The sequence below is a fragment of the Paroedura picta genome, chromosome 1 (genome assembly GCF_049243985.1).
Source record: "Paroedura picta isolate Pp20150507F chromosome 1, Ppicta_v3.0, whole genome shotgun sequence".
Lineage (NCBI taxonomy): Eukaryota > Metazoa > Chordata > Lepidosauria > Squamata > Gekkonidae > Paroedura > Paroedura picta.
In genome coordinates this window covers 583,484-654,152 of record NC_135369.1, presented here as the reverse complement: position 1 = coordinate 654,152, position 70,669 = coordinate 583,484, and the positions used below count along the sequence as shown (strand labels likewise).

General features: G+C 50.4%; 1 protein-coding gene across 4 annotated transcripts; it reads right to left on the bottom strand.

Annotated features, from left to right (window-relative positions):
* Nucleotides 1-16,600: 16,600 nt before the first annotated feature.
* Nucleotides 16,601-54,355, bottom strand: NTRK1 (neurotrophic receptor tyrosine kinase 1). Of its 4 annotated transcripts, none has more exons than XM_077318270.1 (17): nucleotides 53,960-54,355; nucleotides 48,826-48,900; nucleotides 44,570-44,641; nucleotides 43,742-43,810; nucleotides 41,835-41,989; nucleotides 41,578-41,726; nucleotides 41,236-41,362; nucleotides 40,185-40,517; nucleotides 39,640-39,657; nucleotides 39,301-39,359; nucleotides 38,731-38,833; nucleotides 30,826-30,966; nucleotides 29,899-30,029; nucleotides 29,359-29,531; nucleotides 27,098-27,338; nucleotides 24,735-24,893; nucleotides 16,601-22,648 (listed from the first exon to the last, which is right to left on the bottom strand). In XM_077318270.1, the coding sequence occupies exons 1-17, from the start codon at nucleotides 54,220-54,222 to the stop codon at nucleotides 22,463-22,465; spliced, it is 2,454 nt and encodes an 817-aa protein (XP_077174385.1). In that variant the 5' UTR covers nucleotides 54,223-54,355; the 3' UTR covers nucleotides 16,601-22,462. The 4 variants fall into 4 exon arrangements, with proteins under 4 accessions (XP_077174385.1, XP_077174303.1, XP_077174532.1 ...); XM_077318188.1 differs by having other exon boundaries at nucleotides 16,602-22,648; nucleotides 30,820-30,966; XM_077318417.1 differs by lacking the exon at nucleotides 53,960-54,355 and adding an exon at nucleotides 49,414-49,546 and having other exon boundaries at nucleotides 16,602-22,648; nucleotides 30,820-30,966.
* Nucleotides 54,356-70,669: the final 16,314 nt, after the last annotated feature.

The following is a 70,669-nucleotide window of genomic DNA, read 5'->3' as shown; positions in this document are numbered from 1 at the left end:
CCCCCTTTCTTCATTTACCTCTGATTCTGGCACCTGTGTGTGTGTGTGGGGGGGGATTCATCCAAGCCTGGGTCCGCATGCACCACAGCCAGGTGGGTGAGCTCAAGGGGTGAGCTCAAGGGGTCAGCCACCAACAGCAGTCTGACACCTTAGAAGACTTAATGTTGTGTGGGGTGTGTGTGTGTGGGGGGGTGATGCCTCCTTGCAAGGATGGAGGGGAGGGGAGTGGCCAGGGGCCTCCAGGGACCCAGAAAAGAGCAGAACCATTCTGGCGAAAGAGAAAAGATGTCTCAGGTCAAACATAGTCCCAATAACCTTTTGACAAAACAGCCAGGTTGAGAGCAGGCAATTATCCCTTCCCCCATTGGAATCTGGTGACAGGTACAAAGAATCAGGACAAGACAGTGTGAGTGCAGAGTTTAGATATGCAAAGTTGCTTAAAAGAATAGCTTTGTTTAGAAGAGAAGCTAAATGTATAGAAAGAGGAGAGAAAAGCCTAACAGTTCTGTTGTCTTCATTCAGTCTGTTCAGGATGCAAGCAGGGAGGAAGTGTTCTCAAAGGAGCAAGAAGTCTCCAATTGAGCCAATCAGGATGCTGGAGGAGAGTATCTGAAAAATCTTAGGAAGTTCCTAATCTAACTTGCTAAATATCCATCTCCTCTGATGCCCCCCCCCACCCCCGCAGGACACTCTTCATATGTTTTGGTACAGCAGTAATGCTGGGTGGGGATGGGTGGGGGTGGATGATCTCGAGGCATCCAAGCATCCAGCTTGGGATGGGGAGAAGTAAAGAGTCCTGGGATGCCGTTGCTCTTGAGAAGTTGGCTCAAACCATGATTGAGGGGCTTTTCACATTCTGTTTGGGGGACAAACTGTCTTTCCCTCTCAGCTCAGCTGATCCAACCATGCTGGCCTATGCTGCTGTGTCTTCCTCTGAGTTGGGCACCAAGAGCAAGTGGCATATAAGAACTTTTCTTCTTAGAATCATAAAGTTGGAAGGGATCTGCAGTGTGTCCTGCATGGTGGTTGGACTAGATGACCCATCTATCTATTCCAACCCCCTGCACAATGCAGGAACACACAACTAACTTCCCACCTACAGTGACTCCACAGTGATCCCCCCACCAAAAATCTCCAGAAGTCAGCCTGGCCTGGAAGGAATTCACCTACCATCCCAGAGTGACTGTTATGTCTGTGGGCATTTGGCCATTGATGCAAATGAGGGCTTCTGCCAGCCAAGGAACTAACCAATCAAAGGAACCTGTTAAGGTCCAACCAGATTGCTCTGTTTAGGGCCAATCTGATGCTCTGCTTAGGGTCAATCAGAAGCAGCAGCAGGCTGCCTGAAAGGTATCATAGAATCATAGAATCATAGAGTTGGGAGGGGCCACACAGGCCATCTAGTCCAACCCCCTGCTCAACGCAGGATCAGCCCTAAGCATCCTAAAGCGTCCAAGAAAAGTGTGTATCCAAACTTTGATTGAAGACTGCCAGTGAGGGGGAGCTCACCACCTCCTTAGGCAGCCTATTCCACTGCTGAACTACTCTGACTGTGAAAATTTTTTCCTGATATATCGTTGTACTTGAAGTTTAAACCCATTACTGCGTGTCCTCTCCTCTGCAGCCAACAGAAACAGCATCCTGCCCTCCTCCAAGTGACAACCTTTCAAATACTTAAAGAGGGCTATCATGTCCCCTCTCAACCTCCTTTTCTCCAGGCTGAACATTCCCAAGTCCATCAACCTATCTTCATAGAGCTTGGTCCCTTGGCTCCAGATCATCTTCGTCGCTCTCCTCTGTACCCTTTGAATTTTGTCTACGTCCTTCTTGAAGTGAGGCCTCCAGAACTGCACACAGTACTCCAGGTGTGGTCTGACCAGTGCCGTATACAATGGGACCATGACATCTTGTGATTTTGATGTGATGCCCCTGTTGATACAGCCCAAAATGGCATTCACCCTTTTTACCGCTGCATCACATGAGTTTGCCTGTTTTGTCTGTTTAGTATTTGGAGTTTGTTGCTGGGGCTGCTAAATAAAAAGAACTGTTCTGAAGAATTGGAATCTGTGTTCGCTGAACCCGCAGACTTAATACTGGTGATGAAGGTGGGATCGCTGTCCTAGGCAGCCTGCCCTGGGAAGTGACGGTCCAGCTGAAGCCACCGAAGGACCTACCCCAGCTGCACCCAGTGCCCGCTGACAAGGAACCAGCCAGTTGAGCGCAGTTCCAGCTTTTGCCTCTCAACAAGGGAGAACCTTGCAGTGCCTCGGCCAGAACCGCTGGAGCAACTCTGCTGAGTGCTGCCCAGAGAGATTGGGCTCAGCTCACTGGGTCACTTGGCTTGGACGTCACCCCAGAGAGACCGGGTCCAGCCACTTCTGTGCTTCTGTGAGGCCAACACGTGCGAAGAGGAGATAGGTTTGACCCTCCTCGCTCAAGAGATGCGAGGACTGGAAACAACAGCCAACTGCCTGCGCCAGATGTGGTAGCCCACGCCCGAGAAAGATGTGCCATTTCTGAGAGGTACAGTGCAAGCTCTGTAGCAAACGTGGCCCCATCGCCAGGGCCTGCTGGTCCAACACAGTGGCTTTGGAACACCCTACCTAAATGCAGAACTTTACATTTGTCTCGATTGAACATTTTATTCAGTTTAGCCCACTTCTCGAGCCTATCAAGAGCATCCTGTATTCTGATTCTGTCTTCGGTTGTGTTTGTTACCCCTCCCAGTTTAGTATCATCTGCAAATGTAATAAGTATCCCCTCTAAACCCAAATCCAAATAATTTATAAATATGTTGAACAACTCAAGCTCCTGGACAGATCTCTGGGGAACTCCAGAACAAGAATATCATGTGGAACCTTATCAAACGCTTTACTGAAATCCAGATAAACTATGTCCACGGCATTCCCCTGATCCAGCAAGGTAGTCACTTTCTCAAAAAAAGGGATAAGGTTGGTATGACATGATTTGTTCTTGTGAAACCTGTGCTGAGTCTTAGAAATCACAGCTCCAGATGCTCAAGGACTAACTGTTTGATGATTTGTTCCAAAATTTTGCCAGCTACAGATGTCAAACTGACAGGTTGATAGTTACCCGGATCCTTTTCCCCCCCTTTCTTGCAGATGGGAACAACATTTGCCTGCCTCCTATCATCTGGCACCTCACCTGTTCTCCAAGAAGTGTCAAAAATAATTGACCGATGTTCAGAGATTACATCTGCAGATTCTTTTAGTATTCTTGGATGCAATTCATCTGGCCCAGAAGACTTTGTTACATTTAAAGAAACTAGCTGTTTGTGGACTGCCCCAACAGTAGGTGATGTATGGATGTGTCTACACACAGGGGGTGGCAGGGGCATAGAATCATAGAATTATAGAATTGGAAGGGGCCATAGAGGCCATCTAGTCCAACTCCCTGCTCAACGCAGGATCAGCCCAAAGCATCCCAAAGCATCCAAGAAAAGTGTGTATCCAACCTTTGCTTGAAGACTGCCAGTGTTTTTATGTTGTTTTTATGAAGTATTTTTTGTTGGCTATCTTGAGTACTTTGGGAAGCAGAAACTCAAAGCCAACCTCTCCTGCTGCATGCTGTTCTCTTTTAAGCCATGGCCAGTTCAGGTGCAGACCAGCCCGGGGGGGATCTCTTTCTGTGGCAAAGCTCCTCCCCCTTCTCACTTCCTGGATCTCAGCAGTTCCAGTTTGCTTATGACTTCATTAATAAAAGCACCACATCAAACTAGGCCTTCATTCAAAGTAAGCAAAGCTATTTAATAGGGACGGGGGCTGCTAAGGCGCCTCTAGAGCAGAAATGTTTATTGCCTTCATGAATATTGCATGAATTGCAAACAAGGACGTCTTTGCAATTATAGAGCAGGAAAAGGAGGATTCTGGATCTCCCCCACCCATCCGGATAATGGAATATCCGTGCAAGGAGTGGAAATGCCCGTTTGCGCTGGGAGAATATGGAGGGGACTGACAAGGAGGCAGGTGAAGAATTCTACAGCCAAATAATCTCAACAAAGACCACAGACCTTTCCTTGGGGCTACCTTCAGGTTCCTGGAAAGGAATCCCACCCTCCACCCTTCACCCTGGTCAAATCTTAGCATACTTGGCCTAGGAAGAGTGGAGTCCTTCTGTGTGGCTGTGTGGCATTTGACCCAGAGCTACCCAATCTGGATTTTCAGATAGGTGGACAGGGAATTGGTTAGAGAACTGCACTCAAAAAGTTGTTGTAGAGAACCGCACTCAAAGAACTGAGCCGAGGACAGCAGCAAAGCCCTGCTCCCACTGTGCAGACGTATGTGTGCGTGTGTGTGTTGGGGTGGAGGTGGAGGACGCTGTAGAGGGGTCTCTCCTGGAACCACATTGACAAAAAAGTGTTCTTTCTTTGTGCTGCTTTCCTAGAGGAGCCTGCTAGAATGCCTGACCATTGAATCCTCCTTGGGGACCCTCCTCAGCCACTCCAGTTGGTCCCCTCCCCTCCCCCACATGTGCAAAGGACAGGGCGGGGAGGATGCCTGTGCTGGTTTCAGATTTCGAGCAGTGTTTCCTCAGGTTTGGGATCGATGACACCCCAAAGCCTGGTTTGGGTGGGAATAGAGGCCTTCTGGAGCCCCATCAGAGGGGCGTGGGGGGGGGGACTGTCAAGCTTGTGGACAGCCAGAGGGGGATACTGCATTACTCAAGGGGGAGGGGGAGGGGGAGGAGATAGAGAACAGCCCAAAGTGTTCCCCTTGCCTGCCTGAGTTAAAAGGTAAAGGTATCCCCTGTGCAAGCACCGGGTCATGTCTGACCCTTGGGGTGACGCCCTCCAGCGTTTTCATGGCAGACTCAATACGGGGTGGTTTGCCAGTGCCTTCCCCAGTCATGACCATTTACCCCCCAGCAGCAAGCTGGGTCCTCATTTTACCGACCTCAGAAGGATGGAAGGCTGAGTCAACCTTGAGCCGGCTGCTGGGATCGAACTCCCAGCCTCATGGGCAGACCTTCAGACAGCATATCTGCTGCCTTACCACTCTGCGCCACAAGAAGCTCTTCTGCCCGAGTTAAGTTCCCACATATTTGAATTACAAAGGTATTGCTGGTATGAAAATTCAAAATATGTCAAAAGTTATGATGATAATTTCATGGGACAATCAGAAAATCGGGAAATTAAAACCTCTTAATTGCGAGCCAGACCCCGGTTTTCTCCTCTTCCAGAGGGGAACCAGCCATACCTGCCAAGAAACAGGGAAGTTGCAAAAGATGGTGAAGAATGTTGGAAAACATTCCTGGAAGGAAGGAAAAGAGGGTTTTCAGCCACACCTGACTCCCAAAAGTTCCTCCCCTGCTACAGATTGTGTTAGTTGTGAAGGCATTCTTGGACCCTGCTCTTTTCTACTTAAACCACAAGCATCCATCGTCCTTCGAGACAGCCCCACAAGTAACTTGGAAGGCATACGGCACTTTGACTTATATCAAAGGATAAAAGGATCTAGGAGTCTTAGTAGACCATACATTGAACATGAGTCAACAGTGTGACTCGGTGGACAAAAAGGCAAATGGGATTTGGGGCTGTATCAAACGGAGCATCATGTCCAGATCTCAGGAGGTGCTGGTACCGCTTTACTCTGCTCTGGTTTGGCCTCACTTGGAGTCCTGTGTTCAGTTTTTGGCACCCCATTTGAAGAGGGATGTAGACAAACTGGACCGTGTCCAGAGGAGGGCAACAAAGATGATGAGGGGCCTCATCATATGTATGAAGAAAGGTTGGGGGCCTTGGTCCGTTGAGTCTGGAGAGGAGATGACTGAGAGGGGATCTGATAAACATCTTCAAGTATTTAAAAGGGTTCCATATAGAGGATGGAGCAGAGTTGTTCTCTCTTGCCCGGAGGGATGGACCAGAACCAATGGGATGCAATTAATTCAGACAACTGAGAGCTCAGACAACTGAGAGCACGTGGAGAGAGCTACTGGGGAGAGTTGCTGCTGACCAGGTGAGGCTATTGTTCTGCCTGGGTGAGGTGATTGCTGGGTAATTGTTGGGAGGATTAAAAAGGGCTACTCCTCACCAGAGGCGCGAGCCTTTGGCAAGAGACAAAGGGCTCTTGGCCTGTGGCTCTTAGCCTGGGGTTCTTGGCCGAGCAATTAGAATCAGTAGATTATATCAGTAGATTATATTTCCCTAGTACTTGCACTGCCTAGACATTACAATGGACCTCCAGGACACTCATCCCATCATCTGCAGTGAGTGTGACATGATTGCCTTCCTCCCAGAAGACAAGATGGACTACAGCTGCCCCAAGTGTAAGCTGGTAAAACTTTTGGAGGAAAAGATTAGGGGATTAGAAAACAAAATTATTACTCTGACCCAAAGCAAGAAAGGGGAGGAGTTCGTAGTCCAGAGCTCTGCAACATGGAATAAAGAGAATAAAGAGAATACAACCAGTCCTGAAGAGGACAAGGAGATTGACCACAATAGGGAGCCTCTGCAGGCAGTTCGGAAAAAGACTGAACGGCGAAGGGCGAGACAGTTCTCGGGGCCTTTGGAGCTCCAGAATAGATTTCAGGCCCTTGCAGAGGAGGTGCAAGGGTCAACAAGGGAAGAGGTCCCAAAACAAACTCTAAGACAAAGGGAAGAGGCCACGGGGACAGAAGGAAATGGAGTTGAGAAGAAAAAAAAAAGGAGAGTACTGGTAATTGGAGACTCCCTGCTAAGAGGAATGGATCGCCACGTGGCTGGGCCCGACCCCCTAACCCGAGAGGTGTGTTGCTTGCCAGGGGCGAAAATTAAAGATGTTTCAGAAAGGCTGCCCAAACTCCTCAAATCTACGGATCGCTACCCATTTGTGATGGTCCATGTGGGAACGAATGACATGTCCCTCAATACCATCGCTCCTATTAAAAAAGACTATCAAGATCTGGGGAGGAAGCTCAAGCAAATGGGGGCACAAGTGGTATTCTCTTCAATCTTGCCTGTCAAGGGAAGAGGAATGCGTCGGGAGAGGAAGATAATGGAGGTGAATCACTGGCTGCGTAGTTGGTGCCGGCAGGAGAGATTTGGTTTCTGGGACCATGGGATAGGCTTTCTTGAGGAAGGCCTACTAGCACCTGATGGACTGCACTTATCAAAACTGGGGAAGAATGTGTTTGGCAGGAACCTGGGGAGATTCATCAGGAGAGCTTTAAACTAAAGCCACTAGGGGAAGGAGACGATCAACATAGGGAGTGTATGGAAGGAAAACTATCGGAGGCAGCCCAACCGGCAAGGCCAGCTCATAGGGAACCAAAAGTAAAAGGATTCAGATGTCTTTATACTAACGCCCGAAGCATGGGCAATAAAAAGGAAGAGCTGGAACTTCTCATGCTGATGAAAAGGTATGATCTAGTAGGCATCGCAGAAACTTGGTGGAATGATTCTCATGACTGGAATGTAATGGTGGATGGATATGAACTGTTCAGAAAAAACAGAATAGATCGAAGAGGTGGAGGAGTGGCACTGTATGTGAGAAAAGGGCTTACCTGTCAGGAAATTCTAGTGAAGGAGAGCATATCTACAGTGGAAAGCATCTGGGTGAAAATAAGCGAGGGGAAAACAAACAGTGTGGTGGTTGGTGTCTGCTACCGACCGCCTGACCAACGAGAGGATGTGGATGCTGCACTTTGTGAGCAGCTTGAGAAAATATCCAAACGGCAGGACCTTGTCATCATGGGTGACTTCAATTTCCCAGATGTGTGCTGGGAAACAAACTCTGCGAAGCGTCCTCAGTCATGCAAGTTTCTGACCTGCCTGGCTGACAATTTCATTTATCAAATGGTAGATGAACCCACAAGAGGTTCAGCCATACTGGACTTAATACTGACCAACAGGCAAGAGTTGGTGGATGAGGTGAAGGAGGTGGGGACCCTAGGGGGAAGTGACCATGTCCTCATAGAATTCCTTTTGAGATGGGGAGCCAAGGAAGCTTGTAGCCAGACGCGGATGTTGGATTTTCGTAGGGCAAACTTTAATAAACTCAGAGACATGATGAGTGTCATACCATGGACGAGAATGCTGGAAGGGAAGGGAGCATGTGAAGGTTGGGCGCTACTCAAACAAGAGCTATTGCATGCTCAATCAATGACTATTCCAGAAAGACGAAAACACTGCAGGAGCTCTAAGAAGCCTATTTGGATGAACAGAGAACTTCAAGAGGAACTAAGAAAGAAAAGGAAAATGTTCAGGAAATGGAGGGAAGGACAGAGCTCTAAAGAAGAGTACCTACAGGTTACTAGGCACTGTAGATCAATCATCAGAAAGGCCAAAGCTGAGAGTGAGCTAAGATTGGCCAGGGAAGCCCATTGTAACAAGAAAAGATTTTTCAGTTACGTGAGGAGCAAACGTAAAGTAAAGGAGGCAATAGGCCCGCTGTTGGGTGCGGATGGACAAACTCTAACGAAAGATGCAGAGAAAGCAGAAAGGCTTAGTGCCTATTTTACATCTGTTTTTTCCCACAGGTCTAAGTGTTTAGGCACATCTAGAGATGGCTGTAGCCAAAGGATAGTGTCTGGGTGGCAGGTTAACATGGATAGAGAGGTGGTCGAGAGGCATTTAGCTGCACTGGATGAGTTCAAATCCCCTGGTCCAGATGAAATGCACCCGAGAGTACTCAAAGAACTTTCCAGAGAACTTGCACAGCCCTTGTCCATCATCTTCGGAACCTCTTTAAGGACTGGAGATGTCCCGGAGGACTGGAAAAGAGCAAACGTTATTCCGATCTTCAAAAAAGGGAGGAAGGATGACCCGGGAAACTACAGACCAGTGAGTCTGACCTCTGTTGTGGGGAAGACAATGGAGCAGATATTAAAGGGAGCGATCTGCAAACATCTGGAGGACAATTTGGTGATCCAAGGAAGTCAGCATGGATTTGTCTCCAACAGGTCCTGCCAGACCAACCTAGTTTCCTTTTTTGACCAAGTAACAGGTTTGCTGGATCGGGGAAATTTGGTTGATGTCATTTACTTGGATTTTAGTAAAGCTTTTGACAAGGTTCCCCATGATGTTCTGATGGATAAGTTGAAGGACTGCAATCTGGATTTTCAGATTGTTAGGTGGATAGGGAATTGGTTAGAGAACCGCACTCAAAGAGTTGTTGTCAATGGTGTTTCATCAGACTGGAGAGAGGTGAGTAGCGGGGTACCTCAGGGTTCGGTGCTCGGCCCGGTACTTTTTAACATATTTATTAATGATCTAGATGAGGGGGTGGAGGGACTACTCATCAAGTTTGCAGATGACACCAAATTGGGAGGACTGGCAAATACTCCGGAAGATAGAGACAGAGTTCAACGAGATCTGAACACAATGGAAAAATGGGCAAATGAGAACAAGATGCAATTTAATAAAGATAAGTGTAAAGTTCTGCATCTGGGTCAGAAAAATGAAAAGCATGCCTACTGGATGGGGGATACGCTTCTAGGTAGCACTGTGTGTGAACGAGACCTTGGGGTACTTGTGGATTGTAAACTAAACATGAGCAGGCAGTGTGATGCAGCGGTAAAAAAGGCAAATGCCATTTTGGGCTGTATCAACAGAGGCATCACATCAAAATCACAAGATGTCATAGTCCCATTGTATACGGCACTGGTCAGACCACACCTGGAGTACTGTGTGCAGTTCTGGAGGCCTCACTTCAAGAAGGACATCGATAAAATTGAAAGGGTACAGAGGAGAGCGACGAAGATGATCTGGGGCCAAGGGACCAAGCCCTATGAAGATAGGTTGAGGGACTTGGGAATGTTCAGCCTGGAGAAAAGGAGGTTGAGAGGGGACATGATAGCCCTCTTTAAGTATTTGAAAGGTTGTCACTTGGAGGAGGGCAGGATGCTGTTTCTGCTGGCTGCAGAGGAAAGGACACGCAGTAATGGGTTTAAACTTCAAGTACAACGATATAGGCTAGATATCAGGAAAAAGTTTTTCTCAGTCAGAGTCATTCAGCAGTGGAATAGGCTGCCTAAGGAGGTGGTGAGTGCCCCCTCACTGGAAGTCTTCAAGCAAAGGTTGGATACACACTTTTCTTGGATGCTTTAGGATGCTTAGGGCTAATCCTGCGTTGAGCAGGGGGTTGGACTAGATGGCCTGTATGGCCCCTTCCAACTCTATGATTCTATGATTCTATGATTCTATGATTCTATGATTCTATGATTCTAATTCAAAAGAAATTCTGTCTAAATATCAGGAAGAGGTTCCTGACTGTTAGAGCGGTTTCTCAGTGGAACAGGCTTCCTCGAGAGGTGGTGGGTTCTCCACCTTTGGAAACTTTTAAACAGATTCTGTGAAGGCTCAAGGGGGTGGCAGGTTATAGTGGATGAGTGGTAGGGATGTGAGTGTCCTGCATAGTGCAGGGGGTTGGACTAGATGACCTATGAGGTCCCTTCCAAATCTATTATTCTATGATTCTATGATCAGGGGAACCAGCTCCATTTCCACCTTGCCCAAGGAACTGCTGGCAGATCAGATCTCACCCCAGTCCAAAACCTGCAACCCTCATGGCAAGATGAACATGTGATGGTCTAACCTCTTCCCATCAGACTAGCAGAGGTGGGTTAGACTCAGAGAATCCTAGAGTGGGAAGGGTCCATGCAGTCCATCTAGTCCCACCCCCTGCTCAGTGCAGGATCAGCCTCAAGCATCCAGGAGAAGGATCTGTCCAGCCGCTGCTTGAAGATGACCAGTGAGGGGGAGCTCCCCACCTCCTTAGGCAGCCCCTTCCCCTGCTGAACTAGACTCACAGAATCCTAAAGTGGGAATGGGCCACACAGGCCATCTAGTCCCACACCCTGCTCGATGCAGTATCAGCCTCAAACATGCAGGATAAGCATCTGTCCAGCTGCTGCTTAAAGACCACCAGTGAAGGGGAGCTCCCCACCTCCTTGGGCAGCCCATTCCATTGGTGAACTACTCAGACTGTGGGAAAAAATCCCATATCATTCTCCATGTAGTATAAACCCAGTGCTCAGTCCTCTTCTTCTAAACTTGCAATACCTGATCCAAGAGTAGGGCCTCTTTCCCAGGATCTGGCCTCCAGTTTTCCCTTTGCAGCAAAGTCCCTGCTGATAAGTTTCCTTTACTCTGCTTCTCTGTGCCTCAGTTTCTCCTGTGGTGCAACTGCACAGGGGTGCATGCATGGGAGGAGGCGATGTTGCTGTCATACAGCTATTTACCACCACAGGTTCTTGATAGTCACAACTATGCTTGTGTTCTTCTGGTGTTCCCCCTTTTACGTGGAGGGACTGAGGCCACAAGGACACCCCCCAGCCCCAAACCACCCATCACATTTTGAGCTGACCAGTGATTTGAAGCCGTCTGAGTCCTGCCTTCCTTCCACAACTGCTAAGTGTAGACAAACAGGGAGACCTATTGTTTGCTTACAGCCAGGTTTGAGTCCAACAAGTTTTTCATTGTATCGTTTGTGAAGGTCTCTTCATCAGACACTGCCTCTGACTCTGGAATGCTCCTGGACTCGCACTCAGCAGTTCTCCTGCACACTAGCATGATTACCCTCCAAAACAAGGCTTACAGTCCACCTTCTCCGTCCACTAGCAGGGAAGCAGGCGATCCACCCTTCAAGCACAAAGACACTCTGTGCTGTCCTGCATCTTGTCCCCTGTGCTGTGGTAGGTTGCCAGCCGCCAAGACCAAATGACAACCCATTTATTACCCAGATGGAATCAATTCAGTTCCATTACAGCCCGGCCCTGCGCCTAGCATTAGTGCAGCCTTGCGATAGCTGCCAACCTCTCCTCGCCCCCACCTTTGCCCTGCAGATGTGATTACAGGGGATTTGATAAGCCTTTGATTAGATGAAGGTGTCCTTTCTGTGCCTCTCTAATCCTGTTGATCACTCATCCCTGTCATCTTTTAAAGGTGAAAAGGAAGGCCCTTCTCTGGTCCTGCTTCCAAATGTGATTGAAGGACTCCCTCAGAGCCAGCAATGAGCCCCCAAAGCATGGAGGTTGCAAGTCATCACGTTAAGTGGTTGGGAGGCTGAGGAGCTTCTGTTGAAAGCAAGGGCCCGGCAGGGGGACACAGCCTGTTCCACTCAAGGCAACAGCGCTGCAGGCCCAGTGCAGAGCGGCAGGCCCCAGGGAAGGCTTCTCTGCCCAGCCAGGGCGTGGCGAGAGCCCCAGGGGCTCTGGGGACAGTGGCTCAGAACAGCTGCACCTATATTTTTGTTTGTTTGTTTGATATATTAAAATGTATTAATCACCACTCCAATGCAAAAGAAATGCCTTCTGAACATCTGGAAGAAGTTCCTGACAGTCAGAGCGGTTTCTCAGTAGAACAGCCTTCCTCAGGAGGTGGTGGGTTCTTCTTCTTTGGAGATTTTTAAACAGAGGCTGGAGAGCCATCTGACGGAGAGGCTGATTCTGCAAAGGTTCATGGGGGTGGCAGGGGACAGTGGAAGAACAATAGGGCTGTAAGTGTTGTGCTTTGTGGGGGTGGGTTGGACTAGATGGGGTCCCTTCCAACTCTGCTATTTTATTATTCTACTAGCCGAAAAACCCATTCAGGAACGCAATGGGTGCTAGCGGGCAGTGGCAGGGAGAGTGGGCCGGGGGGGGGGGATGTACCTGAGGCGAGCGGTGCGTCGGTGGCAAGGAGGTCAGTGGCAGGCAGGCCACTAGGAATTGGGGTGAGTGGCAGTGGGCACACAGAGGGCTGGGGGCCAGCATCCTGGCGGCAGAGAGGGCAGCAGCCGGGCAATGGCAGGGGTGGCAATGCGTCCTGGCCACGCAGTGAGCGACTGGTGAGCATCGCGTTGCCGGCCAGGGCCATTGGAGGCGCCCAGCTCAGCAGTGGGCGGCCAGTGGGGGATACGCAGGCAGGAATGCCTCTATAGAGGCGGTGGTGGCTCTGTGGCGGGCGGGCGTTTTGCATATTAAAGTTTGGTAAAGTCTTAATATCCTTAAAGTTAACAGAGTGCCTTGATAAGGCAAGTAATGCAATGGCTGGCAGAGTGCATGTGGCATGAAAACAAGACACAAACACACGTTCACAAACGTGGTACTTAACTAACATAACTGCAGTTTAATAAGAGGCGGGAAGGCCTCTGTAGAGGTGGGTTCTTCTGGTGCAGGTGACTTTGTAGCAGGCGGGCAGAGGGCTACGGGCCACTGCTGGCGGCCACACTGTTTGGGAGCGGGTGCTTCGGTGGCAGGCGGGCAGTGCGCGGCAGGTTGGCCTGGAGCCAGGAAGGAGGCGAGGAGACCAAGCACAACCCTCGCCGCCCAAGAGCTGTGTGGTGGCGAGACTGGGCGATCCGTCCCATGCTGCTGGGTGAGGCAGGCACTCTAGGGGCCGCCTCCGGATTGGCCCACTGCCTATGGTTTTGGAGGGCCGGACAGCAGCCCCGAGACTCTGACAGTGCTGCCCAGATGGGCCTTTCGAAAATATATAGAGGAACTGTGGTAAGGATGATTCTAGGGCATCCGTCTTGGGGGGGGGGGGGGGGTTGAGTTTCATCCAGACACTGCTTTCAAACAACTGGCAAAAGTATCTGGGGGGAAGTCTGGCCGGACGGCGATCCATCAGGAGATAGAGCTGGGTGTCATCCGTATATAGGTGACAGCCCAGCCAGGCCACAGCGTGCATATAGAATCATAGAATGATAGAATCATAGAGTTGGAAGGGGCCATACAGGCTATCTAGTCCAACCCCCTGCTCAACGCAGGATCAGCCCTAAGCATCCTAAAGCATCCAAGAAAAGTGTGTATCCAACCTTTGCTTGAAGACTGCCAGTGAGGGGGAGCTCACCACCTCCTTAGGCAGCCTATTCCACTGCTGAACTACTCTGACTGTGAAAATTTTTTTCCTGATATCTAGCCTATATAGTTGTACTTGAAGTTTAAACCCATTACTGCGTGTCTTCTCCTCTGCAGCCAACAGAAACAGCATCCTGCCCTCCTCCAAGTGACAACCTTTCAAATACTTAAAGAGTGCTATCATGTCCCCTCTCAACCTCCTTTTCTCCAGGCTGAACATTCCCAAGTCCCTCAACCTATCTTCATAGGGCTTGGTCCCTTGGCCCCAGATCATCTTTGTCGCTCTCCTCTGTACCCTTTCAATTTTATCTACGTCCTTCTTGAAGTGAGGCCTCCAGAACTGCACACAGTACTCCAGGTGTGCTCTGACCAGTGCCGTATACAATGGGATTATGACATCTTGTGATTTTGATGTGATGCCCCTGTTGATACAGCCCAAAAAGGCATTTGCCTTTTTTACCGCTGCATCACACTGCCTGCTCATGTTTAGTTTACAATCCACAAGTACCCCAAGGTCTCGTTCACACACAGTGTTACCTAGAAGCGTATCCCCCATCCAGTAGGCATGCTTTTCATTTTTCTGACCCAGATGCAGAACTTTACACTTATCTTTATTAAATTGTTCTCTTGCCCATTTTTCCATTGTGTTCAGATCTCGTTGAACTCTGTCTCTATCTTCCGGAGTATTTGCCAGTTCTCCCAATTTGGTGTCATCTGCAAACTTGATAAGTAGTCCCTCCACCCCCTCATCTAGATCATTAATAAATATGTTAAAAAGTACCGGGCCGAGCACCGAGCCCTGAGGTACCCCGCTACTCACCTCCCTCCAGTCTGATGAAACACCATTGACAACAACTCTTTGAGTGCGGTTCTCTAACCAGTTCTCTATCCACTTATCTGAAAATCCAGATTGCAGTCCTTCAACTTATCCATCAGAACATCATGGGGAACCTTGTCAAAAGCTTTACTAAAATCCAAGTAAATGACATCAACTGAATTTCCACGATCCAGCAAACCTGTTACTTGGTCAAAAAAGGAAACCAGGTTAGTCTGGCAGGACCTGTTGGAGACGAGTCCATGCTGACTTCCTTGGATCACCAAATTGTCCTCCAGATGTTTGCAGATCGCTCCCTTTAATATCTGCTCCATTATCTTCCCCACAACAGAGGTCGGACTCGCTGGTCTGTAGTTTTCTGGGTCATCCTTCCTCCCTTTTTTGAAGATCAGAATAACGTTTGCTCTCTTCCAGACCTCCGGGACATCTCCAGTCCTTAAAGAGGTTCCGAAGATGATGGACAAGGGCTGTGCAAGTTCTCTGGAAAGTACTTTGAGCACTCTCGGGTACATTTCATCCGGCCCAGGGGATTTGAACTCATCCAGTGCAGCTAAATGCCTCTCAACAACCTCTCTATCCATGTTAACCTGCCACCCAGACACTATCCTTTGGCTACTGCCATCTCTAGATGTGCCTAAACCCTTTGACCTGTGGGAAAAAACAGATGAAAAATAGCCACTAAGCCTTTCTGCTTTCTCTGCATCTTCCGTTAGAGTTTGTCCATCCGCACCCAACAGCGGGCCTATTGCCTCCTTTACTTTACATTTGCTCCTCACATAACTGAAAAATCTTTTATTGTTACACTGGGCTTCCCTGGCCAATCTTACCTCACTCTCAGCTTTGACCTTTCTGATGATTGAAGATTAACTTCTGACACTGATGTTTTGGTCATGTCTAATGGCAACTCCTGGGTTTGTTCAACATATGTCCCATCTGCGTCCTAGGCCCAGCACTGGTCAGTCAGTGCCTGGGAAAGAAGGCCTGGCAGAGGCAAGACATCTCTGGGAGGCACCCCTACCAGGTGACCCAATTGGATCTGCATGCCGACAGAGGAGACGTTAAGGGCTCAGCGTCCAAAAGATATTTCTTGATAGAATTTACGAAAATAGGCCGAACACAAAGTTGTGAGGCAACCTCACTGCTGCGCAGCTCACCTCTTGCAAAAATTGGGCAGGAATATTATGGGAGAGGTGGGGCAATGGTATGGCACTCATAAGGCACCCCCCCTCCCCGTTTGCTCCTCACATAACTGAAAAATCTTTTCTTGTTACTCACTTTTCTTGGATGCTTTAGGATGCTTAGGGCTGATCCTGCATTGAGCAGGGGGTTGGACTAGATGGCCTGTATGGCCCCTTCCAACTCTATGATTCTATGATTCTATGTGTTTCATCAGACTGGAGGGAGGTGAGTAGCGGGGAACCTCAGGGCTTGGTGCTCGGTCCGGTGCTTTTTAACATATTTATTAATGATAGATGAAGGGGTGGAGGGACTACTCATCAAGTTTGCAGATGACACCAAATTGGGAGGGCTGGCAAATACTCCAGAAGATAGAGACAGAGTCCAACGAGATCTGAACACAATGAAAAAATGGGCTAATGAGAACAAGATGCAATTTAATAAAGATAAGAGTAAAGTTCTGCATCTGGGTCAGAAAAATGAAAAGCATGCCTACTGGATGGGGGATACGCTTCTAGGTAACACTGTGTGTGAACGAGACCTTGGGGTACTTGTGGATTGTAAACTAAACATGAGCAGGCAGTGTGATGCAGCGGTAAAAAAGGCAAATTACATTTTGGGTATCAACCGGAGCATCACATCAAAATCACAAGATGTCATAGTCCCATTGTATAGGGCAGTGGTCCCCAACCTGCGGGCAGCGGCCCGGCGCCGGGCCGCAAAGGCCATGGCGCCGGGCCGCGGCTCCCTCTCCCCGCCCCCCCGCAAGCATGCGGCCTGGGAAGCTACTTACTGCGGGAGGGCGGAGAGAGGGAATCAGGGCCGGGCGCAGGCGCGGCCAGATCCGCGGGCGCGGTCCGCGGGCGCGGCCGGGCGCGGCCAGATCCGCAGGCGCAGACCGCGGGCGTGGCCCGAAGCATGGGCGTGGCCCGTGTGGGCGCGGCCCGATGCCCTGCCGGTCCCCAGCCTAATAAAGGTTGGGGACCACTGGTATAGGGCACTGGTCAGACCATACCTGGATACACATTTTTCTTGGATGCTTTAGGATGCTTTAGGATGCTGATCCTGTGTTGAGCAGGGGCTTGGACTAGATGGCCTGTATGGCCCTTTCCAACTCTATGATTCTGTGTTCATAATATTTATTTCTCAATTTATTTCCCACCACTCTCAACATGCACCTCGTGGCGGGTTACAAAAGTGATCCCCAATTACAATAAACCCCCCAGTAAAATCCCATTAAAACAACTACAACAATACAGTGGTAAAAAATCAACCCTCCCCCCATCATGGCTGACTGCCAGCCGGGCGTCAAGGGGAACAGCATCTGCTGGTCACCAGTATGGTGGTACATCTTCCTCGGGGGGGGGGGGGATCTGATCTTCTGACTGCACTGACCTTAACCATATACCTGGTGCTCTGTCCTACAGGCCCTGGGGAACGAACGCCACAAGCTCACGCAGCGCCTGTAGCTCTCCCAGCAACTCATTCCACCAGGTGGGGGCCAGAGGATACTTGTTAACGGTTCCGCAACCTCTTGGAAAATAGACTATGTGCCTATGGGGGATAAAAGCGAAGGGCCTGGGAACACAGTTTGTGTTTTCATCCATTCTTCCTGCTAATGGCAATGGCTTAAGAAGGGAAAGAAAAATAATGCAAATAATTGTCGGCTACATCATTGGCATCATCGGGAAAGGTTTGGATTTTTGGACCATGGCTTACACTGTTGTAGAATCACAGAGTTGGAAGGGACTTCCAGGGTCATGTAATTAAACCCCCTGCAGAATGCATGAAATTCACAGCGATCAGTTCACCCACAGTAACCCCAATTCCATGCACAGATGATGCCCTCCCCTAAAAACACAGAATCTCTGGCCAGGAAATTCACCCCTCCTTCATACAAATCATTTATGATGAGGGTAGGAAAAATGTGTTTGCAAAGAGCCTTGCAGACCTGGTGAGGAGGGCTTTAAACTAAATCCAATAGGGAACAAGAAATTCAAAACGTAGTTTGATGACAGTAACTGTAGATGGGAACATTGCAGAGTAACAGGGAATGGCACATGAGCAGGGAATCATTAATTTACAGGCATATTCAAAAACTAAAACCTTGGAACACACAAATGAAGGATTATATCTCTACACTAATGCACAGAGTGTGCAAAACAAGCAGGAAGAACTAGAACTCCTGATAGAGGAAGGCAACTATGACCTAATAGGCATTATAGAAACTTGGTGAAATCAATTCAAAGACAGAATGAAGACGGCATGGGGACAGGAGAAAATGGCATTTGAAGGAAAAGGAAAATGTTGGTCATTGGTGACTGTCTGATTTTTGATGGTCCATGTGGGAATGAACGACACATCCATCAACACAATTTTGTGTATTAAGGCTGAGTACAAAGATCTTAGGAGCACAAGTGTTTCTTTCTTCAATCCTGCCTGTCAGGGGAAGAGGAATAAGTCAGGAGCTGAAAGTAATTGTGGTAAACCACTGGCTGCCTTGGTGGCCCAGACAGGTGGTAGTTGGAATCTGGGATCCTGGGATAGGTTTTCTAGAAGATGGCCTGCTAGCATACGATGGGCTTCACTTATCCAAATTGAGGAAGAATGTGTTTGGCTCTCATGCCCCTTTCTGGCATGCCCTGGGAAATGCTGATCACTACTTTGGGGTTGGGAGGTGAATTTCTTCCAAGCAAGACTGGTCAGGGACTCTTGTTTTTTTGTAGGGGATTATCTGGGTCTATTCAAAATCTTAAAAGACGATGCCGTAAAAGTGCTACACTAAATATGCCAGCAAATTTGGAAAACTCAACAATGGCCACAGGATTGGAAAAGGTCAGTTTACATTCCAATCCCAAAGAAGGGCAATGCCAAAGAATGTTCAAACTACTGCACCATTTCACTAATTTCTCATGCTAGCAAAGTTATGCTCAAAATCCTACAAGTTAGGCTCCAGCAATATGTGGACCGCGAATTTCCAGAAGTACAGGCAGGATTTCGAAGAGGCAGAGGAACTAGAGATCAAATTCCCGACATACGCTGGAGAAAGCTAGGGAGTTACAGAAAAACATCTACTCCTGCTTCATTGACTATGCTAATTTGATTGTGTGGAGCACAACAAATTGTGGCAAGTTCTTAAAGAGATGGCAATGCCATAGCATCTTATCTGTCTCTTGAGAAACCTATATGGAGGTCAAGAAGCAACAGTGAGAGCCATTCCACATGAGTTCAAAGTGGCAGGAGTGTGGCAAATTGTATTCGCTACTAATTTGCAGTTATGCACGACGTCACACACAATCTGCCACACTACTGAAACCAATCAGCAAAAAGCGCTTCGTTGTAGCGCTTAAAGGGAAATCCCAAAAAGTGGATTCACCCTCCGAAAAGCGCTACACTCTTGCAACCAATCTGCAACACTAGCGAAAAAGTTCTGTGCGTTACCATTGTTGCGGTTTCAGCAAAGTCCCTCCCCCTGGCTCTCTCCTCTGATCTTCAGGCGAAGCGATCGCCATTTTTTTTTCTCAGAGCGAGCGGAGAGCAACGAACCGGCGAGCCTTCATTCACCCAGCGAGGCTTCTCCGGCTGCAGTCCCTACACAGAGCTGCTTTAAAGCTTGTCTCAAGTCACCAAGCACAACACAAGCCCCGTTTGCTAGTTCCCTTTATTTTCGGCAGAAAATCGTGCCCATGCACGGGGGGGGGATTTTTTTTTCACTCGGGGGAGCGTGGCAACGATGAATCGCCAGCTCATACACCACCTGCCAGCTAGATGGGTCTCTCCGTTGCAACGAATCAACGTAGATTCGTTGCTACGTGTGTTGTTGTTTTTTTTAAACCTGTTCTTAAAGGCAAAGGGGCTTTTTCGGAGCTTGGTAACACCCGCCCATTGGCTGCTCATTTGATTGATGGCCAGGGGCAGGACAAAGCACGGCAAATATCGCTTCCTTCCTAGCGATTTTTGCCGAAACCGGAAACCTGTGGGAAACGATTGAAACACGACTGGATTCCACTACAAAGGCAGGTATGCATAACGACGAATTCCACTATTTAAAATTGCATTTTTTCTTTCCGAAACCAATTTGCCATATTGATCCTGGTGCGGAATGGGCCTGAGAACTGGGCATGGAATCACAGGAGTTCGGCTGTATACTGTCACCTTGCCTGTTTAACTTGTATGCAGAGTACATCATGAAAAAGGTGGGGTTAGATGAGGCACAAATTGGGATCAAGACTGCAGGGAGAAATATCAACAACCTCAGATATGCAGATGATACCACTCTCATGGCAGAAAGTGAAGAGGAACTAAAGAGCCTGTTGATGCGGGTGAAGGAGGAGAGTGCAAAAGTTGGCTTGAAACTCATCATCAAGAAAACAAAGATCATGGCATCCAGCCCTCTCAATTCCTGGCAAATAGATGGGGAAGAAATGGAGGTAGTGACAGATTCTATTTTCCTGAGCTCCAAGATCACTGCAGATGGGGACTGCAGCAAATAAATTAAAAGACGCTTGCTGCTGGGGAGGAAAGCTATGGCAAATCTAGACAGCATCCTAAGAAGCAGAGACATCACCCTGCCCACAAAAGTGTGCCTAGTCAAGGCTATGGTCTTCCCAGGTGCAATGTACGACTGTGAAAGTTGGACCATAAGTTGGCCGAATGTCAAAGAATTGAGGCTTTTGAACTGGAGAAGACTCTTACGAGTCCCTTGGACTGCAAGGCGAATAAACCGGTCAGTGCTAGAGGAGATCAGCCCTGCCTGCTCCTTAGAAGGCCAGATCCTGAAGATGAAACTCAAATACTTTGGCCACCTCATGAGAAGGAAGGGCTCCCTGGAGAAGAGCCTAATGCTGGGAGCGATTGAAGGCAAAAGAAGAAGGGGACGACAGAGAATGAGGTGACTGGATGGAGACACTGAGGCAGTCGGTGCAAACTAAATGGACTCTGGGGAATGGTAGAGGACAGGAAGGCCTGGAGGATCATTGTCCACGGGGTCGCGATGGGTCGGACACGACTTCGCACCTAACAACAACAACAATCTGGGTCTGGAATTGGGGTTACTGTGGGTGGGCAGATAATTAGTTTCCTGTGTTCTACAGGGGTTGATGACCCTGGAGGTCCCTTCCAGCTCTATGATTCTATATTTCTGTGCTATGATTCTAGGCAAGCTCCCTTCTTCGGGACATCTAGTCTGACTAGCAGGGTAGCAGGAAGACTTGTGAGGTGCATCTCTTGCGCCTCCAGTCCAGATGCCTACCCAAAGCCTGCAGGACTCTGATCTCTCTGCTGTGCATTTCCACAGTGAGCAGGGGTTGGCCTGGATGACTCCCGAGGCTTCTGTCTACTCAACGGGTGGCTCTGAGGCCTCAAGAGAGGGATTCCAAAGAGCACAGGGGATGAAATGGACCTTTGGGCTCTCCACAAAAAGCTGGCTTCCGTTACCCTTCCTACGGAAGCTCCTTGGTACCTACTAGCTTTACAGGAATTACTTCTGTTGTTCTCATGAGGATTTCTGAATAAACACATTTAGGACTGTGTCAGTGGTGGACCAAGGCCTGTAGATGTAGTATCTTCATGGCATGTAGTATGTTTTAATCTTTGTCTGCTAAATCTCCAGTCTGACATTTGAAAAGCATAAATGGGGGGGGGTGGCTCATGGGGAGATCCTCTGCTTGGTAGCAGTGTCTCCGATTCACAGGATCAGGCAGAGCCACTGCCAGTCTGATCGTTGGTGGGACCAAGGGTGTCCTTCATGTCCATGTGCTCATGACTCAGAGTCCTGGCTGAGTTCATTCATCCCTGACCTGGCGAGGAGGGCTGTTGGTGCTTCTGGGCTCATGGGCTCCCCTCTGGACCAGGATGGCTGATCTAATGTTCAAGCAGTTCATGTGGCAGAAAGAAGCATCTGCTTCAGTTGCAGTAACGTCCAGATTCAACTTTATATGAAGCAGAAACCCACAAGCAGATCTTTGGTTTAGTTCAAATGATAGTTGCATGTTTGGTCTGTAGCCCCAAACCCACCCACCCCCAGAATAGTCCTAAGCAATCACACACACACACACACACACACACACCCTTCCCTCACTCTTCAGCCACCCCAAACCAGCCTTGGACTCCTCTGCACCTGTTTCAGGGACCCATTTCCTTTAAAGGGCACCCCCTGTCAGAAGCTATTGATAGAATATACATCGAGAGCTTAGAACTATAAGTATTCCTCAGTTGCAAGACAGCTGTGTCCCAAGCCCCCCCCCCCCCCAGGTGGGCATTAAACCCTCACAACCAGCGTTTGCAACACAGTCATGCACACACAGGCACACAGAACGGTCCCCTTCCACTGACGGCAATGGTGCACCTTCTGGCGTGTGGCTGTTTGTTACTGTCTGAGGCAAACGGCTGCCAAGGTGGAGGCAGCCCATCAGAGTCCAGTCCGTGCCTTGAGCCTCTGTGAGGGTGGCCAGGCCGCTCTCTGCAGGTGGCAAAGCTGTCCTCCCCCTCCAGTCCCAGAGGTAGGTCAGGAAAACCTTAGATAGACTTCAGCAGCCTCTCCTTGGGTTGTGCGTGTGTGTGGGGGGGGAGGCTCTTGTGTCTCTCATGCAGCATCCCCAGTGGCTGACAGCAAGGTGCTTCCCCCCCTCCACAACTAGACAGAGAAGCTGGGTGCTCTCTCCCACCTCCCCCTTAGCTGAGGATGTCCAAGTAGACTGGGGGGGCCTTGGCCAGGACTTGCAGCTGGCTGTGGATGTCCTTCATGGTCTGCCTCTGTTGTGGTTCTCTCTGCCAACAGCTCTGCATGATGTCATAGACCTCTGAAGGACAGGTCCGGGGTCTCTCCAGCTCTCGGCCCTGGGTGATGCATTCAATGGCCTGTAGGGTGGGATGGAGACAGAGAAGCAGGAGACAGCTGAAGCCAGTAGCAGTGGGGGAGGAATCCCAGCAGGGCACCCACGGAGAATCAGACTTACAGAGACAGATTCAAGTGGGTAGCCATGTTGGTCTGAAGTAATACAACAAAAATTGAGTCCAATCAGGCACCTTAAAGTCCAACAAAGATTTATTCAAGTTGTGAGCTTTCAAGTGCATGCACACTTCCTCAGACAGAGACAAACACTTTCCCCTGCTAGGCTAGCTGGAAGGCCAATGTGTCCCCTTCTGGCCACCTGGAAGGCCAATGTGTCCCATTCCCCCAACGCTGGCTTATTGAGTAGAAATGGGCAGCAGGGATGCCAGGAAAATTCCTGAGGCTTCCTGGAAAGAGCATGACCCACCCCCACCCTGTCATCAAACAGCTCTCCCGTTTTATGAAATTTCCCAGAGAACTTGGGGGCACAACAGCTTCTGGCTGTCAGCCAGCACAATAACTGGGGGGGGGGGCATCAACTCTTCTTGCTGCCCAGATTTCTGAGAAGTACCACCAGGTGCATCTGGGGTCCCTTTGGCTCTCCACTTTTGGGGGGGGGGGTTTGAGGGATCACAGCAATGTCAAGAGCAGCTCAGAAGAAAGTCAATCCTGTCCAGCCAGAGGTCAGCAGATTGCCCATGAGCGGGGGGGGGGCAGCCAAGCATTCCTCCTTAGCCTGCACTCCCCAGCAACAACACTTCCTCTCCAGGGAGTTGCAACCCTCAGCAATCTCTTTGTGATGCCCCAGCCTCCTGTAGCCTGAATGTCGAGGGGCACCTGCCTTAAAGGGACCCCAGATGCACCTGGTGGTACTTCTCAGAAATCTGGGCAGCAAGAAGAGAGCCAGTTTGGTGTAGTGGTTAGGAGTGCGGACTTGTAATCTGGCATGCCAGGTTCGATTCTGCGCTCCCCCACATGCAACCAGCTGGGTGACCTTGGGCTCGCCACGGCACTGATAAAACTGTTCTGACCGGGCAGTGATATCAGCGCTCTCTCAGCCTCACCCACCTCACAGGGTGTCTGTTGTGGGGAGAGGAATGGGAAGGCGACTGTAAGCCGCTTTGAGCCTCCTTCGGGTAGGGAAAAGCGGCATATAAGAACCAACTCTTCTTCTTCTTCTTCTTAATGATAGAGGCTTGCTCTTTCCCTTTCCCTTCCTGGTGAGACTTGCGACCCACTGAGGTCATGTGATTGCCAAGCGAAATGGGTTCTTGGCTAAACTGTGTGCGAGAGCCCGCAAAGTATCTCTTCCCACATGGCCCACATAGAATCATAGAATCATAGAGTTGGAAGGGGCCATACAGGCATCTTCCAACTGTATGGCTTCTTCCAACTCTATGATTCTGTGATTCTGTGAGTTGGAAGGGGCCATACAGGCCATCTAGTCCAACCCCCTGCTCAATGCAGGATCAGCCCTAAGCATCCTAAAGCATCCAAGAAAAGTGTGTATCCAACCTTTGCTTGAAGACTGCCAGTGAGGGGGAACTCACCACCTCCTTAGGCAGCCTATTCCAGTGAAACCCCTGGGAGAACCCAGGCTCCCAGGCCCGGCCCTAGGAAGCAGAAGAGTCGAGCCTCCACAGACCACCCCCCGTGAGCGCTCACCCACTGTGCACCACCTGGAGGGGGCACAAATGTGCTGCCTTGGCCCCTGCTTCTGTGCCATCATGAAATGGGCCCAACATGCGGATGAAGAGCTTGCATGCAAACCCTCGCTGGCCATTAGGGAAGCTTTGCACGTGCGTCAGGTACTTTAGCCTCTGCACTTTAGCCATGGGCAGGCCCATGCTTGGTGTTGTGGAGGCAGAGCCCAGGCTGCATTTGTGCTGGCTCTCCCTCCCAACGTGGGGAGTGAACATCTGTACATGACTCATGATAGTATCTGTCCTGGGGGGGAGGTCACCAATACAGTCTCTGACAACAAGAGTCCAGAGATACTTCTGCATAGACTGACTTAGGATTGCTCGCTTTTTCGGGATCTGCACTAAAACATTGGCTTCAATAAACAGAGGCCCCTGCTTGTTCGGAGTGGGGCTCCACTCCATTGCTCACCTCAGTGTTGGAGAGCTGGTACCATGGCTGCTTCCCATAGGTGAAAATCTCCCACAGCACTACTCCGAAGCTCCAGATGTCACTCTCTGTGGTGAACTTCCGATACAGGATGCTTTCCGGGGGCATCCAGCGGATGGGCAACATTGTCCGCCCCCCCACCTGCAGAGAAAGGGACAGAAGGTGAGCAGCAGCTGGCAGGCCCTGTGTGTGGGGGGGAGGGGGTATGGCAAGATAGGCCAAGAAACTTGTCTCCTCCAAATAAAGAAACTTTGCAAAAGAGATCCTCATGCTTCCACAGGTTTTTCACAGCTCTTAGGTCTCACAGCAGAGGCTGTGTGATATTTTCCACACTCAGTTCCCAAAAAAGGCTAGGCACTCCATTCAGTGGGGTGGGTGGGAGGACACAAGGTCAGCTGTCACAAACTCAAGGCCTGTGCCAGCCCCCAGAATGTGCCCACAGGGTGGTGCTTCCTCTAGGAAATCATAGAATCATAGAATCATAGAGTTGGAAGGGGCCATACAGGCCATCTAGTCCAACCCCTGGCTAAACACAGGATCAGCCCTAAGCTTCCTAAAGCATCCAAGAAAAGTGTGTATCCAACCTTTGCTTGAAGGCTGCCAGTGAGGGGGAGTTCACCACCTCCTTAGGCAGCCTATTCCACTGCTGAACTACTCTGACTGTGAAAATTTTTTGCACACAGTATACCAGGTTGGAAAGGAAAGTTCTGTTCCTTGATGTGGTGGTTAAGAGAGATGGCTCTCTCAGCCCCACCTACCCCACAGGGTGTCTTGTTGGGGGAGAGGAAGCGAAAGATGTTTGTAAGCCACTTTAAGACTCCTTCAGGAAGTAAAAAGTGGGATATAAAAACCCAGAGGTTTGGTTTTATAATACACAGAAATAGAAACATGGAAACATAAAGCTGGAAGGGACCACAAAGGCCATCTAACCCAACCCCCTGCACAACACAGGAAACTCTCAAGTACCTTCCTGCTCCCACTCCCCAGTGACTCTGGCTCCACACCCAAAGGAAGCAAAAAGCCTCTAAGCTCCCTGGGGGATCCAAATGCCTTCCTGACCACGAAGTGCTAACCAATCGGCATTGCCCTGGGCACATGAGAAAGCACGATGGGAGCTGAACCCTGGTTCACCCTCTCCCTCTCAGGTTCTGCCTCAATTCAGAATCTGCCTGGCTGTCTGGTGAGCCTCCAGTCTCTGCCCCCTAACCTCCCAAGGAGAGCTCACCCCACCCCACCCCACCCACGAGAAAGCCTGTGTCACTGAGGGGCCCCTTCCTCACCTTTGGCCACCATTTGTGAGGAGAATGGCTGTGCCACTTGGCCCCCTGAGAAGGCCATCATGTCTTCCCACGAATGGGAAGGCCCTGATCCTTCCCCATCTCTTTCCACAGCTGGCACCATTGGCAGACCAGCTTGGCTTTTCCACTCTCCTGCCGTTGGCAGTTTACATCCTCGGACACTCTCAACCTGCACTGTCTCCTACTCTGTTCCCCCCCCCCCCCGTCCCATCCCTTGACAGTTTTCCCATAAGTGGCTCCTGCCAGGAGGTGAGAAAGGTGGGCCCTGCCTTTGAGCTGCGGGTGGGGAAGGAGATCGCTCCACCTCACTTCAAACATGGGCTGCTTGGAGAGCAAGGAAGAGACTACTGGTGCCCGGGGAAGGCAGGCCAGGGAGCCACAGGCACTTTGGAGAGCAGCTGCAGACAGCTCCGGGAGAAGCCGGGAACTTTCCTGGCTCCATCCGGCTCAGACTTTCCCACTCTCTGCCTCTCTCCCCTCTTTAATTAACCATTTAATGGAAACTCCCTCCTCCCCCACCCCCGGCCAGGCCTCCTGCGTTTCCATTGCCTAAGTGCTTACAGGTTTTTCCACCACAGGCCCCATTAAATATGAATCGAGGTCCAGGGCAGAAGCTAAAAGGGAAAAAGATAACCAGGAGTGGCCCCGGTGGATTCCCTGCCTGGCGCAGAGGCAAATCCCTTCAGAGCCCTTGAGGGAAAAGAGGCAGCCCTTGATGGGCCAGCGGCTCTGCTCTGCAGCAGCGTGAGGCTCCCTTGGCCGCTGCAGCAGCTGCAATGTAAGATCAGGGAGCAGCCAGCTGGAGTCAGGTTCCTAGAGCGGGTGGGGTGGGGTGGGGTGGGGTGAGCCGGCGCAGTCTTGTACCAGCCAGGCTTTCTGCCCCTCAAAAGAAGCAACACTCCTGCCGGGGACTGCCAGCTTGCTCCTGCCACCTGCCACTCGGGACAATACCCAAGTGATTCCACTGCCTGACCAGACAGCCACCGCGCTCTGCACAGATCCTCGTTACAGCTGCCTCCAGCGGGCCTCATTCGGCGCACTACTCACCCGGTAGTAGTCAGTGCTGTAGATGTCACGGGACATGCCAAAGTCCCCGATCTTCACCACCAGGCTGTGGCCAACCAGGCAGTTGCGCGTGGCCAGGTCCCGGTGCACAAAGTGCAGGGAGGCCAGGTAGACCATTCCAGAGGCGATCTGGGTTGCGATGTGCAGCATCTGGCTCAGTGTCAGTTGCCCAAAGGACTGGCTGCTCCCGCTGTCCAGGATCTTGGCATCCGGCCCGTGGGACCTGCCGGCAGGGAGGAAGGGAGGGAAGGCGGGGTTGGTGCGGGGTCAGCACTAGCCTGGCCTCAGGAGCCCGGTGGGGAAACCGTGCCTTTGGATCATGAGTGCCTTCTCTTGTGCCAAGAGTAGTGGTGCACCCCTCTGCCCTGGAAAACCCAAATCCGGCTTAAAGGGTTTTTCCGCTGTGATTCTAAGATGGCGCAAATCCAGCAGCTGAAGTGGGGTGTGAAGGGGCAGCATGGCTGCTCCTCCTCGCATGGCAATGGCCGGAGGCCGATTCCAGCAAAGTAGACCATTCCCCTCTGGCCAGGGCACTGGAGGTGGGGGAGCTGCCTGAGGTGTGCCCGGGGACCATAGGGGGACCACAGGAGAGAAGAGTGGCCACATGCAGAGCCTCTTATCACAAAAAAGCCTGCATGATTGGGAGCCATTCCTTATGACACCGGAAATGATCAAGGGTGGGGGGGACGAGAAATTGGCCTCCCAATGCCCCCCCCATTCTCCCAGGGCTTCCCTGAATCTTCGTCCCTTCCCAAAGCAGTGCCCCTCACCCCCGTGCTGCTCACAGGGCAGCGCCAGGCTTGATACAAAACGTGGCTGACAGTGGCAGATGAGGCCCCCCAGGCCTTACTAAAGCCCAGCCATTAATGCCAGTTCTGATAACAATAATCATCAAAGGCGTGCTGCTGAGCTCGCTGGCTCGCTCATCCCAGAGACGCTCTGCAGGGCCCTCGGCAGCTCCTGGCTGCTGGCAATACCTGGGGGGCCAATTGGAAGAGCCGCTGCTGATTCCCGCTGATGGCCAATCTCCCTCAATTTGAGCCTCTCAGACAGTTAATCTAATCAATATTGCAAGGGAAGATTGCATTAGTGGGGGGGGAGGGGGCTCCTGCCATAATGGAGCAGAGGGGGGAGGTGGCAAAAGTGGGGGGGGGGGCAGGCTGGGAGAAGAAGCTCCAGCGGGGACCTTTCCATGCACCAAGAGCACCAGGAAGCAAAGTGGGCCCTGGGATGCCTCTGCGGGGCTGTTCTGTTCTTGCTGCCAACCCAGCCAAGAGGGGGATGTGGGCCTTGAACGAGAGGGGGAACTAGCCTCTATTGGAGCCCACCCCCCACACTTGTCAGGATCAGTCCCTGTTCTCTGCCATGATTACTGTTCAATTAACCTGTCTGACTCCATCTTGGTTGCTGTGTCTGTGCTGTGCCTTTCCTGGAACATTCCCATGTAACCACAACATTCCCATGTAACTAAAACCCCTGCTTGTAGTTTTCCTTTGATTCCCCTGGCTTTGATCTTTGCATTTTCACACTGCATATTCCCCCTACTGTGAAACAATGTTGCCCAGTTCCTGCGGTTCCTGTAAACAGCTTATCAGCTAGACTGAGGCGCCGGCCTGACCACGGCCACGCTAACTTCAACACCTTGGCAGGAAGCCTGGGATGGCACCAGGGTGAGGGGTTTCCCCCCTCCCTTGGGAACGCTCAAGTTTTGGGCGGGAGAAAAGTATTGATAAGTGCCTGCTGTTCTTGTATCAAACAGATCTGACTTCGAACGTTACAGTTATCTGAGCTAAAGGTAAAGGTATCCCCTGTGCAAGCACCGAGTCATGTCTGACCCTTGGGGTGACGCCCTCTAGCGTTTTCATGGCAGACTCAATACAGGGTGGTTTGCCAGTGCCTTCCCCAGTCATTACCGTTTACCCCCCAGCAAGCTGGGTACTCATTTTACCAACCTCGGAAGGCTGGAAGGCTGAGTCAACCTTGAGCCGGCTGCTGGGATTGAACTCCCAGCCTCATGGGCAGACAGTTTCAGACAGCATTTCTGCTGCCTTACCACCCTGCGCCACAAGAGGCTCTAAGCTACTGATCTGAGCTACTTCCAATTAAAGCTTTCTTTTCATAGAAGTTTTGTTGTGAGTTTTGTCAGTGCTTGACAACACGTCTCCACCTCCTCTCCCTCCCACTCCCACCCCTTCTGCCTCCCAGGCATTTCCCTGTGGGGGCTGGGCAGCACGGGCACCCACCTGAGGAAGCGGTTGAGGTCTCCATGCTTCATGTACTCAAATACCATGATGAGCGGCTCCCCTTCTGTGCAGACGCCATAGAACTTGACAATGTGCTCATGTTGCAGCACTGTCAGCAGCTCAGCCTCCCTCTGGAAGTCCAGCCGTGCACTCTCTGTCACTTCTTTCAGGGTCTTGAGAAGGAGGAGGGGTCTTCTGAGTAGGGGTACACGCAAACCCCTCCCCCTCCCCCCTTCCAAGCTGGCCCCAAAGAACATAGAGCAGGAGACTGCAATGCCCACTCATGCACCTGACTGGGGCAGTTATGGGGAAAATGCTTCATGCAACCTGGCTGTGGCTTCTTCGGAGAAGAACCAACAGGGCCAATGGGCTCCCTTTTTGCAGCACAAAGCTCAGGTTTCCACAGAAGCATAGAATCATAGAGTTGGAAGGTACCTCCAGGGTCATCTAGTCCAACCCCTGCAAAACACTTTGGTGCAGGGTCTGTTTGCATGCACATCCGCCCACCCAAAGGGCTGCAGAAGCCGTGGTGCAGAGTACCTTGACGGCCACCAGCATCCTCTCCTGTGCAGGACTTAGGTTGTGGCACTCGGCGAGGAAGACCTTGCCAAAGGCTCCTTCTCCCAGCTCCCACTTCAGGGAGATGTCCCGGTGCCTGATGTGGCGCACGCCTGCAGCAATATAAGAGCCAATTGGCTGTGCGCTCCACTTAGGGGTCCCCTCTGACAGGCCCCAGGCAAGGAGGACACAAGGCCCAGCCTGCCTTGTGGATGCTTTGGGATACTCACCCCACACCCACACCCAGCTGTGCTGCAGAAGAACACAGTGGGCAGATAGGCAAGAACTCCCCGTCCCTTTGGCATCCAGAGAAGTTCTGCCCTGGCTTGCCTGGCAGCTGACCTTCCCCCAAGCAAATGGCTCAGTTCCCTGCTGTGTTCTTGAGATGCAGGCATGGCCTGTGGGGCCCAGCCTCTACCCTCTCTGTGCCCCAGTGAAACCTACCCCTCTTTTACAGACCGCCTGACCTGTTGTGCAGTTCGCAGTAGTTCCAAAAGTCTCCCCAACTGCCCCCCCCCAAATAAGTAGGAGCTCTTGTGGTGATCCATGGTAAAGAAGAAGAAGAAGAAGACGAAGAAGAGTAGGTTTTTATATGCCATTTTTCCCTACCCGAAGGAGGCTCAAAGTGGCTTACAGTCACCTTCCCATTCCTCTCCCCACAACAGACACCCTGTGGGGTGGGTGAGGCTGAGAGAGTGCAGCTATCACTGCCCGGTCAGAACAGTTTTATCAGTGCTGTGGCGAGCCCAAGTTCACCCAGCTGGCTGCATGTGGGGGAGTGCAGAATTGAACCTGGCATGCCAGATTAGAAGTCCGCACTCCTAACCACTACACCAAACTGGCACCAAACTACACCAGACAAGCCCGCCTGCCCACCCACCGTTAGCCCCTGGAGGCACTCACACGTACTGCAGAAGTACTGGGGGTTCTCGATGAAGTTGGTTTTGAGGGACTCTTGCTTGCTCTCTGCAGAGGAAAGGGGGCTGGTGCCCAAGTTCATGAACTGCAGCGACATGGCCAGCGCATCCTCCTGGGCCAGCATAGCCGACCCTGCGAAAGCAAGCCAGGAAATCATAGAATCATAGAATCATAGAGTTGGAAGGGGCCATACAGGCCATCTAGTCCAAACCCCCTGCTCAACGCAGGATCAGCCCTAAGCATCCTAGAATCATAGAATCATAGAGTTGGAAGGGGCCATACAGGCCATCTAGTCCAACCCCCTGCTCAACGCAGGATCAGCCCTAAGCATCCTAGAATCATAGAATCATAGAGTTGGAAGGGGCCATACAGGCCATCTAGTCCAACCCCCTGCTCAACGCAGGATCAGCCCTAAGCATCCTAGAATCCTAGAATCCTAGAATCATAGAGTTGGAAGGGGCCACACAGGCCATCTAGTCCAACCCCCTGCTCAACGCAGGATCAGCCCAAAGCATCCTAAAGCATCCAAGAAAAGTGTGTCTCCAACCTTTGCTTGAAGACGGCCAGTGAGGGGGAGCTCACCACCTCCTTAGGCAGCCTATTCCACTGCTGAACTACTCTGACTGTGAAAAAATTTTTCCTGATATCTAGCCTATATCGTTGTACTTTTAGTTTAAACCCATTACTGCGTGTCCTTTCCTCTGCAGCCAACAGAAACAGCCTCCTGCCCTCCTCCAAGTGACAAACTTTCAAATACTTAAAGAGGGCTATCATGTCCCCTCTCAACCTCCGTTTCTCCAGGCTGAAAATTCCCAAGTCCCTCCACCTATCTTCATAGGGCTTGGTCCCTTGGCCCTAGATCATCAATTGCCTGGCCCTGTGCTGTGGGGAGCCTTCAGATGATGGTGGCTTAAGACAGTCTACCCTGGGACCTGCCTTTGAACTGCAGGAATGGCCATGCTCTCCCATGGGTTTCTAGCCTGCCATGAAGAACTGCTGGGTCTCTCTTGGGGCCCACTGGGCCCATAAAGGATGACCTCACTAGGCAGCCTTGGCGGGATGCTGCTTGGTCATTGAGGGGCTTTATGATTTACTACATTTATCATATGGCATGTGGGTAATAAAGAAATTAAAAGACGCTTGCTCCTGGGGAGGAAAGCTATGGCAAATCTAGACAGCATCCTAAAAAGCAGAGACATCACCCTGCCAACAAAAGTGCGTTTAGTCAAGGCTATGGTATTCCCAGTTGCAATGTATGGCTGTGAAAGTTGGACCATAAGGAAGGCCGAGCGTCAAAGAATTGAGGCTTTTGAACTCTGGTGCTGGAGAAGACTCTTGCGAGTCCCTTGGACTGCAAGGCGAACAAACCGGTCAATCCTAGAGGAGATCAACCCTGACTGCTCTTTAGAAGGCCAGATCCTGAAGATGAAACTCAAATACTTTGGCCACCTCATGAGAAGGAAGGACTCCCTGGAGAAGAGCCTAATGCTGGGAGTGATCGAGGGCAAAAGAAGAAGGGGACGACAGAGAATGAGGTGGCTGGATGGAGTCACTGAAGCAGTAGGTGCAAACTTAAATGGACTCCGGGGAAAGGTAGAGGACAGGAAGGCCTGGAGGATCATTGTCCATGGGGTCGCGATGGGTCGGACACGACTTCGCACATAACAACAACAACAACAAATGTGGGTAATGTAGCCAGGCCATCCTAGCCAGGCAAGAGGCATTCAGAGAGGGATTTGCCATTGCCTGTCATGACCCTGACATTCCTTGGAGGTCTCCCATCCAAATACTTACCAGGTTCGGCCCTGTTTAGCTTCCAAGATTTGATGCAACTGGCCTGGGCTGGGCTATCCAGGTTGGGTATTGAGGGAACGAGCAGGAGCCATAGCCTCGCTTAGTAGCCTAGGGAAATTGACTCTGCAAGCTGGCCATTCAAGCCCCCTGCTTCAGGGTCACACTGGCTTGCACAGGTCCAACTGCATGGAAGGCTGGCTGGCTGGGGGATGGGGCAGGAGCTGATGACATTGATATTGCTTTTGTGACCTCTGGAAAGAGCCAGAGTCCAGGAGCACCTGAAAGACCAACAATACTTGTGGCAGGGTAGGAGCTTTTGGGAGTCATAGCTCACCTATTCAGGTAGATTCAGGTAGGTCGCCATGCGAGTCTGTCTGTCTGCAGGAGCAGAAAAGAGCCAGAGTCTAGGAGGGGCATGGCTACTGTGGCACGGTAGTCATGACATGTGTTCTTGGAGTCATTTCCTGAGGGGAGGCACTGAGCCACGGGTTCCCTGGTCCTCTCACCTGCCAGCTGCCAGGGGAGGAGCTTTCGGCATCAGGACTCACTTCTTCAGATGCTGAAAGCTCTTCCCCAGCCTCAAATGTTGCCGGGCTTCAGTGTGCTGCTCGACACTGGGTCTTTTCTGCTGCTGCAGACAGACAGACTCACGGCTGCTGGTCTTGATCTGGCCTCGGAAATGTAAGCCCTGCATCCTGATGAGTGGCAAGGATTGCAGGACTCCCCACCACCACCGCCATCCTGTGAGGGGGAAGTATTGACAAGGGAGCACTCAGCCGCGCATTTCAGCCTCCAGTAATTACCATAAGAGGGTCCATCACCACCGCATGCCATCCCCATGCATCTTCATCAACGTCTCTGCAAGGCTGGCTGGGTGGAGATAATGACTCCCGATCCACAAGGGGCCAGGAGGGAAACCTAGGACTGGACTGGGGGTGGGGCAGCCCACTTTGCCCTATGTATGAGGAAGGCAGTGGCCCCTGCTCTTCTTTAGCCAGGGATAAAGGAGAATCCACAGCTGTCCTTCAGATGTCAGCACTCACCACGTCTGCCCAGTTACTGGGGAGGGTTCTGAGCCTCTCAAGCAGGGCAAGCAGGGAAGGCCAATGCCCCAGGCAACATTTCCTAGTGCCAGAAGTAGCAAAAGTGTCCCAGTCCTCTCACCATTGCCACAGTCTGAATTATTTGCTGCTGATTCATTCCCTCTCATTTTCCACCTCTGCTTCTCCACAGGGGCGTCTCCCTGAGTGCTACAGGGGAAGAGGCCCTTCCCACTTCCCAGGGGCCTACTTCTATTCAGCATCCTGAGGGCTGAACCTGAACCCATCTCTGGGGGCTTCAGCTCTCAGAATCATAGAATCATAAATTGGAAGCTATCTTCAGGGCCATCTAGCCCAACCCTGTGCTGATGGAAAGGTATGATCTAGTAGGCATCACAGAAACTTGGTGGAATGATAATCATGATTGGAATGTAATGGTGGATGGATATGAACAGTTCAGAAAAAACAGAATAGATCGAAGAGGTGGATGCCCGGAGACGACTGAAGATGGCGCCATACTAGCCGGGCATGTGCCGGGCTCTTAAGCCATGCTGAGGGTCAGGAGCAAATGCACCTGGCAGACCTGAGCAGATACGCAAATCTTGCTCGCCGGTCGCCCCAGGAACCGGGAACGGCATCCTGAGGGTCCTACAGATCCGTGGAGACTGAGTTCTCCGGATCGCCGCAGCATGTGCTCAAGGTCATGATGGCGCCCTTGTCGTAAATAACTTTCTAAGCTTGAAATGACCAGCTGACCCTACATTCTTACCAGATCATCTTTTACCAGACTGACAGGAGCCAGAGTCTGCAACAGTAAAGACTGTGAGTTTTCTGGTTTTTCATTTTTTTTTCCACCACAAGCTCTTCCCCCACTCCTCAGCCAATTTACAAGTCAATCCTTTCGTTGAGTGGGAGGCACCCAGCTAAATACTCTCATTAATCAAACAAAGAGAGAGCTTAAAGAAAAGAGAGACTTTAAAGATTTGTTGGAGAGAGTTCAGTGGGGGACGCTGACTTGATACGGAGATCGAAAAACTGATAATTTTGGATCGCTCGAGCTCCCGCGAGACTTCACGAGACTTTCTGTTTATAATCTGTGACTGCCTAGAACTATGGACAAATTAACTAAGGCACAGCTTTTCCATTTGTTATGCGAAGGGAACTCAAAGATACTAAAAGCAGTCAACAAGGTAGAAAAGGAAATCCAAAAGACTAAGAAAGAGCTTTTAGACAGAACCGACGGTTTGAAAAAACAGCTGATGAAAACACAACTCAGCCAACAATACATCAAACGAGAATTCAATGTCCGGAAGTTAATCAACAGGAGGGGGAGAGAGCTAGGGATGTTAAAATCAAAAGCACCTTGGAAGAACTTGGGAAAACAGATTTAAGGAAGGAAAGCACCAAAAACCTGGAAGTCTATTTAGAGCAGGAAGTGATTTGGATCAACAAAATAAACAGCATCTATTCAAAGGCGACAGCATGCAGGAAGCTATCAGGAGATATCTCTGTGCGACTAGAGGAAGAGATCCGGATTGACAAAATATACAGAGCCTACTTAAAGGCGACTGCAAGCAAGAATCAAGCAAGAGACTTCTTTGGCCCTGACAGAAACGCAACCAGAAATACTCTATGCAGGAACCATATGGAAAAGAACACAATTTCATTTTCTGCGACCACCTGAAGAATGTGATGAACAGTGGAGCACACTCTTGGTTTCCTGTGGAAAAGACAGCAGCAGTAACTCTTAGGTCAGGGCCAATATATGAAGGGAACTGACTTTATATTACCTAAGACAATAATAGAATATATTCTTATAATAGATTATACTCTCATATGTATCAACAATTACTCTGCTAAGAAAGATGGTAATAGCTTCTAGATCAGGATCAATATGTGATGGGAACTGAATATGTATGCTAATATGTATGCTAAAAGAGGATGGCAAACTATACTTCATATGTATTAACAAGACAGCAGCAGTAACTCTTAGGTCAGGGCCAATATTTGAAGGGGACTGACTTTATATCACCTAAGATAATACTCTCATATTAATTAACAATTATACTCAATTATACTCTCATATGTATTAACAATTATTTCGCTAAGAAAGATGGTAAAAACTTCTAGATTAGGATTAATATGTGATGGGAACTGAAATGTTAAAATGTTAAAAGAGGATGGCAAACCATATCAGCTGGTCGCTTTTTCTCTTTTACTTTTCTGTAAATGCTTTATATAATAATAAATAATAAAATTGTTTTTTTTAAAAAGATCAAAGAGGTGGATGAGTGGCACTGTATGTGAGGAAAGGGCTTACCTGTCAGGAAATTCTAGTGAAGGAGAGTATATCTACAGTGGAAAGCATCTGGGTGAAAATAAGCGAGGGGAAAACAAACAGTGTGGTGGTTGGTGTCTGCTACCGACCGCCTGACCAACAAGAGGATGTGGATGCTGCACTTTGTGAGCAGCTTGAGAAAATATCCAAGCGTCAGGACCTTGTCATCATGTGCGACTTCAATTTCCCAGATGTGTGCTGGGAAACAAACTCTGCGAAGCGTCCTAAGTCATGCAAGTTTCTGACCTGCCTGGCTGACAATTTCATTTATCAAATGGTAGATGAACCCACAAGAGGTTCAGCCATACTGGACTTAATACTGACCAACAGGCAAGAGTTGGTGGATGAGGTGAAGGAGGTGGAGACCCTAGGGGGAAGTGACCATGTCCTCATAGAATTCCTTTTGAGATGGGGAGGCGAGGAAGGTTGTAGCCAGACGTGGATGTTGGATTTTCGTAGGGCAAACTTTAATAAACTCAGAGACATGATGAGTGTCATACCATGGACGAGAATGCTGGAAGGGAAGGGAGCATGTGAAGGGTGGGCGCTACTCAAACAAGAGCTATTGCACGCTCAATCCCAGAAAGAAGAAAACACTGCAGGAACTCTAAGAAGCCTATTTGGATGAACAGAGAACTTCAAGAGGAACTAAGAAAAGGGTACAGAGGAGAGGGATGAGGATGATCTGGAGCCAAGGGACCAAGCCCTATGAAGATAGGTTGAGGGACTTGGGAATGTTCAGCCTGGAGAAAAGGAGGTTGAGAGGGGACATGATAGCCCTCTTTAAGTATTTGAAAGGTTGTCTCTTGGAGGATGGCAGAATGCTGTTTCTGTTGGCTGCAGAGGAGAGGACACGCAGTAATGGGTTTAAACTTCAAGTACAATGATATAGGCTAGATATCAGGAAAAAAATTTTCACAGTCAGAGTAGTTCAGCAGTGGAATAGGCTGCCTAAGGAGGTGGTGAGCTCCCCCTCACTGGCAGTCTTCAAGCAAAGGTTGGATACACACTTTTCTTGTATGCTTTTGGATGCTTAGGGCTGATCCTGCATTGAGCAGGGGGTTGGACTAGATGGCCTGTATGGCCCCTTCCAACTCTATGATTCTATGATTAACCTACTATCCCACAGTAGCGATCAGCAATTCCGTAGGCATGCAAAGGAGAGCCACAAGAGACAAACACTGGTACATTCCTCCCTGGTCACATATTCACAATCTGCCTAAGTTCATAAAATCAAGATTGCTGTCAGATGCCTATCTAGCCTCTGCTTGGCCTCTCAATTTAAGGAAACGTTCTTTTTGTACTTTGTCACGGAAATTTGGTATGACTCCTGACTGTCAGGAGCTGAGATATATAAATACACTTAGCGCCCATTTGTCCTTGTAAGCTTACACATTAATATCTGCTTCATGACAACCTCCACCTGCATCTCCTCAAGTGAGCTCTTGTACCCTAAAAAGACGCCAACGAGAATGCAAAGAGTTCACCTGGCAGCATTTGCCCTGCACAATGGGGCCTAGATCTGGACAGGCTCCTGTCTTGGCTGCATGGCTGAGAAGCCAACTTGGCCAACAAGGTCCTGGATAAAGGGATACACTCACCCATCAACCATGGAAGGGAAGCCGACAAGGAGCACTGGGAACCCAGACTCTTGAACACAGCACTTCTGGTCCGTCAAACAACAAGCCCCCCCCCCTGAAACAATCAGCAGCCTTGCTTGTTTCTCTGTATCGCTGTTGTTCCTTTGGGGCACAGTATAGTGGGAAGAGACACTTCTAGGGACAAACATATCCACTTGGCCAGGTTGGTCCCAAAGGCCAGGCAGCGATTGCTGCCAACTACCTTCGCCCCAGCAGTAGGCAGCTACAAGTGGCTGCTTCTCCCCCCTCCCAGGCCCCGGCCACCTGGGGGTGATGCAGGCAGATCAAACCCATTTAAAGCCTGAATCAATTCCAGCAGTGAATTAGCAGCTGATGTCTGCTTAAAGGAGAAGAAAGAGCAACATTAATGAAATGGTGGGGGCTGGGGGGGGAGTGAGAGAACTGGCTTGCTTTCCCACTCCTCCCGGTGCTGTCTTCCATTCATGCAGGAGAAGCTGGAGAGCATGTGTACATGGGGGGAGGAGCGGGGGGGGGAGTTGGGGTTGTATTTACCCCGGTGCCCTTACACCAGCAGGGAACACCACCCTTGTGGGTGATAAAAGATACAGCCAGAACATCACAACTGCCCAGAAGCCTAACATTCTGGACAGGAAGCCCTAGGAAGCTTCCCTGATGCGGAGGCCAAGGGCCACAGGAGGGAGGAAAAGAATCATGGGAGGGGTTGGGAAGGGGAAGGGCAATCTCTTTGCTCAGCAGCCTTTAGTCCCTTTGAGTACCTAGAAATGCCAGTGTGTGTGGGGGGGAGCTACTGCCCCCCTCCAGGCAAGGCTGAGGGGCTTTCTTTTTGTGGTCTCTGTGGCCACAGGCTGCTGGAATCTCCTTCAGAAGCTGGGAGAACTGTACCTGACCCTTGGGGGCCATTCCCCAGTCCCCTTCCAATCAGTCCAGCAGGCAAGAAGAAATGAGCCCCCATTTGACACCAGCAGCTGATCAGTCACCAAAGGGAACCTCCCCATTCAGCCAGGAGGGTGATTAGAAGCCAGAACCCTCCACACACACACACACACACAAGACAGCTGGGGACCGAGAGGGGCCCCCCCCCCACATCCCCAAGAAGCCTTACGGTTCACGCCAAACTTGGAGTGCTGGCCGCACTTGTTGAGCACGACAAGTGTGATGGAGAGGAAGATGCAGGCACAGACGGCCAACACCACAGCCACAGAGACCTGGGAGAGGAACAAAGGCATGAGACGGAGGCAGTGCGCTGGCAAAGGGGTGGGGGGCCGGCATCCAGAAGACCCCCCCCTGGGTACTGCTCTGGGGAGGCCCAGAGGCCTCCTTCCAGCCAGCCTAGCTGGTGGGCTTAGAGGAACCAGGATGGGGGGGGGGTCCCGTGGGTGTTTGTGGCAGGGCTGTGGCCACTGACTGATGGGGAAAAGCGGCTTCTGCACTCCCTCCTACTGCAGCCCATCCCCAGCTGCACAGGAATCCCTGGCAGGAGCACTGACTCCAAGCTGGGCCAGGGAGCCTGGGGGGCAGAGGAAGGCACTGAGGGGGCAGAAAGCTCGGAACCACTTTCCCCCCTCTGGTGGGGCTGTAGAGTGGGGAGGGCACCCAGACATCCCTTGCAAAGAGAGAAGCAGCCAAAGAGGGGCTCTCTGTTTGCCCAGCAACACTTCGCCCCAGGCCTCACCCCAAAGGTATGTTCCTCAGGTGTCTCCACGGGACCTCCCAGCGTGATGTTCCTGTCACCTGTGGGGTAAGGGAAGAAGCAGGCTTGCCAGGTTCACTCGGGCTCAGAGGAGGAGTCCAGCATGCAAGGGCCCCTGCAACCCACCCGTCCCCTTTCATCAGAGGCCGGGCTGCCTGGGGGCATGGCCCTTACAACAGACCCCTGGTCAAAGGCACAGGCTGATCTGCACTACCAGAGTCAGAAGCTGCCAGGACTTCTCCCCCCTCCCCTCATGTAGGGCTTTCCCCCCTCTAGGTCAGGGGGGAAAGGGGAGGGGGCCCATTCTGCTCAGCTACTCACTGGTTGGGGGCAATGACACTGGCCAGCAGCAGAAAGTGGGGGAGAGAGAGAGAGAGAGAGAGAGAGAGAGAGATCTGTTATCCTGTGGGGAAGGGGGCAGCCCTCCATGATCTCTATAAGTGGGACTGGTTTGTCCTGAGCATCTGGCACACGCACCCTGCCCTCCCCCAGCAACTGGGCCCATTTGGAAGCCATTGCAGCCAGGCAGGCCTCTGCTTTACTTCATCTCCCTTGGAGGGGACCCTGCAATTGCCTGACCCAAAGCCCCCCCCCCCTGGGTATGGGGGAGGGAAAGAGAAACAGCAGCAAGTTTTGGGCTTGGAGTCTCTAGGACCTCCTCCTCAGTTCTTCTTCCCTTTCCACCACCACCCTTCTCTTGAAGAACCAAGAGGGTGGGCTCTCCCAAGAATGGGGTCTCAATGCCCCCCCCCTAAACTGCAGGAGAGGAAGGACTGCCAAATTCTGTCCCGGGCCAGATGAGCAGGGAGGTGGATCTGAGAGACACGTGGGTAGCCCTGCAAGCCAGCAACACAGAGGCGGCTCACCCATGATAGGGTCCTCTGGGTTGAAGCTCTCCGGAACGTCCATGAAGTGCTGGTAGGTGGTCAAGGCATCGGTGCCGAGCGAGTTGTGCACAGTCAGCGTGTAGTTTCCATTCCAGATGTGGGTGGGCCTGTTGAGGCTCAGGCAGCCATGCACCACGGTGGAATTCTGATACAGGTCGGGAAGGAGAACAGTGCGAACGTAGTCTGTCTCGTTCAGGTCACGGTGGTTCAACTGCCAGGAGATACTGGGGGTCGGGTTGCCATCCACTGAGAACGGGATGCACCAGTGATGGTAGTTGACCGCTTTGTCCACACGCTGGATCACAGCAGGAACTGGCGACGGAGAGAGAGAGAAAGTGAAAGCCCCAAGGACTGGGAGCATGCCGCACACTGGGAAGAGGCAGGGTCAGTGGCCTTCAGGCAAGACGGATGACTTTCCGACCTCCTGCACAGCCATGCGTGGCTCACATTTGTGGGGGGGGGGGGGAGGTGAATCATGAAATCCACTCCAGGACATTGACAAGACTTGTCCTCCTGCAGGAAACAGCCACTCCAGCATGCCCCCCTCCCCCAACACTGGCTGGGGTCTCAAGTGAAGCCAACACACCGCAAGGTGAGCCAAGCCTTCTCCATCTGTGAGTGTGGGCAACCTGAGCATCTCAGGTGGAAAGACCAGGGTGGAACCATCTCTGCTTTCAGAGCCTGGCTCTCCTTGGGGGGGCGAGTCTCTGAGGCACAGTCTCCCCCCGCAGCTCTTGAGAGGACCAGGCAGCCTGGAACTCCATCTCTCTCACTGGCCTCACAAGGCCAGAGGGGGCGGGCGAAAGCAGGGGCAGGTCCCTCAAGCTCAGATAGATAAGCTATGGTAGTTCCATGCAAACACGCCCCTCCCCAACCCGGGGTCTGTAAACAGCATGCCAACCTACTGGCAACTTCAGCAGGGCTCAATCCAGAGCAAGCCTCACCCTTTCCTTCTCCAAAAGAGGCCATTTGGGGTGGAAAAGAGAGACCCCCCAAAGGTGCCCCACAGGAGGCCCAGAAATTAACTTACACCTCACGTCCACCTGCACAACCGCCTGGCCAAATCCTGCTTCATTCTCTGCTTGGCACACAATATCCTGGAGGTTGAAGTCGGAGGAGGTGCTGGGGATGCGGAGTACCAGTTTGGAGTCGGACTGCTGGGGGGGCACAAAGGAGCCCAGCAGGAACTGGCTGGCACAAGGAGTCTTGCCCAAAAAGAAAGGCCTCCTCCCACCCCCATGATCCCCCACCCTGCTTCAGAGCCAGTGTGACCGGCTATGTGTCCACCACCTCTCCAAGGCTGCCAACTGGCCAGCATGCACTTGCCCCATCAAGCCCTCCCTCCCATGCCCCCCACCCCTGTCCTCCTTGCCTGCATGATGAGGGGCGGCTGGTCCCCCACTTTGGGCACATGCCAGCGCACCTCTGGCCTGGGCTGCCCAGTGAAGTGGCAGGTGAGGGTGACACCCTCGCCTTCTTGCACGGAGATGTTGGTGGGCACGATCCAGACCTGCGGAAAGTCTGCCCAAGGAGAGGGAAAGGGAGACCTATTGCTCTCAGCCTCTGCCACTACCTCCGTCCCCCTTCCCGTCCCCCTACCTGTCCCCCCCCGAGCCATCGCCAACTCACCGCAGCCCTCAATGGCCATCCCGCCCAGGGGGACATCCACCTCGCCCTGCAGGCAGCTCAGCAACTGGTCGTCCAGCTCAGCCAGGTGCATCTCCTGCCAGTGCTGCAGCCACCGGAGGCCGCAGCCACACTGCAGCGGGTTCCCCACCAGCACCCTGCGAGCGCCAAGAAATGATTCTCAAAGCAGCTTACAATCGCCTTCCCTTTCCTCTCCCCACAACAGACACCCTGTGAGGGAGGCGAGGCTGGGAGAGCCCTGATATTTATTTATTTTATTTATTTATCATACTTCTATACCGCCCTCCCCGGAGGCTCAGGGCGGTTTACATTATAACAAAGAACCTTACATAAAACAGTCTGTAAAACATATACATCAATAACCAACAATTGCAACCAAACACAACACAGTATAACAGTAAACAGTTGTGATACAAACAGGTCCAGGGTTTGTTGATGGGATTCTGAGGGGGGTGGTTTATTGATTGAATTCTGAGGGGGGGGAGCAGGGGCCCTTGGTCGCTGTAGATTACGTCTGGTCTCGGCCAAATGCCTGATGGAGGAGCTCCTTCTTGCAGGCCCTGCGGAACTGTTTAAGCTCCGTCAGGGCCCTGATCTCTTCTGGGAGCTCGTTCCACCAGGTAGGGGCCAGAACAGAGAATGCTTTGGCCCTGGTCGAGACTAGACGGACTTCTTTAGGGCCAGGGATCCTTAGCTGATTGGAGGCAGTAGAGCGTAGAGCTCTTTTGGGGGCATAGGCGGGGAGGCAGTCCCTCAGGTATCACTGCTGGGTCAGAACAGCTTTATCAGTGCTGTGGCAAGCCCAAGGTCACCCAGCTGGCTGCATGTGGAGGAGTGGGGAATCAAACCTGGCTCTCCAGATCAGAAGTCCAGTACACCAAGCTGGTTCTCATCAGAAGAGCCCTGCTGGATTAGACCAGTGAAGGTCCATCTACTCCAGCATTCTGTCTCTCACAGTGGCCAGCCATTTCTTCTGGACAGCTGGCAACAGGACAGAAAGGCTAAGTCCTTTTTAAGAAGAAGATTTGGCTTATATGCCACTGTTCTCTACCAGGAGTCTCAAAATGGTTCTCAATCACCTTCCCTTTCCCCTCCCCACAACAGACACCCTGTGAGGTGGGTGAGGCTGAGAGAGCCCTGATATTACTGCTCAGTCAGAACAGCTTTATCAGTGCTGTGGTGAGGCCAAGGTCACCCAACTGGCTGCATGTGGAGGAGTGGGGAATCAAACCAAGCTTGGAAGATTAGGATGCTTTAGAATGCTTAGGGCTGATCCTGCGTTGAGCAGGGTGTTGGACTAGATCGCCTGTATGGCCCCTTCCAACTCTATGATTCTGTGATTCTGTGATCAGAACCCGCAGTTCTTAACCACTGCACCCGTGCTGGAGAGAAAAAGAAAGAGCCTGGGAGGCATCAGGCCTGCATTGTGGGGGGAAGCCCCCCTCCCAGCTCCCCAGCACCCGTCAGCTGGGAGAGGTTTGTCTGCACTAGATGGGGCAGAGGCAAGGAGAGTGACTGAGAGCAGTCCTGATCCAGCGAGGATGGGGTGCACCCAGCCCTCCTTGGAGCCCTCTCTGAGAGAATGTGGTGGCCAACAATTCTGGTCATGCCATGGGGCCCAGGAACAGTCCGCTGGGTAGACTTGGTGAATCCTGCCCCCCACCCCAATGTCGCTCCTCTTGTGCTCAGGAGCTGGCTGGCCAGACCTCCTTCCTTGAATGGGGCAGCTCTGGCTGCCTCCCCCTCCCCCTCCCCACCACCACCACCACCACCACCACCACCACCACCACCAACACCACCTCTGGCTTGGCCCTGGGGAGAGAAGACCTCTGCCTCGCACTCCCCACCCCGCATTCCCCACCCCAGGGGTGTGCCTTATAGCCACTTACAGCTCCTGAAGCCGTAGTGATCGGAAGAGGGTCCAGGGCAGGTGCTGCAACTGATTGAAGGCCAGATTCCTGCAAGGCAAGAACAAGACACACCTGAGGAGCTGCCAGAGCCACAGACATTCTCCTGGCTGGCTCTCCACCAGGAGGACCCCACGGGTGGCTCAGGGAGGGACAGGAGAGGATCAACTAGGGTGGGGGGTCTTGGCTGCTTTGCCTGGCTGATGGAGGAGGTGAGGACAGGAAATTGAGAGTACCTGACTGGCTCCCTTGTGGCCAGAGCCCTTCCAGGGCAGTGCAGGCAATGAGAGGCCCACTCCGGTCCACAGGCCCCTAGCTCTCTTGGGGGGGGGGGCAGCAGCGGCAGAAGCAGGCGTCTCTCTGGAGCACTGTTGTGGTAGTGGAGAGTGAATGGGGGTGGGATGAGGTACTGCTGTCTGCATTGATTTCCCTGCCAGGCTCAGCTTCCAATCTATCTGTGCTCAGAGCAGGGAATGGACCACCTAAGCATGCCACCTGAGTGCGCCCACACACACACATACATACACCACAGGCCTGGAGCACAGCTCACTTGCCAGGCTCCAGGCAAGAGCGGTCAAGCAGAAATAGCCACGGAAGGAGGCCAGTCAAAGCAGGCCACGTCCTTCCTGTGTCTGGCAATGCTCCTCGTCCTGTCCAGTTGTTTTGCTTTCACTGAACAGCCCCTCCCATGTTATAGACCAAGAGAGAGGCCTGGGAGAGGAGGTGACCAAGGACTTTCTGCCCCTTGTGAGCATCCTTCCCCATTCCATGTGCAACAAAATGATTCTGTGGGCTGCTGTTGCTACTCACAGGTAGATCAGGTTTGGGCTGGTTTGGAAGGCATCAGGTGCTATGAACTGCAGTTGTGTCCTTGAAATGGTGCTGCAACAAGCAAGCAAATGAACAGAATCAGCTCTTGCCATGAAACTGTCAGTCAATTTGGGGATAGAAAACTGCTTGGTCTTCGGGGAGAGAGATACTTCTCTGGAGACCCCAGTACCCTTGGGCCCAAAACTCCAGGCCTATAGGAGCCACTTCTGCACAATGGCTGTTTTTCATTCTAGGTCGATTCCTTTTCCACACTTTGACAGCAGCTTTAGAGACACGCTTTTAGTAATACATTCTGGAAAGCCAGATAGTAGCCATCTGCAAGTACTTGAAGGGCTGTCACAGAGCAGTGGTCCCCAACCTTTTTCAGGCCGGGGACCGGGGTGTTGGAGATGAGGGAGTCCTGGAGACCGGGTGGGGGGAAGAGGGAGAGCGGCGCGTTTGTGCCCACCGGTGAGCACCACGTGGTGAGTGCCGATCTCCCTCTCCCCCCCCCCGGTCCCCAGGCCCAGTACCGAGGGTTCCACAGCCCAGTACCAGGGCACAGCCCGAGGGTTGGGGAACACTGAATAGAACAGAGTTGTTTTCTATTAGCCCATAGGGTCGGACCAGAACCAATAGGTTGAAATTAATCTGGCCAGCAAACTGCTCGCTATATCCACCATTTTAAAGCACGAGTTGGTGATTCCCAAAAAGTGGCTTCAACATCCTAAAAAGCGCTATCCCGCAGCAGACAACCAGCAAGTCAGCAGCAAAAGAAAGGTATGAAGGTGAAGAAGCGCTACTTCTACGTTCCGCCCTTTCACCCACCTCCCTCTCCCTTCTTCCGGGTATTAGAACTTTCTTTTTTTGTTTTTGTTTTTTTAAGATCATAGAATCATAGAGTTGGAAAGGGCTATGCAGGCCATCTAGTCCAACCCCCTGCTCAACGCAGGATCAGCCCTAAGCATCCTAAAGCATCCAAGAAAAGTGTGTATCCAGCCTTTGCTTGAAGACTGCCAGTGAGGGGGAGCTCACCACCTCCTTAGGCAGCCTATTCCACTGCTGAACTACTATGACTGTGAAAATTTTTTTCCTGATATCTAGCCTATATCATTGTACTTGAAGTTTAAACCCATTACTGCATGTCCTCTCCTCTGCAGCCAACAGAAACAGCATCCTGCCCTCCTCCAAGTGACAACCTTTCAAATACTTAAAGAGGGCTATCATGTCCCCTCTCAACCTCCTTTTCTCCAGGCTGAACATTCCCAAGTCCCTCAACCTATCTTCATAGGGCTTGGTCCCTTGGCCCCAGATCATCTTCGTCGCTCTCCTCTGTACCCTTTCAATTTTATCTACGTCCTTCTTGAAGTGAGGCCTCCAGAACTGCACACAGTACTCCAGGTGTGGTCTGACCAGTGCCGTATACAATGGGACCATGACATCTTGTGATTTTGATGTGATGCCCCTGTTGATACAGCCCTTGAGCAACGAATAGGCGGGCAAGCGTGCAGGCAAAGCCAGAAATAATGTTTTCCCAAAATTATGACATAAAGCATGCCTCTCTAAAGTCCCACCCCCCAAAAACGTGAAAAGGCAGCAGACAAGAGCGAGACAGCAAAAGGTTTAGGAGTGGCTGGGAGGTGTGATAATATTTAGCACTACTCCATTCAGCTGGCGTAATGTTATTTTTACCGATGTGTGGAAATGCCCTGACAGAGCAGTATAACAGGATTCCTTGGGAGATGGTGGATTCTTCTTCTTTGGAAGTTTTAAAGCAGGGGCTAAGCCATCTGACAGAAATATTGATTCTGTGAACTTTATAAGAGGGTGGGTGGAAGGGACCATATTTGAGCTTGGCTCTTGAGGTCCTTTCTTGCATACCCAGGAAAATGCTGATTGCCACTTTGGGGTCAGAAGGCAAATTTCCTCCATATCAGTCCATCCAGAGATTCTGTGGGGAGTGTTATCTGGGCATGGAATTGGGGTCTCTGTGGGTGGGTAGGTATTTGGGAATTTCCCATATTCCAACTCTATGATTCTATGTCACCAATGAAGCACCTGGGAGAGCCCAAAGCCACTTGCCATGAAACAGAAGAGCCAAAAAGGGCTGCAAAAGGTGCCCATTGTGAGAAAGTTACCTGAATGCATTACCTCACCTGCTCTTCTGGGCAGTCTAACAGAAGGACCACTGAAAGAGCCCTTCAATGCCCAAGGAGCCCTTGGGACTGTCCACATGGGGTCAGCTTCCATCACAATTGCTACAATGGTTAGTCTCCTTTCTCCAGAACCAGTCACAGAGGGTTGCTGTGGGGGATGAATTATCAGACCCTGTGGGGCTCCCTTGTGGGGTTCTACACAGGGCGGTTTTCTCCCCCACATTGTTAACAACTACATGCACTCTCTAGCCCAGCTGGTGCGGGGTTATGGATGGGCTGTCACCAATAAGCGGATGACACCCAGCTCTATCTTCTAATGGATGGCCAGCTGGACTCCCCCCCCCCTGGAAACATTTGCCAGATGTTTGGAAGCAGTGGCTGGATGACTGAGGCAGAGCTGCCTGAAACTCAACCCCTCCAAGATGATGGTCCTGTGGGACTGGGGAGACAAGGGCGGGATCAGGAAGCATGCCTCGAATGCCCAGGAGGGGTGCAATTGACACCTGCACCAACAGCCAGTAACTTGGGAGTTATCTTCGTTACTGCAGGGTACTGCAGGGTACTCCGCTGTGTGGGTACGAACCTGCTGGTCATCCTGGGCCCCCAGGAACCTGCTGGGCGTCTCCGGCCCCCAGGACATTTGCCTGGCCTCAACCAGGGCCAGGACCTTTTTGGCCTTGGCCCCAACCTGGTGGAATGAGTTCCCGGAAGGGCTAAGGGCCCTGCCAAAGTGATCAGCTTTCCACAAGGCCTGCAAGATGGAGCTCTTCCGCCAGGTGTATGGTTGAGGCTGGGCTGAGGTCCTGGAGTTACCATCTGCGTATCCTGTAGAACAGTGGTTCTCAACCTTCCTAATGCAGCAACCCTTTAATACAGTTCCTCATGTTCTGGTGACTCCCAAGCATACAATTATGCAAGTGTTCTTTCACAGAAATTAAACTAAAACTGACCAATGGCATGAAGATCCATTGTTCGTGCTTGTATATAAATGTTTTTTTTCCCCTGGGGTTTCTCAGTTCATTTCTGTGTCTTGTCCTACCATGCCAATCTTGCTCTTTTATGCTGCACCAGACAGACAAACGCTCTATCTCGATCTACCCTGCAAGGCTGTTGTGTGGATGGCGCCCCCCCCCCCGGCCAAGTTGCTTGCCCTGCTGCGACCCCTGTGAAAGGGTTGTTCAACCCCAAAGAGGTCCTGACCCCTAGGCTGAGAACCACTGCCCTAGAATCAGTGAGATCAGGACCCTCGCTCCTAATGAAAGAGCTCCTGACTGCAGCTGCACAGGGGAGGGGGAGATGGGGAGATGGGGAGTTAACTCCAATGAATAGCCATCTTTTAATGTAGTGTGGATTTTATGGGTTGGGTTGTTTTATTCTTTTATTGTAAACCGCCATGAGTCCTTGAGAGTGGCGGTATATAAATTAAAATATAAATGTTGTTAGGTGCAAAGTCGTGTCCGACCCATTGCAACCCCATGGACAATGATCCTCCAGGCCTTCCTGTCCTCTACCATTCCCCGGAGTCCATTTAAGCTCGCACCAACTGCTTCAGTGACTCCATCCAGCCACCTCATTCTCTGTCATCCCCTTCTTCTTTTGCCCTCAATTGCTCCCAGCATTAGGCTCTTCAGGGAGTCCTTCCTTCTCATATGGTGGCCAAAGTATTTGAGTATACTCAAAGTATTTAAGACGCCAACAGGCTGGCCAGGCTTCCTTCTGCTCCTCTCTAAAAATTTCTGGCTACAATTCACAGCAGTCCCAGATCCAATGAATACAAGTTTGCCCAGGGACAGCAGGGCAGTTCAGGAACCACTTGGCAGCAACTGTTCATCGAATCATATTTCCATCCCACCGTGCCCCAAGAACATCTTGTCCATCTTCCTCCTTGTGTGTGGATTGGTGAGATCCAGGACATTATTGGCCCAAGCTTCCTGCCTGCAATGTGAGCTTCATATGCAAAGTGCTCCTGGGCTTGGTGGTCCGACTAGCACTCGTCCCTCCCACTTGGCCTTCTTGCCTCTGCAGCCAGAGGGCAAGGAGGCGATGGGGCTGGGAGGGGAAAGCAGGTAGTCGTGATGGGAACCCAGCCCAAATACTCACAGGTTCTTCAGCTCTCGGGGGTTTCTTATGTCCTCCAGTGTCAAGTTGGTCAGGCCCATCTGGTTTTCAATGACCCTGTGAAGGAGTGAAGCGTACCAACTCAAGAGTTACCTTTGCCTTTAAAATATATCCCAAGCCAATATTCCCCAACCCCTCTCTCTGCTGTCCCCACAAAAGAGTTGGCCCCTTCCAGGAGAAAGAACTAGGAATATTCATGAGGCTAGAAGATAGTAGTTTTGCCCGGCTGCACCAAAGTCTGTCTGTAGCCCAGCATCCTGGTGCCACGAAAGAAGTTCACAATGCTGGACTTTGGGATGGTCAAGTTCAGCACCAAACCAACTAGGTGAGGGGCACCTGCCCTCCCTCCTATGGCAAACATTGGCCACTTGGGCCTGCAAACTGGATGGTGCTTCAGTAGAAAGTACACCCTGTCACTTTAGCCCTGTGATCAGTTCCCCTGAAGGAAATGGCTGCTTTGGAGGAGAGGCTCTGTGGCATATAAATGTAAAGTTCTGCATCTGGGTCAGAAAAATGAAAAGCATGCCTACTGGATGGGGGATACGCTTCTAGGGCAGAGTCTGCACTTACTTTCTTTATTCCACTGTCAATCCTGTTGAATTCAGATTGCTTTGAACTCGATTCTTCCTCCCCCCCCCCCATTGAAACAGGAAAGTCTTCTGCACGTGGTTAGGGTAGTTCAGAAGGGAGGAGGAAGCCAAGCCTCTTTCTTTTCTTGAAGGGGGGGGGAGGAGCCAGGCAGGGAGCCTATTTCTTTTCTGGGAGGGGAGGGGGAGAGGATCGAAAAAGGCAAAGCAGGGAGGAAAAATCCAGGACCAACAGAAATTCAAAGAAATTAGGGGCTTCTCCTTTAAGGCAAGCATGTCACATGACCAGGTGTAGCCTATCAGAGGTTCTCTACCACGGAGCTTTCTTTCCCAAATGGATATTCAGGATTAAAAGCAGTCTGAAATATCGCACCATAAAGGTAGGGTCACTCCGGATCAATCCTTCTTGCTGCAGAAGGAAAATTTAAATCGGCCAAAATCCAAACGGAAATCGCATTCTGTGTAGAGGGCAGGGACTGAATCGATCTGGGGTTGAAATAAAAGCTCCGTGCAGTTTACACCTAGGTAACACTGTGTGTGAACGAGACCTTGGGATACTTGTGTATTGTAAACTAAACATCAGCAGGCAGTATGATGCAGAGGTAAAAAAGGCAAATGCCATTTGGAGGGCATGGTGCTGTTTTCGTTGGCTGCAGAGGAGAGGACATGCAGTAATGGGTTTAAACTGCAAGCACAATGATATAGGCTAGATATCAGGAAAAAATTTTTCACAATCAGAGTAGTTCAGCAGTGGAATAGGGTGCCTAAGGAGGTGGTGAGCTCCCCCTCACTGGCAGTCTTCAAGCAATGGTTGGATACACACTTTTCTTGGATGCTTTAGTATGCTTAGGGCTGATCCTGAGTAGAGCAGGGGATTGGACAAGATGGCCTGTGTGGCCCCTTCCAACTCTATGATTCTATGATTCTATGATTCTATTATTATATCCTACCAGGCTGAGACCCCTCCTCAAATATGCCCTGCCCAGGCTCCACTCCCAGCTTGGGACTTGGCAACCCAAGCAAATAGATGTGAGTGGAGGAGCAGACTCTGAGCCTTGCAGGGGCTCTCAAGCGTGCCTGTCCATGCCAAACTTCCCATTTATAGCCTGCTTCTCATGGGGAAAAGGACACCTGGGGCAGAAAGGCCCAGATGCTGCACTGAGAATCTTTCCCTTCCCTTCTGCTTCCCAGTGGCCAGCTGTTTGTTGTCTAGTCATCATCTGAGAGATGCTTCAGAGATGGAGGTGTGGGGGTTTGGCCCACCCTCGGGGTTGGCTCCTCCCTCAGATGCCCTGGCAAGAAAGACGGAGCACCAGGTGCGGCCCTCCTGATGTAGGAATCTCCCCTAAAGATGGGGATCCCACTCTATAAATCCCTACAAATCACTTGTCACATCCATGGACCGAGAAGGGGACTGTTCAGATCTACTCTGGCCAATGTGTTCTGTGCTTGTCTGGGCATCACTGTGTCTGCTGCCCACTTTTCTCCCAGTCTGGATCTGCTGAAGGAAACCACAGTCTTGTAACGCAGTGTGCAACTCTGCTACCCTTCCAGCACAGACTGAGGGCTGGGGCCCAAAAGATGTTCGCAGCTGCTGGTCCACCCAAGAAGTATGCATGGTGTGAACCAGGCTGGCAGACATTACATCTTGCCTCAATTAGAGCCATTTCTCCAGCAGACCTGGCTCCCGTCCACTGGTTCCCACATGACGTGACATCTCCTGCACCCGCAAATATGCAGGGGAAAAGGGACCTCTAACAGGTGCAAAATTTGGGGCAGCTGAGATATACTAGACATTCCATCCTGGCACGACTGTAGAAGATCCCTGAAAGTATGTAGCCAGTTTAGGCAAAAACCTCAAAAGAAGGCGTATGTAGCCAGTTAAGGCAAAAACCGTACAAGAGGGCAAGGAGCCTGCAGAAGGGTTGCTGTAACTCTGCCTACCTTCCCTGAGAAGGGGTGGCTGGAGCCAGGACTCCTATTGCAAATGCCATAAACTTATTTGTAATCCCTTCCGTAATAATTCCTGACACCTCCCTTTCGCCTTTGTGGCTCATTAGAGTGAATGAACTGATGGCTTCTGGGAACCGCCCAGAGTCTCTTTCCTGGGCATCACCAGGATGTTCAGATGGCATCAGTGCAGCATTTTCAAAGCACCGCAGAGGCACAGCTACTTGGAAGTGGAGTTGGGAGGCTCTGTGGGCAACCGGAGCCCTTGCCAGTCGCTTTGGCTCCTTCCCCCTGGTGGGAACACAGGAGTGTTGCTTTGTTCCTCACCCTCCCCCCCCCCCCACTGCCAGTTTGCACCTTGGCATGGGAGATGTCTTTCAGGGGTGGGGGGCTTTTCTAGGAAATAAACCATCTTCCAGTAGCTCAACAGGCTGGGCTGGCGCACAGCTCCTCTACTGGCAAAGGGATTGGACCATACCCCCCAGGGGAGTCGGGGTTGCCTACGCATGCTGAGCAAATGCACCAGTTCCTGGAGATGAACCTCTTTCCATAACAGGATCCCAAGGAGAAACACTGATGGCACCAATGCAGCCTGAGTCAGGGCTTCATTAATTTGTGCACAGCACAGTGATTACGGGGGGGGGGGGTGCAGTAGGGGGAGGGGGATGTTCAGATTTGTTGAACATTCATGGAAGGGCAATGTACAAACAACCCAATGGGAGACTAGTTAGATTCAGGTCCAGTAGCCCTGAGAGAGCAACATTTTCATGACATAAGCATTGGAGAGTCAGCACTCCCTTTATCAGATTCATCCCAAAGTGGTCCTGGGCTGATAACATAACCTCCGATGAGTCCAGTGCCTCTCTAATGTTTGCTCACTAAGTGTCAAGAGACTTCCTTGATGTGTCTCTTTTGGAAGCAGTTGTTTGGAATCATTCTGGGGGTCTTCTGGAGATTTGATCACCTCTTGCTTCTTGCCATCCTGAGAGGATTTATCTATGTTTAAATGCAAATGAGTAGAAACCCCTTCCCAACAACCTGCGCTCACATGCTGTCTTGCCATCTGTCAGCACACTCATTTTCGTCCACCCCCCCCCCATACTCCTTCAGCACAGGCCACCCCTCCCTTATTCTTGGGCTGCAGTTTCCACGTGAGCCTGCTCTCCAGGACTCCTACATCCTCTCAGCTCGCCGTGGCTTATCCAGACATTGGTGCGATGTGCTTTGCCAGTGCCCCTTCCCATCCTCAGCATGGCACACATCATCTCTGTGCTTTTTAAAGTTTCTCAAACCACAAACAATTTCCAATGAGCAACACATACCAAGAAGTATTAAACAGTAAAGATAACCATGCCACATGGACAGACCTTTCACACATGCAAAAGATCATTTAGAAAATAAGCATTTTTTTTAATCCAAGCCAAAGCGTTGTCTTGATTTTTAGGTGCTATAAATAATAATGACACTTAAGAATTGCATGTCCCGTCATCTCCTCTAGTTTGGCCCCTCTCTGTGCTTAGCAATAAAGGGGCACCACCTTCCTCCAGTTTTGTGCTAGGTTATGGAGTGAGACCACGCTATCAGGCTGGCAGTTTCTAGCATGGCCACTGGTACCATGCTAGCCACCTTCACATCCCATTGTAAAGGTTTTAGTGGCTGAATGGTACACGGAGATGCAGCTGGGTGAGTGAGATGCTGCCCCAGGGATGGGCCACTGCCTGGTGGTGAAGAAGGCACCACTGCAGATGGCACTGCTGCCCCCTGCATCATGCGGCTTCCCAGCGCCTCTACTGTACCCATTCTCTATTTGGGGGGGGGGTCACCACCAGTGCTGCTTGACCCTCAGCATTGCTGTCCTGTAGAAAAGACCATGCAATACCCACCCACCTTCCCAAACCTGTTGATGGGATGTCTGCTGTATTTTGTACTGGAGATGCAAGCTGGAAAGAAATGAAAAGTCTGGCATGGGTTGAGGAGCAGTGGCTGAAAATAGTCAGAAAGTGGGGAAGGGAGAGGCAGGTAAATCCTTAATAACTGCCCTGGACACTCTGCTGAAGTTTAAGCCCCCCCTCCCAAATTCCATTTGAAAGCAGTTTATATTCACTATGTCTCATCAGCATACGGTTCAATAAATGAACATGTGCAGACTATTTGACTTCTTTTGCATTTAAGAGTGAGGTTTTCTTATCATTGTCCCCTGGGCAGACCCAAACAGGTGATCTCACCTTTCTCCGGCTGGTTCCACCTGGGGATATCAGCCTCCGGTCCAGCACCATTTTCAGGTGTTGCTCTGGTCTTGTTGGCACCAACTCTTCATGGAGCCATTTCAAAAACAGGCCGAAGCTGACTTGGCCCCATCCTGGTGCTCAACAGGACTGCCCTTGGGCAGAGTAATCGGCTCCCAATGCTTATTTAGGGGTAGTGTTTAGCTCTGATTTGGGGGGGGGGGGGAGAGACTAACCCATTTCCCCTTTGGCAAAGTTCCCTGCCTCCCGTGCCCTCATTGTGCTTCTCCACCTTTCAGTCTCAACCTGTGCCCCCACTGCTGCCTGCTCTGTCCCCCCCCCCTGGATACTCACACTTCGGTGAAGTTCTCCAAGCTCCGCAGCTGCATGAGGCTTTGGATAGAGTTGGCCTCCAGGCACAGCAAGGTGTTCAGGTAGCATCTGCACTGCTCCAAGCAAGGAGAGGCAACGCTCAGGGGCAGCAGTAGCCAGGCCAGGCCAAGCCCCAGCCAGTGCAGTCGAGGGAGCATCCTTCCCCCGGGGGAGACAGCAGCAGGCAGTGGCTCAGAGAGCCCAGCTGTTCCCCAGAGGCCCCCGCCCAGGGACCTGGCTGGCATGAGCTCCCCTCTCCCTCAGTGGCGCTCACTCAGTTGTGCACCTCATTGCTTATCACTCAGGAAATATATGCCTGCAAACATCTGTTCAGCTGGAAAGGCAGGGGACAGCTCTCAACCTTCCAGGGGCGGGGCTTGCTTCCAACCCTCCTCCTCCTCCTCCTCCTCCCCCCTCTCATGCATCACCCCTCCCTTTCCAAGACACTACTGTCTCTTAGCATGGGCGGGGGGGGGGTGGGAGGGAGAGGGGGGCTGCAGAGACTCAGAGCTCCAGTCCACAGAGCTCTCTTGGCAGATGGCTCAGACGGCCCCAGGCTGAGCACTGGCTGGGCAATTGGCTTGGAGCTGGCCTGGCCAAAGGGCTCTGCTGACCTGGGCAGAAATGGGCAGGAAATGACAGGACCATTCGCCTGCTTCACATGGGGGAGAAAGTTGTCATTTCTCAAGCAGCTGTCGCATGAATTATTTCAAGTAGCCAATAAAATTGAGAGTACACCACGACAAGAGGACGGTTTGAAATGAATATAATAGCTGAGGATCTAGTCCTTCACTAGGTGTATGATCTATTATTCTTCACTCGAAATTTAACAATATATATATTGGCCTATGGCTCAAAGATATGGGGAAGCTTAGTCAAAAGACTGTTCCCCTTCCTCAGCACATACTACGTTGGAAACAACCACTAATGAAAATGCCATTTTGAAAAGGGTACAAATCTAGACGCCATTTTGGTTGTTTTATTACTATTAAAAGAAGAGATATTTCTATTTTTATTCTTTGTTAAATTGTTAAGTATAGCCTAGGGTAGGGTCTTTCTTCTGCTATTGCATGAGTTCTTTCAAGCAGTTCTAAGGGACCCGTGAAAGGCTGGCTGGATGGGGAGGGCACGTGGTAACTCATGCTCTACAGAGACTTTGTTCACATGTACAGGTACTCCCTGTGAAAGAGCTCAGGGGTGGTGAGGATGGCAGAACTGAGAGCAAGCCCGACCTGGCCCTCCTTTCACATCACCTCTCCACAACAGATCAGCCTCAGGAAGGCTAATACCCCAGCCAACCTTTTCCCTGAGGAATTCATGGAGCACCTGGAGATGTGCCATGTGCAAGAGACATGTTAAAAGAGCTTGGATTTATTTATTTGTTTGTCTGTTTGTTTGTTTGTTTTATATACCGCCCTCCCCTGGGCTCTGGACGGTTTACAGAAAACAGGGAGGATACAATTAACACATGGTAACAGGTAACAATAACAGCAGTAATATTATATCAATAATAATTTAACATGATAATAACAATGATACATAAAATAGAAATCGTAAGAGCCTCAGCTCAACTCTTACTGGACCCTGTGGGCAACCGATTAATGTCGGTCGTAGAGGGGGGGGAGCTTGAGGGCCAACTGGAAGCGGTGGTTTGGTCGACCTCAACCAAATGCCTGGCGGAGGAGCTCCCTTTTGCAGGCCCTGTGGAACTGCTTAGGTTCTGTCAGGGCCCTGATCTCCTCTGGGAGCTCGTTCCACCAGGTGGGGGCCAGAATGGAGAAAGCTCTAGTTGAGGCCCTGGTTGAGGTCAAACGGGCTTCCTTGGGGCCAGGGACCACCAGGAGGTTGGATGTAGTAGAGCGCAGGGCTCTCTGAGGAGTGTAGATGGAGAGGCAGTCCCTCAGGTATACTGGGCCCAGACCGCATATGGCCTTAAATGGCCAAGCCCTGCTGCCTGAGCCCCCACCATGAGCTGGGTAGAAAAGCGGACCTGCCCCAGTTTCCACCGGGGGACAGTGGCTGGAAAGGTGTAGCTTGGGAGATTAAAAGGTGAAGGGCAGGGACAGTAGTCATCTGAGAAAAGGAGTATCCAGAGGGGGACTAGTGGGAGGGCACTGTGGGTGTTTCCTGCAAGGTGGGGACTTTGGGATGCTGAGGAGGCAGAGCTTGGAGACAGAGCGTGGAAGACCACATAGGATGGAAAGGGGTCAGTGGTCTTGCCCTCTCCTATGACATGTGTTTTCACAGTCAGAGTAGTTCAGCAGTGGAATAGGCTGCCTAAGGAGGTGGTGAGCTCCCCCTCACTGGCCATCTTCAAGCAAAGCTTGGATACACACTTTTCTTGGATGCTTTAGGATGCTTAGGGCTGATCCTGCATTGAGCAGGGGGTTGGACTAGATGGCCTGTATGGCCCCTTCCAACTCTATGATTCTATGATTCTATACTAAAATCCAAGTAAATTACTAAAATCCAAGTATTTGCTGCATCATGTTTTTTAATGGTTGTTCTCGATGTGTTGCCAAGCAGGTTTTGAAACATGTTTTTGTGGGTGCTGTTTTCCTCGTATACATGTAGGTAATGGAATTATGCTGTAATATTTATATTGTTTAATATAATGTGATTGTCTGTGACTTTATTACTTCTCTTCACCCAGTGCAACACTCCCCAGGACTTGTTGTTGTTAGGTGCGAAGTCATGTCTGACCCATCGCGACCCCATGGACAATGATCCTCCAGGCCTTCCTGTCCCCGGAGTCCATTTAAGTTTGCTCCTACTGCTTCAGTGACTCCATCCAGCCACCTCATTCTCTGTTGTCCCCTTCTTTTTTTGCCCTCGATCGCTCCCAGCATTAGGCTCTTCTCCATGGAGTCCTTCTTTCTCATGAGGTGGCCAAAGTATTTGAGTTTCATCTTCAGGATCTGGCCTTCTAAGGAGCAGTCAGGGCTGATCTCCTCTAGGACCGACCAGTTTGTTCGCCTTGCAGTCCAAGGGACTCGCAAGAGTCTTCTCCAGCACCAGAGTTCAAAAGCCTCCATTCTTTGACCCTCGGCCTTCCTTATGGTCCAACTTTCGCAGCCATACATTGCAACTGGGAAGACCATAGCCTTGACTAAACGCACTTTTGTTGGCAGGGTCATGTCTCTGCTTTTTAGGATGCTGTCTAGATTTGTCATAGCTTTCCTTCCCAGGAGCAAGCTTCTTTTAATTTCTTTGCTGCAGTCCCCATCTGCAGTGATCTTGGAGCCCAGGAAAATAAAATCTGTCACTATCTCCATTTCTTCCCCATCTATTTGCCAGGAATTGAGAGGGCCGGATGTCATGATCTTTGTTTTCTTGATCTTGAGTTTCAAGCCAGCTTTTGCATTCTCCTCCTTCACCCGCATCAACAGGGTCTTTAGTTCACTTTCTGCCATTAGAGTAGTATCATCTGCATATCTGAGGTTGTTGATATTTCTCCCTGCAATCTTGATCCCAATTTGGGACTTCTCTAATCCCGCCTTTCTCATGATGTGCTCCGCATACAAGTTAAATAGGCAAGGCGACAGTATACAGCCTTGCCGAACTCCTTTCTCAATTTTGAACCAATCAATGATTCCATGTTCGGTTCTCACTGTTGCCTCTTGACCTGCATATAAGTTTCTCAAGAGACAAATAAGATGCTCTGGTATTCCCATCTCTTTAAGAACTTGCCACAATTTGTTGTGCTCCACACAATCAAAGGCTTTAGCATAGTCAATGAAGCAGAAGTAGATGTTCTTCTGGAACTCCCTAGCTTTCTCCATGATCCAGCGTATGTTGGCAATTTGATCTCTAGTTCCTCTTCCTCTTCGAAATCTTGCCTGTACTTCTGGAAGTTCTCGGTCCACATATTGCTGGAGCCTAGCTTGTAAAATTTTGAGCATAACTTTGCTAACCTGAGAAATGAGTGCAATGGTGCGGTAGTTTGGACTTTCTTTGGCATTGCCCTTTTTGGGGATTGGAATGTAAACTGACCTTTTCCAATCCTGTGGCTATTGTTGAGTTTTCCAAGTTTGCTGGCATATTGAGTGTAGCACTTTTACTGCATCATCTTTTAAGATTTTGAATGGTTCAACTGGAATGCTGTCACCACCACTAGCTTTATTGTTGTTCAGACTTCCTAAGGCCCATTTGACTTCACATTCCAGGGTGTCTGGCTCCAAGTCAGTAACTACCCTTTTGTGGTTATCAGGGATTTTAAGCTCGCTCTTGTATAGTCCTTCTGTATAATTTTGCCACCTTTTTTTAATCTCTTCTGCTTCTGTGAGGTCCCTACCATTTTGGTCCCTTATCATACCCACCTTTGCATGAAATGTTCTCTTCATATTTCCAGTTTTCTTGAAAAGATCTCTGGTCCTCCCCATTCTATTGTTTTCTTCTAATTGTTTGCACTGTTCATTTAAGAAGGCATTCTTATCTCTTCTAGCTTTTCTCTGGAATTCTGCATTCAGTTGGGTGTATCTCTTTCTCCCTTGCCTTTCACTTCCCTTCTCTCCTTAGCTATTTGTAAAGCTTCCTCAGACAGCCATTTTGATTTCTTGTATTTCTTGTTCTTTGGGATGGTTTTAGTTGCTACCTCTTATACAGTGTTGCGAACCTCTGTCCATAGTTCTTCAGGCACTCTGTCTATCAGATCTAATTCCTTAAATCTATTTGTCACCTCTGCTGTATATTCGTCGGGGATATGATTTAGTTCATACCTGAGTGGCCTAGTGCTTTTCCCTACTTTCTTCTTCAATTTAAGCCTAAATTTTGCAACAAGAAGCTGATGATCTGAACCACAATCAGCTCCTGGTCTTGTTTTTACTGACTGTATAGAACTTCTCTATCTTTGGCTGCAGAGCACATAGTCAATCTGATTTCTGTGTTGAGCGTCTGGTGATGTCCATGTGTAGAGTCGTCTCTTGGGTTGTTGGAAAAGAGTGTTTGCTATGACCATTGTATTCTCTTGACAAAATTCTACCAGCCTGTGCCCTGCTTCATTTTGTACTCCAAGGCCAAACTTGCCTGTTATCCCGGTTATCTTTTGGCTTCCTACTTTAGCATTCCAATCCCCCATGATGATAAGCACATCATTTTTTGGCGTTGCTTCCCCAGGACTACCAGAGGCCTTTTAGCACGTGGATAAGTTTTGCTTTTTATTTGCAAGTCCAGAACATGCCCTATGTCAACATCCTCTTCTTTCAGGGCTGCCAATAATTAGCCAATCAACTGGTTAATTATTTAAAAGTTCAACAGTTCAGAAACAAATCAACTGCATTTAAATGCATTTACATAATGCAACCCTCCCCCCATTCTTATAAGGACCAATATCTTTGTGCATGAAAAGCTTTTACAATTTCAAACCAACTTATCCTCTCACGCCTCACTTGAATTTGGAATGTACAATATTATTTATTAATAGTAAGTCTCTTAAGGCAAACATTTTTAATATGTTCAAATCCATCAGTAGTGCAAACAGCCCCAGTTTTAAATGAATTGTCAGAAGGAGAAAGCACCAGCACTAGGTTAAGGTGACCAGATGTTATCATTCGTAAAGCGGGACACCATTGACCCATGGGGGGGGGGTCTTGATTAAAAATTTGCTCTATATGGAGCAACAAAAAGTTTCATAGAACTCATCAATAGTATTTGTAATATATATTTTTAAATTTCAACATAAGTGCAATTGGCCAGGTACCCCCAGATGTCCCTCCAAAAGTGGGACAATCTGGTCACCTTACACTAGGTGTGCTTAGGGTTCTTCAGTGGTCCTAGAAATGAATTGGAAGACTTTCTTTCACCTTCTGGTTTATTATTGTGGCGTGATCAGTTGGATGTTTCAGTCTGTAGCTATATCCTTAAAATGCTGAGCATAAGGCTCACTGTGGACTTATGAGACCAGCCACTAGCTGCTGGCGGCGGGAGGGGGGACACATGAAAGGGATTCTCTTTGTCCCACCAAAGGGAGGCTGTTCCTCTGCTTGTCTAAAGGGGATGAGGGGTTATCCACAGTGACCTCAGGTCCCATGGCTCCCAGCAACACCTTTTCTGGAGGATGCCAAGTGGGTGGGCCTAGGTGGGGCTTTTTCTAAGCAGGACTTCTGAGGGAATCATAGAATCATACAGTTGGAAGGGACCTCCTGGGTCATCTAGTCCAACGCCCTGCACTATGCAGGACACTCACAGCCCTCTCACTCACTCATTCACTGTTACTTGACACCCCCTTGAGCCTTCACAGAATCAGACTCTCCGTCAGATGGCTATCCAACCTCTGTTTAAAAACTTCCAAAGATGGAGAACCCTCCACCTCCCGAGGAAGCCTGTTCCACTGAGAAACCGCTCTGTCAGGAACTTCTTCAAGATGTTTAGATGGAATTTAGAATCATAGAATCATAGAGTTGGAAGGGACCTCCTGGGTCATCTAGTCCAACCCCCTGCACTATGCAGGGCACTCACAATCCTCTCGCTCATCCACTGTCACCTGCCACCCCCATGAGCCTTCACAGAATCAGCCTCTCCGTCAGATGGCTCTCCAGCCTCTGTTTATGAATCTCCAAAGATGGAGAACCCATCACCTCCCGAGGAAGCCTGTTCCACTGAGAAACTGCTCTGACTGTCAGGAACTTCTTCTGGATGTTTAGACAGAATTTCCTTTGGATTAATTTCATCCAGTCGGTTCTGGTCCGTCACCCCAGGGCAAGAGAGAACAACTCTGCTCCATCCTCTACCTCAGTGGTCCCCAACCTTTTTATCACCGGGGACCAATCAATGCTTGACAATTTGCGCACATGCGCAATGCACGGCCGAAATTGCACATGCGCGGCACTTCCGCACATGCGCGAAAGTGCCGCACCCGCGCGATTTTGGCCGTGCATGCACGCTGCGTGGGCGGGGCAGTTGCCCCGCCAGTCCCCAGCCGGAAAAAGGTTGGGGACCACTGCTGTAGTCCCTTGAAGAAGCACTCACTTGCAGCTGTGCTGCCTTGGAAGATCTTCTCCTCAGAGAAGTCTCTGGTACCTTTGCATTCAGAGGGAAGGCTCCAGGATACAAATAGCAGCAGAATTCCTAAAATGTTCAAACAAAGGGGTGCTGCTTCTGAGGGGTTTTGGCTTCTCCTTACAGCTTCATGCCTCCAAGTTTTCGGGGGAAATTGCACCTTTTCTTTTTTATAAGGAATAACCAACTCTTTAGCTCCCTCTAGTGGACTCAGCGCTACATAAGCAGAAGCAGTTCCTCTCTCACGAGCAGGCTGCCCTTGAGGAACAAAATATTTGGTTTCATCAGGATAGATTCAAATGGGTATCCGTGTTGGTCTGAAGTAGCACAGTAAAATCAGAGTCCAGTAGCACCTTTAAGACCAACAAAGATTTATTCAGGGCGTGAACTTTCGAGTGCAAGCACTCTTCCTCAGACTGGCTCTCGAAAGCTCATGCCTTGAATAAATCTTTGTTGGTCTTAAAAGTGCTATTGGACTCTGAATTTATTTTGGTTTCATCAGCGTGATTAAAATCACCAATGGAAACTGAGTGAGGTAGCATCTTTGGTTCACACTATACTTAGTAGGTCTTTATACACTTTGCTGTTTTACAGATGTGGATGTAACTATTCCTTATGCTCAGCATTTTAAGGATATAGCTACAGACTGAAACATCCAACTGATCACGCCACAATAATAAACCAGAAGGTGAAAGAAAGTCTTCCAATTCATTTCTAGGACCACTGAAGAACCCTAAGCACACCTAGTGTAAGGTGACCAGATTGTCCCACTTTTGGAGGGACATCTGGGGGTACCTGGCCAATTGCACTTATGTTGAAATTTAAAAATATATATTACAAATACTATTGATGAGTTCTATGAAACTTTTTGTTGCTCCATATAGAGCAAATTTTTAATCAAGACCCCCCCCCCCATGGGTCAATGGTGTCCCGCTTTACGAATGATAACATCTGGTCACCTTAACCTAGTGCTGGTGCTTTCTCCTTCTGACAATTCATTTAAAACTGGGGCTGTTTGCACTACTGATGGATTTGAACATATTAAAAATGTTTGCCTTAAGAGACTTACTATTAATAAATAATATTGTACATTCCAAATTCAAGTGAGGCGTGAGAGGATAAGTTGGTTTGAAATTGTAAAAGCTTTTCATGCACAAAGATATTGGTCCTTATAAGAATGGGGGGAGGGTTGCATTATGTAAATGCATTTAAATGCAGTTGATTTGTTTCTGAACTGTTGAACTTTTAAATAATTAACCAGTTGATTGGCTAATTATTGGCAGCCCTGAAGGAAGAGGATGTTGACATAGGGCATGTTCTGGACTTGCAAATAAAAAGCAAAACTTATCCACGTGCTAAAAGGCCTCTGGTAGTCCTGGGGAAGCAACGCCAAAAAATGATGTGCTTATCATCATGGGGGATTGGAATGCTAAAGTAGGAAGCCAAAAGATAACCGGGATAACAGGCAAGTTTGGCCTTGGAGTACAAAATGAAGCAGGGCACAGGCTGGTAGAATTTTGTCAAGAGAATACAATGGTCATAGCAAACACTCTTTTCCAACAACCCAAGAGACGACTCTACACATGGACATCACCAGACGCTCAACACAGAAATCAGATTGACTATGTGCTCTGCAGCCAAAGATGGAGAAGTTCTATACAGTCAGTAAAAACAAGACCAGGAGCTGATTGCGGTTCAGATCATCAGCTTCTTGTTGCAAAATTTAGGCTTAAATTGAAGAAGAAAGTAGGGAAAAGCACTAGGCCACTAGGCAGTAGGTTAGGGTTAGGGTTAGGGTTAGGGTTAGGGTTAGGGTTAAGGTTAGGGTTAGGGTTAGGGTTAGTGTTAGGGTTAGGGTTAGGGTTAGGGTTAGGGTTAGGGTTAGAGAAAGAAGGACTCCATGGAGAAGAGCCTAATGCTGGGAGCGATCGAGGGCAAAAAAAGAAGGGGATGACAGAGAATGTGGTGGCTGGATGGAGTCACTGAAGCAGTAGGAGCAAACGTAAATGGACTCCGGGGACAGGAAGGCCTGGAGGATCATTGTCCATGGGGTCGCGATGGGTCAGACATGACTTCGCACCTAACAACAACAAGTCCTGGGGAGTGTTGCACTGGGTGAAGAGAAGTAATAAAGACAATCACATTATATTAAACAATATAAATATTACAGCATAATTCCATTACCTACATGTATACGAGGAAAACAGCACCCACAAAAACATGTTTCAAAACCTGCTTGGCAACACATCGAGAACAACCATTAAAAAATATGATGCAGCAAATACTTGGATTTTAGTAATTTACTTGGATTTTAGTATAGAATCATAGAATCATAGAGTTGGAAGGGGCCATACAGGCCATCTAGTCCAACCCCCTGCTCAATGCAGGATCAGCCCTAAGCATCCTAAAGCATCCAAGAAAAGTGTGTATCCAAGCTTTGCTTGAAGTTGGCCAGTGAGGGGGAGCTCACCACCTCCTTAGGCAGCCTATTCCACTGCTGAACTACTCTGACTGTGAAAACACATGTCATAGGAGAGGGCAAGACCACTGACCCCTTTCCATCCTATGTGGTCTTCCACGCTCTGTCTCCAAGCTCTGCCTCCTCAGCATCCCAAAGTCCCCACCTTGCAGGAAACACCCACAGTGCCCTCCCACTAGTCCCCCTCTGGATACTCCTTTTCTCAGATGACTACTGTCCCTGCCCTTCACCTTTTAATCTCCCAAGCTACACCTTTCCAGCCACTGTCCCCCGGTGGAAACTGGGGCAGGTCCACTTTTCTACCCAGCTCATGGTGGGGGCTCAGGCAGCAGGGCTTGGCCATTTAAGGCCATATGCGGTCTGGGCCCAGTATACCTGAGGGACTGCCTCTCCATCTACACTCCTCAGAGAGCCCTGCGCTCTACTACATCCAACCTCCTGGTGGTCCCTGGCCCCAAGGAAGCCCGTTTGACCTCAACCAGGGCCTCAACTAGAGCTTTCTCCATTCTGGCCCCCACCTGGTGGAACGAGCTCCCAGAGGAGATCAGGGCCCTGACAGAACCTAAGCAGTTCCACAGGGCCTGCAAAAGGGAGCTCCTCCGCCAGGCATTTGGTTGAGGTCGACCAAACCACCGCTTCCAGTTGGCCCTCAAGCTCCCCCCCCTCTACGACCGACATTAATCGGTTGCCCACAGGGTCCAGTAAGAGTTGAGCTGAGGCTCTTACGATTTCTATTTTATGTATCATTGTTATTATCATGTTAAATTATTATTGATATAATATTACTGCTGTTATTGTTACCTGTTACCATGTGTTAATTGTATCCTCCCTGTTTTCTGTAAACCGTCCAGAGCCCAGGGGAGGGCGGTATATAAAACAAACAAACAAACAGACAAACAAATAAATAAATCCAAGTTCTTTTAACATGTCTCTTGCACATGGCACATCTCCAGGGGCTGCATGAATTCCTCAGGGAAAAGGTTGGCTGGGGTATTAGCCTTCCTGAGGCTGATCTGTTGTGGAGAGGTGGTGTGAAAGGAGGGCCAGGTCGGGCTTGCTCTCAGTTCTGCCATCCTCACCACCCCTGAGCTCTTTCACAGGGAGTACCTGTACATGTGAACAAAGTCTCTGTAGAGCATGAGTTACCACGTGCCCTCCCCATCCAGCCAGCCTTTCACGGGTCCCTTAGAACTGCTTGAAAGAACTCATGCAATAGCAGAAGAAAGACCCTACCCTAGGCTATACTTAACAATTTAACAATGAATAAAAATAGAAATATCTCTTCTTTTAATAGTAATAAAACAACCAAATGGAGTCTAGATTTGTACCCTTTTCAAAATGGCATTTTCATTAGTGGTTGTTTCCAACGTAGTATGTGCTGAAGAAGGGGAACAGTCTTTTGACTAAGCTTCCCCATATCTTTGAGCCATAGGCCAATATATATATTGTTAAATTTCGAGTGAAGAATAATAGATCATACACCTAGTGAAGGACTAGATCCTCAGCTATTATATTCATTTCAAACCGTCCTCTTGTTGTGGTGTACTCTCAATTTTATTGGCTACTTGAAATAATTCATGCGACAGCTGCTTGAGAAATGACAACTTTCTCCCCCATGTGAAGCAGGCCAATGGTCCTGTCATTTCCTGCCCATTTCTGCCCAGGTCAGCAGAGCCCTTTGGCCAGGCCAGCTCCAAGCCAATTGCCCAGCCAGTGCTCAGCCTGGGGCCGTCTGAGCCATCTGCCAAGAGAGCTCTGTGGACTGGAGCTCTGAGTCTCTGCAGCCCCCCTCTCCCTCCCACCCCCCCCCCGCCCATGCTAAGAGACAGTAGTGTCTTGGAAAGGGAGGGGTGATGCATGAGAGGGGGGAGGAGGAGGAGGAGGAGGAGGGTTGGAAGCAAGCCCCGCCCCTGGAAGGTTGAGAGCTGTCCCCTGCCTTTCCAGCTGAACAGATGTTTGCAGGCATATATTTCCTGAGTGATAAGCAATGAGGTGCACAACTGAGTGAGCGCCACTGAGGGAGAGGGGAGCTCATGCCAGCCAGGTCCCTGGGCGGGGGCCTCTGGGGAACAGCTGGGCTCTCTGAGCCACTGCCTGCTGCTGTCTCCCCCGGGGGAAGGATGCTCCCTCGACTGCACTGGCTGGGGCTTGGCCTGGCCTGGCAACTGCTGCCCCTGAGCGTTGCCTCTCCTTGCTTGGAGCAGTGCAGATGCTACCTGAACACCTTGCTGTGACTGGAGGCCAACTCTATCCAAAGCCTCATGCAGCTGCGGAGCTTGGAGAACTTCACCGAAGTGTGAGTATCCAGGGGGGGGGGGGGGACAGAGCAGGCAGCAGTGGGGGCACAGGTTGAGACTGAAAGGTGGAGAAGCACAATGAGGGCACGGGAGGCAGGGAACTTTGCCAAAGGGGAAATGGGTTAGTCTCTCCCCCCCCCCCAAATCAGAGCTAAACACTACCCCTAAATAAGCATTGGGAGCCGATTACTCTGCCCAAGGGCAGTCCTGTTGAGCACCAGGATGGGGCCAAGTCAGCTTCGGCCTGTTTTTGAAATGGCTCCATGAAGAGTTGGTGCCAACAAGACCAGAGCAACACCTGAAAATGGTGCTGGACCGGAGGCTGATATCCCCAGGTGGAACCAGCCGGAGAAAGGTGAGATCACCTGTTTGGGTCTGCCCAGGAGTAACTAGCTGGGGACAATGATAAGAAAACCTCACTCTTAAATGCAAAAGAAGTCAAATAGTCTGCACATGTTCATTTATTGAACCGTATGCTGATGAGACATAGTGAATATAAACTGCTTTCAAATGGAATTTGGGAGGGGGGGCTTAAACTTCAGCAGAGTGTCCAGGGCAGTTATTAAGGATTTACCTGCCTCTCCCTTCCCCACTTTCTGACTATTTTCAGCCACTGCTCCTCAACCCATGCCAGACTTTTCATTTCTTTCCAGCTTGCATCTCCAGTACAAAATACAGCAGACATCCCATCAACAGGTTTAGGAAGGTGGGTGGGTATTGCATGGTCTTTTCTACAGGACAGCAATGCTGAGGGTCAAGCAGCGCTGGTGGTGACCCCCCCCCCCAAATAGAGAATGGGTACAGTAGAGGCGCTGGGAAGCCGCATGATGCAGGGGGCAGCAATGCCATCTGCAGTGGTGCCTTCTTCACCACCAGGCAGTGGCCCATCCCTGGGGCAGCATCTCACTCACCCAGCTGCATCTCCGTGTACCATTCAGCCACTAAAACCTTTACAATGGGATGTGAAGGTGGCTAGCATGGTACCAGTGGCCATGCTAGAAACTGCCAGCCTGATAGCGTGGTCTCACTCCATAACCTAGCACAAAACTGGAGGAAGGTGGTGCCCCTTTATTGCTAAGCACAGAGAGGGGCCAAACTAGAGGAGATGACGGGACATGCAATTCTTAAGTGTCATTATTATTTATAGCACCTAAAAATCAAGACAACGCTTTGGCTTGGATTAAAAAAAATGCTTATTTTCTAAATGATCTTTTGCATGTGTGAAAGGTCTGTCCATGTGGCATGGTTATCTTTACTGTTTAATACTTCTTGGTATGTGTTGCTCATTGGAAATTGTTTTTGGTTTGAGAAACTTTAAAAAGCACAGAGATGATGTGTGCCATGCTGAGGATGGGAAGGGGCACTGGCAAAGCACATCGCACCAATGTCCGGATAAGCCACGGCGAGCTGAGAGGATGTAGGAGTCCTGGAGAGCAGGCTCACGTGGAAACTGCAGCCCAAGAATAAGGGAGGGGTGGCCTGTGCTGAAGGAGTATGGGGGGGGGGGGGTGGACGAAAATGAGTGTGCTGACAGATGGCAAGACAGCATGTGAGCGCAGGTTGTTGGGAAGGGGTTTCTACTCATTTGCATTTAAACATAGATAAATCCTCTCAGGATGGCAAGAAGCAAGAGGTGATCAAATCTCCAGAAGACCCCCAGAATGATTCCAAACAACTGCTTCCAAAAGAGACACATCAAGGAAGTCTCTTGACACTTAGTGAGCAAACATTAGAGAGGCACTGGACTCATCGGAGGTTATGTTATCAGCCCAGGACCACTTTGGGATGAATCTGATAAAGGGAGTGCTGACTCTCCAATGCTTATGTCATGAAAATGTTGCTCTCTCAGGGCTACTGGACCTGAATCTAACTAGTCTCCCATTGGGTTGTTTGTACATTGCCCTTCCATGAATGTTCAACAAATCTGAACATCCCCCTCCCCCTACTGCACAATCCCCCCCCCCCCCCCCCGTAATCACTGTGCTGTGCACAAATTAATGAAGCCCTGACTCAGGCTGCATTGGTGCCATCAGTGTTTCTCCTTGGGATCCTGTTATGGAAAGAGGTTCATCTCCAGGAACTGGTGCATTTGCTCAGCATGCGTAGGCAACCCCGACTCCCCTGGGGGGTATGGTCCAATCCCTTTGCCAGTAGAGGAGCTGTGCGCCAGCCCAGCTTGTTGAGCTACTGGAAGATGGTTTATTTCCTAGAAAAGCCCCCCACCCCTGAAAGACATCTCCCATGCCAAGGCGCAAACTGGCAGTGGGGGGGGGGGGTGAGGAACAAAGCAACACTCCTGTGTTCCCACCAGGGGGAAGGAGCCAAAGCGACTGGCAAGGGCTCCGGTTGCCCACAGAGCCTCCCAACTCCACTTCCAAGTAGCTGTGCCTCTGCGGTGCTTTGAAAATGCTGCACTGATGCCATCTGAACATCCTGGTGATGCCCAGGAAAGAGACTCTGGGCGGTTCCCAGAAGCCATCAGTTCATTCACTCTAATGAGCCACAAAGGCGAAAGGGAGGTGTCAGGAATTATTACGGAAGGGATTACAAATAAGTTTATGGCATTTGCAATAGGAGTCCTGGCTCCAGCCACCCCTTCTCAGGGAAGGTAGGCAGAGTTACAGCAACCCTTCTGCAGGCTCCTTGCCCTCTTGTACGGTTTTTGCCTTAACTGGCTACATACGCCTTCTTTTGAGGTTTTTGCCTAAACTGGCTACATACTTTCAGGGATCTTCTACAGTCGTGCCAGGATGGAATGTCTAGTATATCTCAGCTGCCCCAAATTTTGCACCTGTTAGAGGTCCCTTTTTCCCCTGCATATTTGCGGGTGCAGGAGATTGTTGTTGTTATGTGCGAAGTCGTGTCCGACCCATCGCGACCCCATGGACAATGATCCTCCAGGCCTTCCTGTCCTCTACCATTCCCTGGAGTCCTTTTAAGTTTGCACCTACTGCTTCAGTGACTCCATCCATCCACCTCATTCTCTGTCGTCCCCTTCTTCTTTTGCCCTCGATCGCTCCCAGCATTAGGCTCTTCTCCAGGGAGTCCTTCCTTGTGCAGGAGATAGAATCATAGAATCATAGAATCATAGAATCATAGAGTTGGAAGGGGCCATACAGGCCATCTAGTCCAACCCCCTGCTCAACGCAGGATTAGCCCTAAGCATCCTAAAGCATCCAAGAAAAGTGTGTATCCAACCTTTGCTTGAAGACTTCTAGTGAGGGGGAACTCACCACCTCCTTAGGCAGCCTATTCCACTGCTGAACTACTCTGACTGTGAAAAACTTTTTCCTGATATCTAGCCTATATCGTTGTACATGAAGTTTAAACCCATTACTGCGTGTCCTCTCCTCTGCAGCCAGCAGAAACAGCATCCTGCCCTCCTCCAAGTGACAACCTTTCAAATACTTAAAGAGGGCTATCATGTCCCCTCTCAACCTCCTTTTCTCCAGGCTGAACATTCCCAAGTCCCTCAACCTATCTTCATAGGGCTTGGTCCCTTGGCCCCAGATCATCTTCGTCGCTCTCCTCTGTACCCTTTCAATTTTATCTACGTCCTTCTTGAAGTGAGGCCTCCAGAACTGCACACAGTACTCCAGGTGTGGTCTGACCAGTGCCGTATACAATGGGACTATGACATCTTGTGATTTTGATGTGATGCCTCTGTTGATACAGCCCAAAATGGCATTTGCCTGGCATTTGCCTTTTTTACCGCTGCATCACACTGCCTGTCATGTCATGTGTGAACCATATGTCATGTCATGTGTGAACCAGTGGACGGGAGCCAGGTCTGCTGGAGAAATGGCTCTAATCGAGGCAAGATGTAATGTCTGCCAGCCTGGTTCACACCATGCATACTTCTTGGGTGGACCAGCAGCTGCGAACATCTTTTGGGCCCCAGCCCTCAGTCTGTGCTGGAAGGGTAGCAGAGTTGCACACTGCGTTACAAGACTGTGGTTTCCTTCAGCAGATCCAGACTGGGAGAAAAGTGGGCAGCAGACACAGTGATGCCCAGACAAGCACAGAACACATTGGCCAGAGTAGATCTGAACAGTCCCCTTCTCGGTCCATGGATGTGACAAGTGATTTGTAGGGATTTATAGAGTGGGATCCCCATCTTTAGGGGAGATTCCTACATCAGGAGGGCCACACCTGGTGCTCCGTCTTTCTTGCCAGGGCATCTGAGGGAGGAGCCAACCCCGAGGGTGGGCCAAACCCCCACACCTCCATCTCTGAAGCATCTCTCAGATGATGACTAGACAACAAACAGCTGGCCACTGGGAAGCAGAAGGGAAGGGAAAGATTCTCAGTGCAGCATTTGGGGCTTTCTGCCCTAGGTGTCCTTTTTCCCATGAGAAGCAGGCTATAAATGGGAAGTTTGGCATGGACAGGCACGCTTGGGAGCCCCTGCAAGGCTCAGAGTTAGGGATGGGTGATTCGGGTTTGGAAACGCCCGAATCTCCCGAATTGGGGTCGATTCGGACATTTCCAAGCCAGAAACGGTCCGAATCGGCCCTCTGGCTCCCTCTGGCGGTCCGAATCGCCGAAATTCAGCAATTCGGATGGCCGAATCAATTCACGCGGTAATCGATTCGGCTGAGTCGGAGGCTTCAGGCAGCCATTGCCTGAAGCCTCTGGCTGCCTTTTTTTTTTAACTTTATTTTTTGCCGCCTAAAATGGTGGCGGGGGGAGGGGGGAGTGAGTGTCCAACCAGAATGCCTGTAGCTTTTCAGCTGATGCATTCTGGCCACTCACAGAAGGGTTTTTATTTTTTAAATCCCCTTGCTTTAAGCCTGCCCAGGAGGAGGCTACTTAAAGCAAGGGGCTGCTTGCTGGAGCTCATTTGAGCTCTCTGGCTGGCTGGTTGTGCTGCTCCTAAGCTCCCTGCCTGCCTGCCTGGACTCCTGGACCTGGGCTGGA

Excerpts from the sequence above, each read along its gene's own strand:
- NTRK1 (XM_077318188.1), bottom strand. The coding sequence starts at position 54,222 with ATGCCAGCCAGGTCCCTGGGCGGGGGCCTCTGGGGAACAGCTGGGCTC. Across the intron at positions 43,811-44,569 it reads AGCCCAAACCTGATCTACCT|GAATCTGGCCTTCAATCAGT; the intron begins GTGAGTAGCAAC and ends CTTGCCTTGCAG. Across the intron at positions 40,518-41,235 it reads TGTGCAGGTGGACGTGAGGT|TTCCTGCTGTGATCCAGCGT; the intron begins GTAAGTTAATTT and ends CTCCGTCGCCAG.